This window comes from Phaseolus vulgaris, chromosome 6 (assembly GCF_000499845.2).
Source record: "Phaseolus vulgaris cultivar G19833 chromosome 6, P. vulgaris v2.0, whole genome shotgun sequence".
NCBI classification, from domain to species: Eukaryota; Viridiplantae; Streptophyta; class Magnoliopsida; order Fabales; family Fabaceae; genus Phaseolus; species Phaseolus vulgaris.
This window is the reverse complement of record NC_023754.2, coordinates 9,578,379-9,650,467: the sequence shown is the minus strand read 5'-3', so window position 1 is coordinate 9,650,467 and position 72,089 is coordinate 9,578,379. Positions and strand designations below refer to the sequence as shown.

General features: G+C 38.5%; 3 protein-coding genes across 3 annotated transcripts; 1 reads left to right on the top strand and 2 right to left on the bottom strand.

The window, feature by feature from the left end:
• The first annotated feature begins 11,722 nt into the window (after positions 1-11,722).
• On the top strand, positions 11,723-13,184 carry LOC137831067 (transcription termination factor MTEF18, mitochondrial-like). The gene has a single exon (XM_068638581.1). The coding sequence runs from the start codon at positions 11,883-11,885 to the stop codon at positions 13,092-13,094; it is 1,212 nt and encodes a 403-aa protein (XP_068494682.1). The 5' UTR covers positions 11,723-11,882; the 3' UTR covers positions 13,095-13,184.
• A 28,713-nt stretch (positions 13,185-41,897) lies between these two features.
• LOC137831066 (transcription termination factor MTERF6, chloroplastic/mitochondrial-like) lies at positions 41,898-47,967 on the bottom strand. Its single transcript, XM_068638580.1, has 5 exons — positions 46,776-47,967; positions 45,015-45,183; positions 43,312-44,298; positions 42,848-42,906; positions 41,898-42,196 (listed from the first exon to the last, which is right to left on the bottom strand). Exons 1-2 carry the CDS (start codon positions 47,826-47,828, stop codon positions 45,034-45,036), a joined length of 1,203 nt encoding a protein of 400 aa, XP_068494681.1. The 5' UTR covers positions 47,829-47,967; the 3' UTR covers positions 41,898-42,196; positions 42,848-42,906; positions 43,312-44,298; positions 45,015-45,033.
• A 13,904-nt stretch (positions 47,968-61,871) lies between these two features.
• LOC137833335 (uncharacterized) lies at positions 61,872-62,465 on the bottom strand. The gene has a single exon (XM_068641690.1). The coding sequence runs from the start codon at positions 62,463-62,465 to the stop codon at positions 61,872-61,874; it is 594 nt and encodes a 197-aa protein (XP_068497791.1).
• Positions 62,466-72,089: the final 9,624 nt, after the last annotated feature.

Here is a 72,089-nt window from a genome sequence, read left to right as displayed (position 1 = left end):
TCGTGAACTAGTACTCTAGGTAAGTTCTCAGGAAAGAGAGGTGAGTCACCAATGGACGTGCTTAAATACCAAGTCTTTCCTTGCAATAACTTTCCTAGACATGTACTTTTACACTACTACGCTTTATATCCAGTAACAAGAATAACTTCTCTCATGTGAGAGATCATGATAATGATCATGATAACAATATCACAACATATTTAAATGATAATTAATCATTTATGTTATCTTTGGAATAACATGATAACAAATTTACATATATCTATTATTTTCAAAAATAATATGATAACAGATTTAAACAATAACAATGATATCTTTCATCTTCAGAATAATATCACAACTGATAAAATATCTCTTTATTTTTTTATCTTTCAGAATAATATCATAATAGATAAATTATCTCTTTATCATTTATCTTCAGAATAATATCACAACAGATAAAATATCTCTTTATCTTTTATCTCCAGAATAATATCACAAGAGATAAAATATCTCTTTATCTTTTATCTTCATAATAATATCACAACAGATAAAATATCTTTTATCTTTTATCTCAAGAATAATATCACAACAGATAAAATATCTTTTTATCTTTTATCTTCAAAATAATATCACAACAGATAAAATATCTCTTTATCTTTTATCTCAAGAATACTATCACAACAGATAAAATATCTTTTTATCTTAATTACCTTTAATGGGTTGACCAACATCTGAGTCGAGCTGACAACTCACCTCTTGGGCCCGAACACTGAGATGTCCTCCCCCAAACACTTGGGTCGAGATGACAAACTCTCTTGCACGATACACATGCCCCCTTTTACTTACCTTCCACTAGGTAATCATTTACTCATGGGGCGTCCTTACTCGAGTGGTCATACTAACACCGAGTTAGGTCGATTTACCGTGTGCTAATTCAAGTAGATCAACAAAACTTAACCATCACATTGTTCAAAAGAAAAGCATTAAGCAAGAATATCATAGCTAAAATACAACTTGAGGTTTGCCACATTCCACGCTCGAGGAATGACCTCAACTGGTCAACCTTGGCTTCTTCGTTTGTTGCTTGGAGGTCTCTCATGGTCTCCATGATTTGCTGCAAAGTGGGGTCCTCGCTCCCTTTAGATCCCAATGGACCTTTCCTCGTGTTCCTCACTACGTCAAAAAAATCAAACACAATTTTCGATGGGATCAGGTTTTATCGGCCCCACGGTGGGCGCCAAATGTTCTTGCCGGTTGACCTGCTCGCCGGTTGACTCTGATGACAAGTTCTAGCTTCGCCTGTTTCTTAAGGAATTTGTTTTATCTCTTGTTGCTCTGGAACGTAGCTATGTTGAAACAAAGGGGGTCCTACCTGCTGTTGCACTTCGACAATCAAGTCAGTACAGAGCTTATAAGAATTTTAAGAAGTAGTAAGTTTAGTCTTAGAAACAGCGTACATTTACCTAGGGATTCAAGCCCCTTTTATAGCTTACGTCTTGTAACAACTTTCTATCACAAGAATCTAATATCAACTGAAAATATTCTCAATAGGAGCTACACATTTCGTTCCGGGGCGCCTGCTCTGAAAGTGCCACAACAGAACGAATATTGTCTCTCAGGAGTGCATAAAATAATAACAAAATAACCACCAAGACACCAACTCATGTGCCAACATCAGTGGAACATTTTGTTTGCCTGGGCACCCTACTCATGGTGCAACATTATCTTTTTCTATGCATGCAACTTAATCCCTACGTGCCCTAAAACACATGTACTTAAGTTAAAAGAAAACATTTACTTGACCTAGACATTACATATACTAAAATACACCGTGCACAAATACTCTTTCATTAATAGCCTTATGCCTGCGTATAAAAGATTATTTCAATTATGTCAAAACGGGTTTACTGACCACACTGGGCCCAATCACATGGCCCATTTTACTGACCCAACAGCCGAGCTGACCTGCCTACGCCATACACCGAGATCCGACCCCTGAGAACTGAACCCTGAGAAGTGTCCAATTCATATTATATATTTTAGAGTTGTTAAAAATAGGTTAAAGTGTCTGAATAAATTTGGTTTACTACAAGTTCGAGCAAAAATTAAAATTAAAAAATATTAAAAAAATATAGTATAGGATTGAGATAACCGTTGCTTAGATTTTTATTTTTTACATCTTTTTCTCCACAATTACTTCGTACTCTTTATCAAATTTGAATATATACTTGTTTATACGTGGTGATCCTGCCGACAACTCGAGCGTGGAGGAATTGCCTTGTCGCTTGCTTGACCCGCCTATGGCAACTGTGCTATCTGCAAGAACACTCTTAGAACCTCCTCCTCTGGGAACTCCGAACGCAACCTGCAAACACACAGACGGCGCCTCTAGCGACCGTTTGCACTCCGACGCTCAAGTTAGATCCCAGAATCACTAGAAAATAATATGTGTAAAAACAGTGTGTGTGTGTGTGTATTTCTCTCTGATTCTCTTTTTATCCCCCTCTGTGTCTGTGCATAACAGAATTCTGCTACGCTGTTCTCTGTGCGTGTCAGAATTCTGTTATGCTTTTGTACGAAAACGTACCACAGTCAGGGTTGTGGGTGTCTGGGTTTTCTGTCTGTACCTTTCACGACACGGAGTGCACCTTTATCTGGGCCGCGCCCCTCTCAGACAGTGACACGTGGAGGCATGCAACTCGCATCTAACCGTTCACGTGCCACCACCCGAAGGGCTCTAGCACATCTCTTTGTGCGCCTAAGTTATTCCCTTGCGGAATAACTTAACGCGTTTCTTCCATCTGGGTGAAATCGCACATTCCCAGGAGAACGCCAGGTGTGGCTGGACTAGGCACACTCACCAAGCATTGCTCTCTGCATACACGATTTCCCCTTCACGATGCCATGCACGTAATGGGTTGAGAGAGTACCCCATCACTGACCCGTTTACTGACTCCCTCAGGCCACTCTCGTGCACGACTATACCGACGAGGAGCTCTTCTTTCTCTGAGGTATGATCATGCGAGGTCCATGCGTAACGCTCTCGCTGGGAATCTCAGTCCCAGTTTAACTGCGTGTAACACGAAACCCCGATGACCATGCACCCGATGACTGATCGGTGCTCTATTGCTTCTCGCGTTTTCCCCCGGGTGTTTATCTTGGAACTGATCTGTCGGTGGCCACTCGGTTACTGACCACCGATCTCCATACCGGGGGAATCTCCTCCATGACTACTCTGCCACCTGATCCACGTGTCCCCCGTTTATCTTGGAACTGATCTGTCGGTGGCCACTCGGTTACTGACCACCGATAACCATACCGGGTGATCTCCTCCCTGATTTCTCTGCCACCTGATCCACGTGTCACCCTGCGAGTGGTCCACGCGGTTATCTGCTGCTGACGTCATCGACTACCGATGACCGACCGGATCACAAGCCCCCTAGTCTCGAGCTGTGAACTCGTTCTCAACGAAGAGACTAAGTGGTCGCGCTCTCGGTCCACGTGGCAAATGGGGCCGCATCACATGCCACCTCACGTGTTGCCCTTTAACGTTACAACTTCCTTTCTTAATCTTGCGACACGTGGCCGCATCAACGGCCAGCGTGGAGTGCCGCTAGCGCTTCCCTTATTCAAATAGGCGCGCGTTTTCACTGTTTCATCATCTTCTTCAACACTCTCAGGCTCACATCGAATTCCCTCTCTGCGCGCCCATCTTCCTTCAAGCTTTCTACCTCCAAACCTCTCGCGATCACTCAAAGGTATGGTTTTTCTTCTTCCTTGGTCTATTTAGGCTCTTTTCACCGATTGCATTCGTCCCTTTCATTATCATGCATTCATCTTCTCTATTTTTCCTCTTCTCGACCCGCGCTAGGGTTTTCGCGCCCCTCACTCTGCTTTCTGCTTCTCCCTCTTCCTCTTTTTCGCCTGGACATTTCTTTCTTCTTCCCTTCCTCTGTTTTTCACCGAACCATTCATCATTTCTTCTTCTTCCATTCCTCTGACCCTTCATTTTTCTCCATTGCAGTTATCTCGCAATGGCTCGCTTAAAACAAACCGCTCGAATCGTCACTTCGTCTTCTGGTGCACAACCTTCAGCAAGTGCACCGGCGCCGCCACCACCCGATGCAACCTCCTACCATGTCAACGCCAGGGTGTACGACTGGGCTCCCTTGGCGTTGCTGGCCGAAACCTCCACCCTACTACCGCAGGGTCACCTCAAATCCCTTCTGAGCAACGACCCAGACGAGCCTTCTTGCGCCGTCGACAGGGAAAACGATTTTAATATCCGTATACGGATTCCTCCTCGAGGGATGCCCATCTGTGCGGATGACAGGGCCACCAATGGGGTGCCCTTCACCTTCGTCTACTCCGCCATCTTCAAGAGGTTGAAGTTGCACCTGCCCTTCACTTTCTTTGAGAAGGAGCTGATGATGGAGCTAAATGTCGCCCCCTGCCAACTCCATCTGAATGCCTGGGCTTTCATACGGGCATTCGAGATCCTTTGCAACTACTTCGGGCATAACGCCTCCGTAGATGTATTCCTATATTTTTTCGAGGCGAAGAACCCCGGGGATAGGTCCTGGGTCAGCCTGAACGGGGTTGCTGGACGGGTGCTCTTGGGCCTGTATCAGCAATCCTTCAAAGATTGGAAGGGCAGGTTCTATATGATATCTGCTACCCCGCAAAGTCCAACATTGCTCGAGGGGTTTCCCCTTTACTGGGTTCCTAGAGTAGAATTCAAGAAACCCCGTGGCCTCGAAGTCATGGCCCCCTACGAGTGCGAACTATGTGGGCTGTTCCTAGGGGCAAAGTACAGCTCAGCTCTCCTCATCAAACACGAGTTTGATGTGTTGGCTCTGAAGAAGTACATAGGTAGGCTCTTCTTCTTTCACCTCTTAGGATACTTGCACATACTCATGCATACCTGCATACATTTTGACCCACTTGCATAATTATGCCATCTAACTCTTCTTTTTTTCTTCGATGTAGACATGACTTCAGGGAAGGAAAGGAGGAAGGCATTGCTGGAGCTTGCCCGAATCCAGGGTGCCAAGATGATTGGCTCTTCTTCTTCCACCACCGAACCCATCGCAGCCCCTCCTCTCTCGGTCGCGCCAGCTGAAGGCCCCGAGCCAGTGAGGAAAAGAAGAAGGCTAGTGAAGGTCTTTCCTTCGTTTGCTACAGCTGCTGCTGCTGCTCCTACCCCCTAAACCGAAGAGGAGAGTTCTGGCTCTCCTCTTGTACACCGCAAGAGGAAACTTCCAGAGGTTGGGGGGCTTCATCCCTTCAGCCTGGGGAGATTGAAGTGGTGGAGATAGAGGAAGGTTCAGCCTCGCCCCCTTCTGCTCAACCTGCCCCAGCGCCAACATCCTTCCCCTCTCCCCAACAACTACCATCTCCAGCTCTTCGATCACCATCTCCAGCTCCCCTTCCATCTCCTCCCCCAGCAGGCCAAGCTCTTGGTCAATCCACTCCACCTGCTGGGGGCGATTCTGCTCACTAGGGGGGTCCCCCGGGACTTCTCGCATCGCCACCACCACCACCAACTTCCACTGCTACTGCTGAAGGTGGTGGGGGCAGCTCGCGACCAAGCGGCTCTGGAGCTAGCAATGAGAATTTCAGCCGAGTCATTGCTTTGGTCCGACAGCTCATTCGCAGCCGGGAGCTTATCAAATGGAACGGAGAGGAGGTGGACATGCACCTGGCTAAGCAGATAGTGCTTTCCCTGGAGTTTTCCACCCAGCACCGCAAGAAACTAATCCTGGAGAAAAGGATCAAGGAGCTTGAGCATGACAAGGAGTCACTGCAAAGTGACTTTGAGGCTGCCCAAGGGTCCGTAGATCTGATGAGGGGTATGGTGGAAAAAGCCAGGGGAGAGTACCTAGCGCAGGTCCAAGAGACCATCAAGACTGAGATCTTGATGGGGCAAGCCGTCAACTCTCTGGACTGCAAGGTGGTGCAACTGCGGAGCAAGGTGATCCACCTGGAGGCCGAGACCTCCTCCCTACGCCAACTGAACTCACAACTAGTGGGGGAGCTCGAGTTTACCAGGGAGACGGCCGTTACTGGGGAGAAGAAGCTTGAGGAGGTGGTGAGCAAGCTGTCTGAGGCAAAGGGCCAATTGGAAGAAGCTGCCTCTTCCATTGCTGCCCTTACCACCGAGAAGAATGTTGTGGAGGCCTCAAAGCAAAAATTAGAAGCTGAGAACGCCGACCTTATGAGCGTGGGTGCTGAAGCCCTTGCTGACGGATTCGAGCTGGCGCTCGAGCATGATCCAATGCGTTCTCCCGGATTTGGACCTCTCTCAGTTCAGCATTTATCATGAGGTGGTGGATGGAAAGCTCATTCCTCCTCCTTGAGCTCTTTTTCTTTTTTTGTAAATTTATACTTCTGCAAAACTTTTTGTACTTGGAATTTGTATAAAACTTGGTGTGAATACATACTCGTTTCAGCTATAAGCTTCTTCTCTTGTACTTTCTTGAGCTTCATCTTTCTTTATGCACACGACTAACTGTTAGCTAGTTTAGCGCGATCTTGTATTCTTTGATCTTGGCCTCTACTTGGTCACGACTAGCTACTCCCTTAGCTTTGTATTTAACAGTTCTTATGCATAGCTTTGTACTGGATGACTGACTAGGCATAGTCTGTCTGCCTCAGCTTGTTGTGTAAGAATTTGTTTGGAAAAGTTTCCTCCGACAAGGCAAGACTGATCAGTCATCGTTCTTCAAGCAGCATACCCACCAACAACTCATCAGTCATCGTTCTTCGGGCAGCGTACCCCCGACAACTCATCAGTCATCGTTCTTCGTACTTCACTTTGCTTCTCTTTCACTCTAGTGCTAAGTGCATAGAGGACATTGATCGTCAGAGGTGATACCTTGTTTGGCGAAACTTGCTCAACTGCGTGAACTCAGCAATTCTTGAACTTGACCTTCCATGTACCGCTTTTAACTCGAGCAAATTGTTTATCCTTATAACAAACTTGGCAAACTGTTAACTCAAAGTAAACTTGAGCAACTATCAACTCTTCGATGACGTTCAATAAAACTTGTGAACTTAAGGCAACAAATCTTAACATAAAATCACTTACTAGGCAGCAGGTTCTGACTCAAACTAGTATTAAAATACAGTTTACCTGATCTGCCAAGTGAAATCACCCCTACTTCTGTCATCGCCCGGAACTCTTCTGATCTGGTACTCGCCGCACAACCCCTTCACTGTCTCAACTTTCACGCCATAAGGTTCTGGCGATGTTGCCTTTCTTCTTTTCATGACCTGATCATTGTTCCCTCATCTGGGGGTAGAGGCGCCTTTCGGATCCTTCTCTACCTCCTTGAGTTTCAGAACAATGATCTGGTCTTACTGGGTGAACATTGATGTTTCACTTAAAGGGGGAAAGGCATTTTCCTTCCCTTCCCACCATTTAAGGTCACAAACACCCCTGACCTTTCAGCTCATCTTGCCTGGACTCACTCGGTGAGAAGGGCTTTATCTTGCCTGAACTCACTCTAAGGTGAGAAGGACTTTATCTTGCCTGAACTCACTCTAAGGTGAGAAGGACTTTATCTTGCCTGAACTCACTCGGTGAGAAGGGCTTTATCTTGCCTGAACTCACTCTAAGGTGAAAAGGACTTTATCTTGCCTGAACTCACTCGGTGAGAAGGGCTTTATCTTGCCTGAACTCACTCTAAGGTGAGAAGGACTTTATCTTGCCTAAACTCACTCTAAGGTGAGAAGGACTTTATCTTGCCTGAACTCACTCTAAGGTGAGAAGGACTTTATCTGGTGCCTCAACTTGCCCAGGGTGTACATCTCCACCCTCCCTGGATGCACTGAGGACTTTTAATCTTGCCTCTATCTGCTGGTGCAGAGAGGTCTTTTAATCTGTTCTCGTCTGCACTCGCACAAAGACGAGGAGGATTTTATCTCTTTCTCGCCTCAAGACGCGCGAGGGCGTTGAGGTCTTTAATCATTGTTGGTGCCTCCGATCGCCGAAAGACGACGAGGTCTTTAAAACTTTTAACTGATGCCGCCGATCGCCGAAAACGATGGGGACTTTAAAACTTTTAACTGATGCCGCCGATCGCCGAAAACGATGGGGACTTTAAAACTTTTAACTGATGTCGTCGATCGCCGAAAAACGATGGGGACTTTAAAACTTTAACTGAGTGCATGCAATACGATTTTACTGTTGCCCTAGATCACATACGAGTAATAAGGCCTTTTTTTCTAAAACTCTCGAAGCCATAAGCATGCAAACATAGAAGCTTTAAACTTTGAAAAACTCTTCTTTATTGGGTGGCCTCATTAAAAACCCTCATTAGGGAAAAAAGAGTGCCCCCTTGAAATTGTTTTAACAGAAACTATTCAAATCTCTCCATATTCGTCTTTACTTACAAGGCTTTAACTGTAATACGACTTGAGATGTGTGGCGTTCCAAGTGCGAGGAATCGCCCCTCCTTCTAACGTCTTCAAGCGGTAGGCGCCACTCCCGAGCGCCTCGGTTATTCTGAAGGGTCCCGTCCACTTGGGCGATAACTTGTTCTGCATCTCATACTGATGGGCCTTCCTCATCACCAGATCGCCGCTTCTATCGACCTCGCGTACCTCTTTCGTTGCGACGCTGTGCACCCCCAGCCGGAGAATCCGCCAGCTATGGTGTGGATCTCGCCGTGAATAGGCACCTCGTGCTGTTGCCCTCCGCTGCTCGCCGGTTGAGACCCTGATGCTTGGTCCGCTTGCTTCTCTAGCAAGTAATCCTTCAGGAAACCACATTTGACCAGCTCGGCGAGCTGGTGCCCCAGAGCCAAACACGAATTGATAGAGTGGCCAAAACTCTTGTGGAACTCGCACCATGCGTCTGGTTTTGGCCCCAAGATCTTCTCCGCCGTTTTCTCAGGCACTTTGAGCCTGGCAGCTATGTTTGGGATGGCGATCAAATCAGCCAAACCCATCACAAACTCATACCTCGGGGGGCGATTACTCTCCCTGGGGCGCCCTGGTCCCTTGCTCTTATTTTTCTTAGGGTCGTAAGGATGACGCGTCCTTTGATCCCTTTTTCCCGCCGCCGCCTCCATTACCCTCTGAGGCTGTACCCTTGCTTGGGTGCGCGGTTTAGCTGGGGCCACATTTCCTCTCTTCTCGGTGACCTCGCTCTCGGCGGCGATGTGAGCCACAACACGTTGCCGGATTTCGGCGAACGTGGCGGGGTGGCTCCTGATGAGCGACTCACTAAAAGGCCCAGGCAACACGCCCTTTTTGAAGGCGTGCACGAACATCTCTTCGTCCTTTCCTGGCAGACGGACTATCCGAGCTCCGAATCTGTTCAGGAAATCCTTCAAGGACTCCCCTTGGTACTGCCTTATATCAAACAAGTCGTAAGACACCAAAGGTGGCGCCTTGTTCACTATGTACTGCTCAACAAACATCTTGGAAAACTGTTGGAACGTGGTAATGTGGCCAGTGGGTATACTGACGAACCAGTCCAACGCCGTTCCGCTCAAAGTGCTCATGAACACCTTACAATACACCGCGTCTGAGCCCCCTGAGAGCATCATCTGAGTATGAAACGCCGTGAGATGGGCTTCAGGGTCCTCCACCCCAGTGAAAGACGCTTTTACTGCCACAGTGTTAGCCGGGACTACCGAGTCCATGATCTCTTAGGAAAATGGCATAGGAAAGCTGCGTGGTGGGGATGGGGGTGCAGATCTGTCCCCTGCCGCACGCTCCTCCCGCTCCTGAAGGGCTTTGCGCAGCTCTTCGTTGATCCTGTTGAGCTCCTCGTTCCTTGCTTGCGAGGCCACCAGCGCCTCGTGCATCCTTTCCTGCTCAGAACGTGAGGCAGCCACGTTCTCCTGCAGCGTCCTCATCATGTCCATCACTTGTGTCATGGACACAGCATCTTCGTCTGTTGATGGCGCAACTGAGCTGGAGCGCGTTGTCCTCATTTTCTCAGCAAGACTTTGAGAAACTCTAGAAACTTTGGTGTGGATGGGACCTCGATTCAAACGGGCCCCACGGTAGGCGCCAAATGATCCTGCCAACAACTCGAGCGTGGAGGAATTGCCTTGTCGCTTGCTTGACCCGCCTATGGCAACTGTGCTATCTGCAAGAACACTCTTAGAACCTCCTCCTCTGGGAACTCCGAACGCAACCTGCAAACACACAGACGACGCCTCTAGCGGCCGTTTGCACTCCGACGCTCAAGTTAGATCCCAGAATCACTAGAAAATAATGTGTGTAAAAACAGTGTGTGTGTGTGTGTGTGTATTTCTCCTCTGATTCTCTTTTTATCCCCCTCTGTGTCTGTGCATAACAGAATTCTGCTACGCTATTCTCTGCGCGTGTCAGAATTCTATTATGCTTTTGTACGAAAACGTACCACAATCAGGGTCGTGGGTGTCTAGGTTTTCTGTCTGTACCTTTCACGACACGGAGTGCACCTTTATCTGGACCGCGCCCCTCTCAGACAGTGACACGTGGAGGCATGCAACTCGCATCTAACCGTTCACGTGCCACCACCCGAAGGGCTCTAGCGCATCTCTTTGTGCGCCTAAGTTATTCCCTTGCGGAGTAACTTAGCGCGTTTCTTCCATCTGGGTGAAATCGCACATTCCCAGGAGAACGCCAGGTGTGGCTGGACTAGGCACACTCACCAAGCATTGCTCTCTGCATACACGATTTCCCCTTCACGATGCCATGCACGTAATGGGTTGAGAGAGTACCCCATCACTGACCCGTTTACTGACTCCCTCAGGCCACTCTCGTGCACGACTATACCGACGAGGAGCTCTTCTTTCTCTGAGGTATGATCATGCGAGGTCCATGCGTAACGCTCTCGCTGGGAATCTCAGTCCCAGTTTAACTGCGTGTAACACGAAACCCCGATGACCATGCACCCGATGACTGATCGGTGCTCTATTGCTTCTCACGTTCTCTCCCGGGTGTTTATCTTGGAACTGATCTGTCGGTGGCCACTCGGTTACTGACCACCGATCTCCATACCGGGGGAATCGCCTCCATGACTACTCTGCCACCTGATCCACGTGTCCCCCGTTTATTTTGGAACTGATCTGTCGGTGGCCACTCGGTTACTGACCACCGATAACCATACCGGGTGATCTCCTCCCTGATTTCTTTGCCACCTGATCCACGTGTCACCCTGCGAGTGGTCCACGTGGTTATCTGCTGCTGACGTCATCGACTACCGATGACCGATCGGATCACGTGGAATAATAAAGATAATCTTAAATAAAAGAAGAGGTTGGATTAAAAGTACTTCAGATTTGAATTTTCAAAACATATTTCTAAATCAGAAATCTTTTATTCAAAATGTATTTTCAATTTTGTTTTTCTCATATATTCTTTACATTTTAAATTTTTTTCAGAATATAATTTTGATTTTTAAATTTTATTTCAGAACACAATAATCTATTTTGTGAATTTTCTTTTCCAAAAAGTATTTTTTGAATTTCAAAATTTCAAATCCCAAAAAAAATACAATTTTAAAAATTTCAAAAAATAATTCGTAAGGTGCACGAAGAATTTGCCATTTTCCTCTTGGACTACACAAGGAAGTAAAAAAGTGAATTTTTATTTTAGAAAGATATTATATTTTTATAAATTCAAAGTATTTTTCCGTTGAGAAAGAAAGATATTTAAGATTGAGTTTGAATCTTAATTATTTATTTAAGATATAATAATCATATTTTCTATTTACCATCTGCAACATCCAAATGAGAATCCCTAATCACCAAACAAGGTATAGCCTTTCACCACTCAACCTCATCAGATACATCCGAATAACGACGGATTCTCCGAAACCCAGTTGTTTTTCTTTGTTCTCTCGGTGCTCTTTGCCAAATCTCACTGCATTGAAATTGAAATTTCTGGGTAAGTAAATGGTGCCCAATTTTTTCATTTCAAGATTAATTGCATCTTCATCATTCACAGGCTACAGGAGTACCCATCTTTTATTGGGTTCTCTACTGCCATACAAACACACTGCTTCACTTTTTTTCTTCGATTCTTTCACTTCACGCACTTCCTCTGATTCCGAATCAGATGAAAACCACAAAAAAGGTGACACCTTTACTGTATCTTACCTCATCAACTCATGTGGGGTGTCCCTAACTCTGGCTAGGGAACTCTCCAACAGGATCAATTTGAAAACCCCAGATGGCCCAGATGCTGTCATTGATATCCTCAGCTACTATGGGTTCTCAAAATCCCAGCTTGCAAAGCTTGTGGCGAGACATCCTTCCGTGCTATTTGCAAAAGTAGAGGATACCCTTTTGCCTAAACTCAACTTCTTTCGTTCTATTGGGTTTTCCAACACTGACATACCGAAGATCCTGATTGCGAACCATGGTATCTTGAAGAGGAGCTTGGAAAAATGCATCATCCCTCGCCATGAGATCCTAAAGACAGTAGTTCGTAATGATCGGGAAGTTGTTAGAGCTATTAAAAATGCCCCACTAGGTTTCGTGTATGGTGACTTAATGAATAAGTTGGTTCCAAACATTAACATTTTGAGGCAATGTGGTGTGCCTCAGGCTTCCATCTCTCACCTGGTGACCAATTCTCTGTCTGCAGCATATGTGGAGCATTCCAGGTTTGTGGAAGCTATCAAGACAGTTAAGGAAATTGGATTTAGTCCTTTGAAAATGGACTTTGTTGTTGCTATTCACGTGCTTGTAACTATGAGAAAAGAAGTGTGGGATTCAAGATTTGAGGTTTATGAAAGGTGGGGCTGGAACCGGGAAATGGCTCTTCGAGCATTTAGGAAGTTTCCCAGTTTTATGAAGTTTTCAGGGGAAACATTTTCCAGAAAGATGAGTTTCCTAGTCAAGGATATGGGTTGCCCATCAGAAGCTATTGCTGAATACCCTCTAGTTGTAGCGTACAGCTTGGAGAAGAGGATTGTTCCTAGGTTCTCTGTAATTAAAATCTTGAAATCAAAAGGTCTTCTTGAGAAAAACGTGCCCTTTAGTTCCATTATTTGCACAACTGAGGAAAAGTTCTTGGAGAAATTTGTCGTCAGTTTTCAGAATGTTTTGCCCCTCTTACCAGACCTCTACAGAGGTTTCATCAATCAGTCAAATGTAATGTAGTCTTTGAATGTTTTTCTAGCTATGGCTCTTTCTAGCCTCCAACGTTTTTATTTCAATACTAAATTGGATCTTGAGTTTTTCCTGTTTTCACATTTTGTGCATTTGAGTTATATTGTTCTTGGGTGGAGGGACTATATATATATATATATATATATATATCATGTATGTATTTCCATCCATTATTAACGAAGATGTTGTAGGCATGAACATGTCTATATTTATTGCTACCGTAAACTATGTAGAATGGGTGTGGGTGGAAGCCCCTGTTGTCTGTTAGAGCATGCAGATGGGATCAAATTACAATTAGTTGTGCTTCAATTACCATGTTGTAAAGATGTCTTACAATTTTATAATCTTCTTCTACTTAAATATGTCACTATAGTGCACTGTAATATCATGTGGATGCATTTAACTTTGAACTTTTTAAACCATTGTCACTATAGTGCACTGTAATATCATGTTGTGGATGCATTTAACTTTGGACTTTTCAAACCATTGTCACTATAGTGCACACTTAAACTTGCCACTATAGTGCACAGTGTTATGTCATGGATACATTTTGTTTTGAACTTTTTTGCAACTACTGATTCTCTTATATTTTGCAGAGTAATTAGAAAGCAGGTGAAGGTTACCTTCATTATGTTTGTAATCAAAGTCTACTGAATGTTTCAATGTTTCTCCGGTGAAGCACAATGTGCTGAGAGATTAAGTAGTAGTATTGACTGTTATTGGTGAAAATTGGAATTTTTTTTATTTCTCTCTTGTTGAACCTGGCCATTAAGTTGATGGTAAGGGTGCACTTGATTTCCTTAAAAAATATTTGAAACTGCATTTAACTTAAGAGGATGTTTCCATTATAAGCATTATGGACTTGGATACTGTTCTATTTGAACTGATTCTATTAATATAATTTTTTCTACTTGGACACACAAGGACCCTTTTTTGTGATGGATTGTTTGGCCTTGATCTTTTGAAAGAAAAAAGATTGTGAGGGATTGATTGGTAATCATATCGTACAATTTACTCAGATATGCTGATTATGTCATTCTTATTATGGTGCTTTTTATAAAAAACATTAGGTATCGATGATCATAATTTTGTTACCTTTTATTTGTGGTTTTCTTATTAGTTACAAGTGCAAGTAGCTTTAATCTGAGAGGATATGGGAACCTACCTTTAATCATAGTCAATTCGAAAGATTTGGCTTTTCTCTGTCTTCTGTGGTAAGTTGAGAAGTTATCTTGATTTTGTTCAGTAACATATAGACAAATACTAGGCTTATTGTGGAGTTGTAGTCTTTGTGGTGGTGCAAATTTTGATTTTCTTACCAAAATAGGGTAATTTTATTGGTTAATAATCGGAATAGGTAAAATTTTTAAAAATTATCAAAATGGATAATTCTTACCAATTTGATATGATTTTATTTTGAAGAAGTTGTCTTAAGGTGGTAAGATTTTAGTGTTGCGACAGGTGACACAATTTAGTATAATTAATTTTCAACTGAAGTCGTTTCATCTTCAATACTACTGATTGAATTTTGATTACATCAAAACCGAGTCATGATAATTTTTTAAAATTTTATCATTTTTGCAATTAACTTATAAAATTACTTTAGTTTGGTTAAAAAAAAGGCAAATTTTAGGTGTTTTGATGGACAATGATGAGAATATGTATAAGCTTGAAAATTTTAGGGTGTGTTTGGATTAGAGAGTGTGGAGGAGTGGAAAGTTGAGGCTGACTGAGAGTGGAAGTGTGAAGAAAGTTGAGGTTGTTTGGATTGAGGTATGTTAGACTGGATGTGTGAGGAAAGTTTATTGAAAATTGTGAGTGATGTGATAGTTGTAAGAATATTATAAATTATTTTGAATAGTAAAGTTTGTGAGATTACAATTTTACCCTTGTATATAAAAAAAAGAATAAATAATGATTAATCATATTTTATATTTTAGTTAATTATAATTTAAAATTAAAGTATAATTATATTATTTAACATTTTATTAATTAAGAATTATTTTTTATTTAAGTTAATTTATTTACATAATTTTAATATTATAAATGGTTTTATAAATTATGTTATGTTATATATATACAAATATATATAAAATTAATTTTAATAATAATTTTCATTATTATGAATAGCAAAATGAATATATTTTAAAAAGAAAATAGAAATTTAGAATATAACATGAATATTAAGTAGGTGTCAAAATATATAATATAAAGTCATTACATGAAGAACATAATAATGTTAATTAGAAAAAGAAAAGACATTCCCAGTAATAACATTTGAAAAAATTACAGCCTAGAACTATGCCACTTCTAATCTGTTTTGAAGAAAACAATAAAATTGAACAATGAATAAGTTTAAAATAACATTTTTAAGTTTGTTTCAAACCTAATTGAATAAATTTTACCTTCTAGTTGGGACAACCCATTTTTTGTGTTGTCGCTATTATCAAAACAACAAATTGTCCACAATCACAAATAGGATCAACGAAGGCACTCATGCGTAGCATGGGTAAAAGTACCACGTTTTTGCACACTACAACCAGTACAACTAGATGACGACGTGTTGTGATACGCAGACATTAATGACACTTAACCAATGCTGTCGAAGTAATAAGATGGTAAAAAAGTTGCATTAAAAACAATATGATTATGTAAATGAGTAGTCAAGGTGATAGAGCGGCATCTGGATGCGTTTGCATGGTCCGCTTCGGACATGCCCGGGATCGATCCCGACTTCTTGTGCCATCATTTGGCGATGGACAACCAGGTGAGACCAGTGCGGCAGAGGAGAAGGAAGTTCAACGAGGAGAGGAGGCAGGCGATTAGAGACGAAACACAGAAACTCCTCGCTGCAGGCCATATCAGGGAGGTGCAGTACCCTGATTGGCTGGCCAATGTCGTACTGGTGAAGAAGAGCAATGGGAAATGGCGCATGTGCGTCGATTTCACTGATCTGAACAAGGCTTGCCCAAAGGACTCGTATCCTTTACCAAGCATAGACGCCCTGGTGGACAGTGCTGCAGGGTGTAAGTTGTTGAGTTTCCTGGATGCCTTCTCGGGGTACAACCAGATCAAGATGCATCCCATGGATGAAGAGAAGACCGCCTTCATGACCGAAAGATCGTGCTACTGCTACAAGGTGATGCCTTTTGGGCTGAAGAACGCGGGGGCCACGTACCAGAGGTTGATGGATCGAGTACTCGCACCAATGCTGGGAAGGAATGTGCAAGCGTACGTGGATGACATGGTCGTGACCTCGCCAGAGAAAGGCAAGCACGTTGCGGACTTGGAGGAGTTGTTCACTACGATCGCCAAGTTCAGGTTAAAGCTGAATCCCGAGAAGTGCATCTTTGGTGTGGAGGCTGGGAAGTTCTTGGGTTTCCTCTTAACTGAGAGAGGAATAGAGGCCAACCCTGACAAGTGTGCCGCCATCTTGGCGATGAGGAGCCCGGCCACTGTGAAGGAAGTACAGCAGCTTACAGGTCGGATGGCCGCCCTGTCTCGCTTCGTGTCGGCTAGCGGAGAGAAGGGCCATCCATATTTCCAGTGTTTAAGGCGGAATAACAAATTTGCCTGGACGAAGGAGTGTGAAGAAGCCTTCGTCAAGCTTAAGGAGTATCTGGCGAGCCCGCCGGTTTTGTGCAAACCGCTGGTGGGAACCCCTCTCAGGTTGTATTTTGCTGTAACTGAGAGGGCGGTGAGTGCGGTGCTCGCCCAGGACCAAGATCAGGCTCAAAAGCCTATTTATTTTGTTAGTAAGGTGCTGCAGGGCCCCGAAACGAGATATCAGGCCCTGGAGAAGGCTGCACTGGCAATAGTCTTTTCGGCGAGGAGGTTACGCCACTATTTCCATAGCTTCACGATACTGGTGATGACCGACCTGCCCATCCAGAAGGTCTTGAAGAAGCCCGATGTTGCGGGAAGGATGGTGAAGTGGGCAGTGGAGCTGTCGGAGTTTGATATTAAGTATGAGCCCCGAGGTCCGATCAAGGGGCAGATCTTCGCAGACTTCATGGTCGAGCTCTCGTCTGAAGCGACGCGAGTTGAGGGGGATGAATTCCGTTGGGTGCTTTCAGTGGACGGATCGTCGAACCAGCAGGGTAGCGGTGCTGGGGTCATCTTGGAGGGGCCCAACGGCGTGCTGATCGAACAATCTTTGAGGTTTGCCTTCAAGGCCAGCAATAATCAAGCAGAATATGAGGCGCTGATCGCCGGTATCTTGCTGGCCAAGGAGATGGGAGCTAGGGTGCTGATGGCTAAGAGTGACTCGCTGTTAGTCACGGGACAAGTAACAGGCGAGTTCCAAGCTAAAGATCCACAAATGGCGGCTTACCTGGAGTATGTACAGGAATTGAAGAGTTCCTTTGTCTCCTTTGAAGTAGTGCATGTGCCCAGGGAGCAGAATGCTCGAGCTGACTTGCTAGCCAAGCTCGCCAGTTCGGGCAAGGGGGGTAGGCAGAGGACGGTGATTCAAGAAACTCTGAAGACGCCTAGAGCATTTGTGGCAGATCACCTGGTTCTTCAGATAGGCAAATCGACGGAGAAAGCGGCGAGGAGTCACAGGTCTTTGACTCAAGAAACCTTGAGATCGCCAAGAATAAGAGCGTGTCGGGGAGAGAGGGTGAACATGACGCAGGTCTGCGCTACACATGAGCCAGACACCTGGGTAACGCAGTACAAGCGATGCCTGGCGGATGGCCTTCTCCCGCTGGATCCGACGGAGGCTAGGAAGATAAAGAAGAATTCTAGCAAGTTCACAATGATTGATGGCGAGCTGTATAGGTTTGGGTTCACTCACCCACTCCTGGAATGTGTGCATGGCGAGAAATGTACAAGAATTATGGCAGAGCTCCATGAAGGGATATGCGGAAGCCACGTCGGGGGTCGAGCTCTGGCCGCAAGGACTCTCCGTGCAGGTTACTACTGGCCAACAATGAGAGAAGACTGCAAGAAGTATGCGCAGTGCTGCAAACAATGCCAGCAGCACGCCGATTGGCACAAGGCGCCTCCCGAGGAGTTGAAGTCGATTTACAGCCCTTGGCCGTTTCATACATGGGGAATCGACATCCTGGGACCATTCCCGCTGGCGATCAGGCAGATGAAGTACTTGGTGGTGGCGATTGAATATTTCACCAAGTGGATCGAAGCAGAACCAGTGGCCCAGATCACCGCACACAAGATCGAGGGTTTCGTGTGGAAGAACATTGTGTGCCGGTTTGGTGTGCCCAAGCGCCTGGTGTCGGACAATGGGACTCAGTTTGCAAGTCACCTGTTGAAGAAGCTGTGCGAAGGGGTGGGAATTCAACAAGTATTTGCATCCGTCGAGCACCCTCAGACGAATGGCCAAGTAGAGTCAGCCAATCGGGTGTTGCTAAGAGGTTTGAAGAGAAGGCTAGAGAAAGCCAAAGGAAGTTGGGCTGAGGAGGTACCCCGTATAGTCTGGGCGTACCACACCACCGAGCAGTCAGGAACCCATGAGACCCCGTTCAACCTGGTCTATGGATGCGACGCAATGATTCCAGTAGAAATCCAAGAGAGCTCGCCGAGATTCCAGAACTTTGTGGCGGAAGACTCGAATGAGGAAAGAAGGCTGAATCTGGATTTGCTGGATGAGGTCAGGGAGGAGGGGAGATTGAAAGCTGAGGCGGTGAAGAGAAGGATTGAACGAAGATATAACTCGAAGGTGATGCCAAGACAGTTCAGAGAGGGCGAACTGGTGATGAGGAAGGCCCACCAGTACGAGATGGAGAATAAGCTGTCGCCTAAGTGGACGGGACCGTTCAGAATAATCGAGGCGCTCGGGAACGGCGCCTACCGCTTAGAGACATTGGAAGGAGGGGCGATTCCTCGCACTTGGAACGCCACGCACCTCAAGTTATATTACAGTTAAGAAATTTGTATGTAAAAACAAACACGAAGAGCTTTACAATGTTTCTGTTAAAACAGTTTGGAGGGGGCACTCTTTTTCCCCTGAGGAGGGTTTTTAATGAGGCCGCCCAATAAAGAAGAGTTTTCGAAGTTTAAAGTGTTTTAGATTGCATGCTTGTTGTTTTCCGAAAGTTTTGAAGAAAGACCTTGTCACTTATATGTGATTGAAGGCAAGTTGAAGTTATGTTGCATGCTTTCTAAAAAGTTTCTAAGTCCCCATCGTCTTTCGGCGATCGGAGGCACCAGTTAAAAGACCTCAACGCCCCCGCGCGTCCTGAGGCGAGATAAAGACCTCCTCGCCATCGAGCGAGTGCAGGCGAGGAAGAGTAAAAAGTCCTCAGTGCTTCCAGAGGAGAGAAGATGTAGCCTCTGGAGCAATGTAGAGGCACCAGCAAAAAGTCCTCAGTGTTTCTGGGGGAGAGAAGATGTAACCCCTGGGGCAATGTAGAGGCACCAGCAAAAAGTCCTCAGTGTTTCTGGGGGAGAGAAGATGTAACCCCTGGGGCAATGTAGAGGCACGAGATAAAGACCTTCTCGCCGATGAGCGAGTTCAGGCGAGTTAAAGACCTTCTCGCCGATGAGCGAGTTCAGGCGAGTTAAAGACCTCCTCGCCGATGAGCGAGTTCAGGCAAGATAAAATCCTTCTCGTCTCGAACGAGTTCAGGTATGGTGTAAAGGGTGGAAGAAGTTTGGAGGGTGGCTAAGGTAGGTTCGAAGAGAGCGCCTAGCCACCAGGTCTTTTGTTCTGAAGCTCAGGGAGGTAGAGAAGGATCCGAAAGGCGCCTCTACCCCCAGATAAAGGAACAATGGCCAAGTTGTGAAGGCAAGAGGAAGCTGATATCGCCAAGAGTTTTTGGCGACCAGGAGAAATTCAAGCAATGGCGAGAAAGTCAAGACCCGTTTTGATAAGGCAGATCAGATGAGCTGTGTCTTAAGCCATTAGTTGGGTTGAAGTTCGTTATTTGAAGAGCGATTTCACGCTAAGGTTCATTACCTTGAGGTAACAAGTTGTTAGAGTGTTATTGTTCGAAAGCTGATGGTTTGAGGCGGATAGTATACAATTGCGCTTACGAAGTTACTAAGTTAATTTGTCTAAAGAAATTTGTGCAAGGAAGATAAAGTTAACAAGAAGAGAGTATAAAAAGAAGTGGAAAATGTCATAGCATAAGTAACACCAGTTCAGAATACATGTACAAGAAAAGGGAAAGTTTATTACAAGTAAGTATATCTAAAGGAGAAAGCATAGGAATCGTGGATGGAGGGAAGCAGTCAGTCTTCAGAAGGAACAATCTTCCCGTCCACCACTTCGTTGTTGAGAGACACCATGGAGAGGTCCAGATCAGGGTACAGGCAGGCGAATTGTTCCCGGGCAGCATCGAATCCAGCAGCGAGAATCTGGGCGGAGCTCAGCTCAAGTTCTTCAATCTGTTTCTTTAGCCCCTCGTTCTGCTGCTTCAGTTCTTCAGCGCCCTCCCGAGCTTGAAGAAGGTCTTCAGTAACCTTCTTGGATTCCGCCTGCGCCTGGGCCAGCTTTGTGGTGATCTTCTCATTTTTCTCGTTGGCCTCGGCGAGTTTAGCCATGGTGTCGTCTCTCTCCTTTTCGACTTTTCCCAAGAAGACCTCCCGATCTGCTGACCTTTTCTCGAGGTTTTTTACCTTGGCGGCATCTGCTTTGATCAACGCCTCCAGGTCAGCCACTTTGACGCGATAGGGGACCAGCTTGCTCTCCAGCTCGATCTTCTCTTGAGCTAAGAGCTGCACCTTATGGCGTAGATCGGTGGCCTCCTTGCGTGCCTCTCGAAGCTCGGTGCTCATAGCATCCTCCACTCGGGAGTGATCGATCTTCGCGAGCATGAGATTGCAGGATAACTTCTCCGCCTCAATCCTTATTGTGCGGTTCTCCTCTTGGAGCACGGAGATGTCATCCTGGAGCTTCTTGCTGGAACTCTCCACAGCTTTGGATATGATGGAGGGGAAGTCCTCCGCCATCATCTTGAGTTTCGCTGAGAAGGGTTCCCACACCCTTTTTACCTCAAGGGAGAGGTTTGCTCGTGGGGGCACCAGGGGAGCTTGTTGTTGGTTCTCGCCACCACCTTCTTGAGTTGGTTGTTGAATGGGAGCTTCTTGGCGTGGTGGCGACGGCGGGGATTCGGTGATGATGATAGGCGAGTTGTGAGCACCTTCATCCCCGCCTGGTGCAGCATCTGCAGTTGAGGCGTTTGAAAGAGGACCCCCTCCAGCTGATACATAGGGCGTGGAGGCGCTCGGGGGGTTCTCCATAAAGTTGGGCTCGGCAGCCTCAACCACAGGAAGTGCAGATGCTAGAGGAACTGCTTGGACTGGCGAGGTGGGAGCTGGGGGAGGAAGCAGTGTTGGAGGTGGAGCTGGTGTGGAAGGCGGTGTTGATGTTGGGGGAGGAGGTGGAGCAGGTGGTGAAGAAGGCGCCACCCTCTTCCTCTTAGTGATAAGGCCATCCTCAGTCGCCTCATCGTCTTCTTCTTCATCCTCATGAACCACTTGAGGGGTTTTCCTCTTTGGTTTCCCGAGGACGAGTTTTTTGCGCTGTTGGGCGGGCTGGGCCTCGGAAGGAGCTGGGCCTTTGGGGGGCGATCTGCCCTGGGCAGCGGCGATCTCCACCACTGAATTTGGCACGGTCTGGGAACCCGACGCCAACCCATGGGCTCGGGCGAGCGCCCTCAATTCAGCCAGTTTTCCCTTGCCCAACATACGATCTGCATAATACAAAGGTACATGGGTTAGCTCAGAGAGAAAGATAAACACATAAGTTAGTATGCAACAAAAGCAGATAAGTGGTGCAGAAAATAAAACCAAAGTCTTGTGCACAATAGACAAGACGCCCAGAAACAGTTAGCAGAAGTATCGCCAAGAGTAATGACTTAGACACTGAGGTGAGCTCTAACCTATGCGAACTTCGAGTTGATCTTCGAAGAACTCGAAGGAGATGAGCGCAGTGGTGAGGAAGGTGATATTGGCGTCTGCCACGCTCTTCCAGAAGAGGCACAGATCCTTGTCCAAAGCACCCATGCTGTCAGGACTTCTTGGCCTCCTGAAGTTTCCCTTGGCGTCTTTGTTTCCCTTGTTTATCCAGTACAAGGGAAACCCGTCGAGCATCGAGGCATCCTGGTCGTTTTGGCGTATTTGAATGAACTTCCCCTTCCAATCCTTATAAGATTGCTGGAAGATAGAAAGGATCGACCTCCCAGCAATCCCGTTCAGACTCACCCAAAGGCGATCTCCTGGGTGTTTGGCTTCAAAAAGGAAGAGGAAAACATCCACTGACGCTGGCAGTCCCAGATGTGCACAAATGATCTGGAACGCCCTTACAAACGCCCAGCTGTTGGGGTGAAGCTAAGCGGGGGCGATATCGAGCTCGGTTAGCAGCTCTCGCTCGAAACGAGTAAAGGGAAGTCGGAGCTTCACCTTCTTGAAAAACGTTGTGTAGAGGAAGCAGAACAACTCGCCACCGCTCGCTTTGTCGTCAGCACAGATCGGCTCATCAGGGTGGCAAGGCAGCACGGTCACCTTGCTATCGTGCTCCTTGTGAAAGGAAAGATCCGACTGGTCCCCTTTCCTTAGTTGGAGTACCGCCGTTTCAGAGTTTATCGAAGAAGTTTCTTTCAGCAGTGCCGAGCTGGCCCAGGGGTAAAGTTTTTTATAATCTGGAGTGGGGGCGGAGGCTCCTCCGGCCACCGGTGGAGTAGCCTGAGCCAGGTCAGGGCGAGAGGTTGCAGGCCTCTCAGCCTGGGAAGAAGAAGCACCAGGTGCTCGTGGTGGGTTGTGAGCTTGAGATGAAGGGTTTCGTGACGAGGGAGGAGGATTCGCGGTGGTCTTTGTTCGAGCCATCGCGGAAACTACAAAGGAAAAAGAAAAGGAAAGGTGAGCAGGGTTCGCAGAGGCTGACTCGATCGTGAAAGAAGGGTGAAAAACGAACGAACGAAGGTTCGTTGTAACGAAGACGAAGCCCTAAGTTACGAGAAGGGAGAAATAGAAGAAACAGCCCACAGCGTATGCACCAGACAGTTAATGGATGATGCGAATCGGTTAAAATGCAGGAAAACTCAGCAGAAGAAGTAAAGGGAGTACCTTTTTATGATCGGAAGAACGATGAAGGAAGTTGAGAATCCAGAAGGTTGAAGAGCGTCGTGGGTTTTTGCAGAAGAAACTCAGAGCGTTTTAGAAAGCAAAGAGGTGATGGAACAGTAGAAGTGAAATGGGTTTAAGGGTTTTTCGAATGGGTTTCGGAAGCGCAAACGACAGTTAAAGGTAACCGTTGATGAAGCCACGTGTCGAGTGATTGGAAGGGTGTTTGGTGGAGCGTCAGGAAAGCAGAAAGTACAACCGTTTGGAATTCTGCGCCAACGCCACGTAGATCGGTATTGACGTGACTCCTTTAGTCTTTTCGCTGGACAAGTCTTCGCTTAAGACTGGGGGGCTTGTGTACCGCCCTGGTAGTCGAAAGTGATGACGTGGCATCAAGCTATTGTATAGGCGTGTTGATGGGACGCCTGGCTGGCAGAAGGGAAGGAAGTCGGGGGCTCGTGTAGTCGCCAGTTATTAAGTTGGCGTGCTCCGATCTCCATCATGCCTAAACCAGCAGTCACCGAGTTGAGGATGAAGTCGCCAAATGTGAACCCAGGCGACCAAGTGATTAGAGATCGCCGAAACAAGGACATCGCCGAAGATGAAGGCAGGTGGTGCAGATCATGAAGGCGGCCGACGAGACCACAGGGAAGGTGTGTACGAAGGCACCCGAACTCGCCATCCAGAAGAGATCACGCTCCAAGGCAACTATCCACTGAGTAGTATCATGCATAAGTAACTTAGCCAAAGAAGAGTCAGAAGTAGCGCCCAAGTCAAGGATGCTCCAGATGATGGCACGTGTACAGCTGGATGCGAGCCACGTGTCCAGATGTGTAACTGCCAGGAGAGAGAAAGTGTCCAGGTATATAAGAGTTTCCAACGAACTTCTGAGGTACGCACGTTCAGATTATCTTCTTTACGCTTGCGAATCTTGAATATACTGAGAGAGAACTGGTCACGGTTCCTTAGAGTTCTTGAGTTTTACTCTTAAGTAATTGGTGGTTCAGTCGCTGACTTGGGCGTCGGAGCGCGATCGGCCGCAGCGGCGCCGTTTCGTCTTTTGCAGGTTCTTGAGGTGGATCGCGGTGAAGGACGGAGGCTGACACGGCGCATACGTCGATCCAAGTTTGACGAGGCAAAGCTCCAGCGTTTCGGTCAACAGGCAGGATCAAGTAGCATGAAAAGTAGCATAAAACCTTAACAATAACAATGTGAACGTCAAAAATAACAATAACAATTCATTAATGTTCAACATGAAAATTAGAAATAAAAATAACAATGACAATAACATAATGATAAAACACTCAATGGCCTTGATGACGTCGAATGTCACTCAGAGTATCCTCAATTCTGTCCATCCTTTGATCAACCCTGTCAATTCGGGTATTCATGTTTTGTATGCCGGAAAAAATTTGAGTTAACAATTCCCTTTGAGTGGGGTTTGCCTCCTCAGGTTGACCACCTTCAACATCTTGTGCTGGCAATTCATCCTCTTCATCATCTTCTTCGTGTGCATGGTGAGGTCTACCAAGTTGTCATATGCCATTGACCTGGAATATATTTAATTTTGTCATACTTTTTTTGCCAAAGTAATGATTCCAGCCTAGCATTATTGCTTGTTCATTCGACAAGTCGAAGTCATACACCTGCAAGATCTTCATTATCAAATTTGCATATGGGAGAGGCATCTTGTTATCCCGACATTTAATGATGTGTTGCATGATGTAATGAGGCCAATTAATGCGTACATTATTCTTGATTAACCACATTATGAAAATATCTTCATTCAGTAGTTGTGCATAGTTGCTTCCTCGAGGGCACAAGATATGCACCCATGTGTAATGCAACAGTCGGTCATTCATTTTCAGACTACCGACATTTTTTAGATTTTCACCTTCAACATCTTCACGAATCATGGACGATAATGCTAGACCTCGATCAAAATTCAGTTCCTCAGGGATCGTCCCAGGGGTTAACTTAAGACCGTCATACTGTAGATGAGCAATGGTCATCCAATCTATTTCTTTAATGTGTATCATTTTTCCGCAAATCTCAATGGCAAGGTGACCAACAGGTGTGAATTTTGCATTTGTATAAAATACTCTTACCAAATCCTCATAATACGGAAGATTAATTCCAAGGAAAGGTTGTAAACCTTGCCAATTCAGAAGATTTTGGAATTCAAATCCTGGACCAGCAAAAAATGGAGTATGCATCACTTTTGGTGGTAATACTGCTCTTGCGTGAAAGTTCTTTTCAAAAACCACCATTTGACGCCTGGTACTGAAGTATCTTGAATAATCAAGAACTTCTGGAATCCTCGTTGGTGGAGGAGGAACGTCAACATCTTCTGCTAGAGATTTACCCTTACGGGTTCTGTTACGTTTGTGGGATGATGATGCCATCTATAATGCAATTACTACAATAAATAATTAAACAGAAGTTAACATAATATCATAAAGCAATAGTGCAAGTTCAGAAAGCAAAATATTACATGTCAAATAACTAACAAAGATAGTCAAATATTACATGTCCAGCTACTAACAAAGACAGTCGAATATTAGATTAATAATAATTAAAGGTAACCCCCACGCAGAGATATGAAATCAATGCCTAGTCATAAATCCAAACAATTTTGTCATTCGACGCTTTTGGCATCCCAAATAGTTGCTTAACTCTTCCGGGATGGTCACATAAAAACTCAAAGCATTGATCCATGAGTTGTTCATCTCGAATGTTTAGCTCCACGAACATTGCCCAAATATCAGACTCTGAGTACTGGTATGAGCCATGGCGTCGATGGTGGTGTACATGCTCAGCATATAGGTCGTTTCTTCGTCTAATTTTGGCAGCTATATCTTGAGCTGTCGTTGCCTGTGCACGAGCAATATTCACCAACTGAGAGGCATTTTCATTTCCATCCTTCATTGATGACACGCATTGTTGAAGATTAGTATTCAACATTGCAAATTGTTCATCAATGCCGTCCATAGTAGGGCCTTTTCTCTTTGATCCTCGGGATGAGGATGTGCCCGCAGAGCCAGCAGACGACATAGAAGGAGTGTTTGATGGTGTGTCTGAAGGAGTGTCACTAGATTGGAATTGAGGAGCAGGTGATCGTGGGACGTAGTCATCTGCCTCCTCAAAGTTCGATTGTTCGGGGATATAATCCATGTTATTCTCCCCAAGGTTGACACTGAAATTGGTCATGTCAGGAGGTGAATTCATGTCACGGGCTGTTCTGACCCGACTTCCCGTGGCTCTATCATTAGACCACAACTCCTCCATGAGGTCATAATGGCGAATGGGATTGAAACGCCATTTTGCCGCAGATGGTTTGGCCTACATACATTTCACATATTAGTATATCATGCGAAATGGGAAGTTAAATGTAATTGTTACGTAAAAAAGTACTTATCATTGTACCTTAATCAGCTCACTCCAAACTTCGTCCTCGGCTTCTCAAAAAGTTTAGTGGTCTGGTTCCATGCGAAACCACTCAATCCACCAAACAAATCATGGATTTCCCTCCACCTGTCCTTCAGGCTTTTCTGCTGATTCTTCACATTATTTTTCTTAAGACCCGATAAACTAGCCTCATTTAAAGCCATAACTATGTTAGTGTATCCTTGAGTGGTCCAACTATCATCAATTCTACACCCTTTTCGTACCTCGTCAATCATTGCATTGAGCAAAATTAGGTCCATCTCCGTCGTCCACTTGGTGAACTCTCTATAAGAACCTGATGAATTTGAAGCCACATTTTTTCCGCGATCCATCTAATTAACTTAAATAAAGTTAGGATGACAAACATTGAAAAATGGTAGAAAATATATTATTTCATGAAATTAATTGTTTACATAATCTTGCCACATTTCGTTTGCTATAGTGTCCCTAATATCACACCCTATCCTGTAATCATGTTCACGAGCATGGGTGGTGCTTGGTTGGACATCTTGTTCTAACAATTCATTATCTACTTCTTCAAGCAGAGACTCATCATTCTCGATCCCGCGTAGAAAGTTATGCACAATACAACAAGCTAAAACAATTTTTGTCATAGTATCCACATCATAATGTGGCTTAGTCCCACTCCCTATAATTGGAAAACGTTTTTTAAGCACCCCAAAGATTCTCTCAATTACGTTCCTAAGTGATGAATGTCGATGATTAAACAACTCTTTTGCATTTTGTGGCCCTCTTCGCGAATATTTTTTCAAATGGTATCTCACCCCGCGATAAGGTGTTATTATATTTCGTTTTAACATAAAACCTGCATCACCAAGATAGTATTTTCCTACAAAGATCGTGGAAAACTGGGTTAGTATATACTACTACAACCTTTTAATTGTTTTGCACACCCAATCCCCTATAACTAACCTTCTGGAATAACCAAAGGATCGCATCGTACCAAAGCATCTTTCAATATCCTTGAATCGGAGGCAGTTCCTTCCCAACCGGCTAAGACATATGTGAACTTCATGTCAAAGTCATAGGCTGCAAATATGTTTTGGGTTGGCCAATCTTTTCTCCCTCGAAAACGAGGCGCATCAGCACGTGCAACCTTAGCACGTACATGACTCCCATCTATGGTCCCTAAACAATCTTAATGTAAACAAAAATTCATAACTTTAATTAAACACAAACTAAAGAAGACATTACACATAATTTCAAGTAATGTTATTATCAACAAACCTTAAAGTAGGGGAAAAATCGACTGTTGTTAAGAATGTGTGGTTCTACAACCGTTCCATTTGGTTGAATTAAGAATTCCCCTTCCAACCTTAAAATTGCACTCAAAATATTATGAAAGTGACGGGAAACTGTTTCTCCAGACCGATGGAAAAAGAATGACACACTTCGATTCTTCACATTATGCCCAATAATGTGGAGAAATTTCGCTACTTGTTCTTCCACAGTTGATCGATATGCATCTTTAACAAGTCCAGTTTCCCGTATTCGTTCACATAATTTAATGAAAGCTTCCGGTCCCATGCGAATAATGTGACGAGATTGTTCAGTGTGAACCAAGTACTCCATCAATTCTTGTCTGCGACGCTCTTTTTGTGGTTGGGACTGACTGATACAGTTGCTTGTAGTAGGCATTGTGCGTAACAATTTCAATCCAAAAGCAATCATACAAAGAATCATGACTGATGCACCTTGATTTTTTTTTTATTTGTTCTTCGATTTGTGAAATTAAATTCATGTTCGCCGCAACAAGATCGTCATAAATTGCAACTGTTTCCTCAAAGTGTACCATCTCTGCCTCGTCATAATTTCTTTCCGAATTCATACCGAACGCGGTTACCGTATCGGTGTAAAAGTACACCAATACAGTTACCCTAAAACGTACTTTTAATTAATTTTAATAAAAAATTAATAAAAATTACTATATCATTCAATAACATAATTTAATCAAACAACAAATAAATATAAACAAATAAAATAAAAAAAACCTAAAATTTCTATTTCTACTTCTAAAAATATTCATTTTAAATACATAAATTTTTTTCTTTGGTAATAATTTATTTACAATCTAAAATAATATTAACTACAGATTATCAAATTTTATTTGGATTATGTAAAAATATTATTTACAAATAAAATATTATTTCTTATAAACAATTTAATTTTTAAACACTAATAACTATCTACAATTATTATTACAACCAACATTAATTTACTTACTCCTTAACATAATTAACTAAACTAAAGTCTAAACAAATTATATTACAACCAACATTAATTTACTAACGCCTTAACATAATAAACTAAAATAAATTCTAAACAAATTATATTACAAAACCATAATCATTCAAACATAAATATAAAAGAGAAATTAAAAAAAATAACTTTACATAAAAATTTAAAAACCTGAAGATAAGCACTCAAGAACAGCAATAGGGATGACTTATAGGATGAAGAACACACCTGAAAACAACTTAAAACAAATTAAGAAACATTTCTATTTCACAAATTTTACAACATAATCGATTATTCCATCACTTATGTACACAGGATAATCGATTATCAACGTATGACTTACGAATCTCTCCAACTACACACTCTATGCTTCGCTTTCTTTGCTTATCTGTGAATGGAGGAACCAACTTCATGCACCTTCATCGTTTTATAAAGAAACCAGGTTCCACACCTACCTCACCCACTTCATTGATGACCTTTCAAACTTTCACATGGTCAAACGATTCCTGAGCCAAGTCAGGAATCTGATGCTTTCATGTGGCATGCATGCAGGGCCACTGTTCTTTTTTATTCCAGCACAAAAGGAAGGGCAAGATTGTAAGTTCGTGTGGATGACTTGGCACTCACATTCCACAGTGCAACTTTCTCTTCATCTAAAAGGAGAAGCACAATTCACTCACCTTTCTCTTTCCTTCCACCCTCAACCGCAACAATGCATGGATCCAAACGGGGTGGTGTTGTGACTTCCGTCGTCGACAACAGTACCACCCCTGGATGCAAACGGTGCCTTCATCTGAAAGGAGAAGCACAATTCACTCACCTTTCTCTTTCCTTCCACCCTCACCCACAACAATGCATAGATCCAAACGGGATGGTGTTGTGACTTCCGTCGTCGACAACAGTACCACCCCTGAGTCCAAACGATGCTTTAGTATCTTGATATGCTTTTAGATGTCATTCATAATATTGACCTATTGTCCTTTTCCTAGAATGATGATTAGAATCAAATGACTATGGTAGTTCTACTGCTAACAATGTACAACTAATGCCACAGTAAATAGAAGTAAGACCCAAATATTTCTTCTTGATTCAGTTCTTAAAAGAAGATTTTACATATAGATTAATGTGATATAAAATTAAAATTAAATAAAACCAATGTATAAGAGTTTGGTTTGGATGATTTTTACTGTGTTATATAAAGTTATTTTGTATCATTATTATTATGGAATTATTAAATATTTTATTATGAAAATTTGTCATAAAGAAATTTATTGTGAACTATTTTTTGATTAGTTATATGAACTATCTTATTTTATTCTGTCGCCTTAAGTTCTAAATAAATAATACATTAGATATAAATAATAATTGATTTAAAATATGTAATTAATTTATATGATAATATTTGAGTATCTCAACGGGGAAAAGTTTACAAGTCTTTTAAATTTAAAATCTAACTTGTGTTACATGGTTCAACACGATATTCCATTTTAATTCATTTGTCATTATAATATATTGTGAGTGTTTTGAAAATAATTATAGTTTTTTCTGTCAAACTTTATAATAATTATTACTCATGACATTGATATACTTATTTAAAAGTAATTACTATTTGAGATAATATTAAAATATCTTAATAAAGGACTTTTACAGAGCTCAAAACAACAAGACCCTTGGACTTAACGTGATTTATTTTTGTTAGTTGAAAAACCAAGTTAAAAGGTAAACCCCAAAAATATTTACCCATCCACGAGTTCCTCCACATATAATGGCACACGCAAAACTGGTTACTCATGTGTCTATAAGTGGTTACTTATGTGACGTTTATGACCTACCCACTCTTTATGAAAAAAAATTCAATTTTTTTTAATATGGGTCATATATTACATCGGTTAGATGACTTAACCGATGTAATATGGATCATTTTGAGTAAAAAAAAAAATATATTACACCGGTTGTTTCTAAGAATCAATGTAATATATTCATTTTTACCCTATTTTGAAGCTGGCATTGCTCATTCACATAATCTCACTCTGTCACGTCATTGTCACGTCTGCAGTGTTAAATATGTGCTAGTGTCATAGGGGTGTCAATATACCAAGACTCTTTTGTTTAACACCCCCTCCCCCAGCACACTGTAGCAAATGATTATAGGGTGACACGGTTTAGTGTAAAAATTCAGAATTCAATCCTTTGGGAGCCGAATTCTAAATGTCCTTACCATTTTATTTTTCTTCATAAAACCAAGTGGGATTTGGTTATTGGAAAATTAAATTCTATGTTTTTTTTTCTTTTTATTTTAAAAAACAAGGGAATAAAATTTATAAATTAAAAAAAAATTACTCAGAAAAGTATTTTTTTTAGAAAAAGATAGAAAAATGTTTAATTTTGAAAAATAATTCATTTAGAAAATTAATTATTTTAAGAAATAATTATATGTTTAAAAATATTAATCTATAAAACTAAATATTTAAAAAATATTATTTATAAAAATAAATATCTTAAAAATAATAATTAGAAAAGTAATTATTTTAAGAAATATATATTTTTATTTTTTTAGAGAAATATATTTATAAAAATAATTATAAAAAAAGTATATGTTTTGAAAAAAGTCTTAGAGAAAAAGTATGTGTTTCAAAAACTAAATTTTAGAAAAAGATATATTCTGAAAAATATTTTGTTAGAAAAATATTTTGACAAGTGGTTATTTAGTTGTGTTATTAACATTTATTTTATAAATAACTAAATAAATTTTGTAGCTTACAGAAAATGTAATGCCTAATCTATAAAGTATGAAATATCAATATATTATTTTTTAGTTAAAAATAGAGAATGAGGAAAACTTAGAAGTAAATAAAATAAGTAATTAAAATGTAAATGATAGTTAACAATTTTGTAAATAATAATAAAATTCTACCTCAGATTAATAACAAAAATATTTTTTTTATTGTTTAATTATATTTGTAACCAATAAAAAGTGGATAAACAAAATTTATGTTTAATAAATATGATGGAAGAGATTAGAAGATGTATTTTTGGCAAATTCCTCCTCCACCTCCATCCATTCCCATTCACCTTCATTTTTTTTAATTTCAATAATATCCTATAATGGATAGTGTGATGTCTTTTTTTTTTTTCATTTTCCAGTGGTGATGGTTGCTTGTGAACGTTGGTGGTTGAGGTAAGTTTTATGTCTTCGTTGCTTATTTTTTTTCATTTTTTGGAAGTCAAAAAATCTAAAAGAAAATCCAGCGAGGTGCAAAACTAGAGTACAAAACTAAAAAAAATTATTTTTGTACTAAGAACGTCAAATATAACAAATTTTCTTATTAATCATCTCACACACACTCAAACAATAAAATTGTTCCCTCAAACGTTGTAGCTAGAGAAGAATGAAAGTTTGCAACTGGAAAAGAAGTATGATGGTGCAATGATACAAGTTATTTATAAACATGAGGCTATGCTTCATTTAGGATTATTTAAAGTTTTTAAAAATGTTAAAACCGACTTTTACCAATTAATATGGATGTGTAGAAGCAAGGTACAGAGTTATGTATTTTTGTACTTTGACTTGGAAATCTAAAACATTTAAGTACAAAGTTTTGATAGTTTGATGTTTGATTAAAATTAATAATAATATACATAAGAATTTATATAGAATTAAAGAAGTAAATATATATTACTTCCATATAGAAATTAGTAATATTTACACTAATGATAACTTAGTCATGATGTAGTAATTACATTTAAATAAATCATCTTGCCTATTAGACAAAAATTAAAAACAAATTATAAAATTATATGGGTTACGGGGTCAACAACATATTATCGGGTCAGCTCGTAGACCAACTAATTTTTTAAATATGAATTGTTTAGCATTTTCTTAGTAAACAAAAAGAAAATGAAGCATTGTCGTTCGCATGAGAACATGACTAAAAAAAAATCACCTCAGAAGATTCACTACACAGATTAATTAACAAATATAATTTCAAGATACATATTTAATTACAACCCAACCCTTTTTACTTTCTTGAAAGGAGCACCTAACCTAAGCTCTAAGTTTTAGAACAGCATGTCATTCAGAAATCTTTTGCTCTAAGAGATACAAAATAATCCTATGTATCCTACCACCTTAAAAAGAACTAAGAAAATAATTGAAATACTTGGAAAATTATACCACATGCTCCTGCCAATCTCCCTTGTTCGGAATACTTGAAAACCAAGACACTTTTTCCACGAACTCTTCCTCCAAAGTTTATGCAAGGTTCTCGTAGGACAACTTCATAACTAAAAGATCGGTGCAGATCTCGTACTCTGAATATTTGAGCTTTCGTTGGTTGGAGTAGTTCCAAAATCCAACGAATGTGCGGTTATGATCGTTCGGAAAAGTGCAAAAATCAACATACTAGCTTCTTTATCTTGTAAAACAATAAAACGTAAAACAGTATAAAACAATACTAAAACAAACTAAACTCCACACATGAAACTCATGTGTGATGAAAAAAGGTATGAAACTAAAAAATTCTCAAACTGGAGAACTATATATACTAAAAACTTGGCTCCAAAGCTCCAAATTTCAAATTTGTTCCGTCCGGTTGACTGGGACGTCTTCGTGCGCGACCTCAACCGTCAGCTAGGGACTCCTTCCCACTGGTTACCTATGGATTCCTGCAAAAAGAGGACAAAAGGGCGCCCTAGCGGCCGTTTGCACTCCGACGCTCAAGTCAGCCAGCAAGAAACACCAAAACTGGGCACCTCCGTATCTGAGCACCGCGTATGACACTCTGAAGGTGGTAAAAAGAACTGTGTATTGTGTGTATATTCTCGCTCTGGCAAACAACCTCTTTTCCAGTCCCTTGTGCGTAGCCTCACGACTTCGAGCAAGCAACTGGAGTGTATTCTGGGAAAATTTGCCAAAACTTCCAACCCCGTTCCCAACATTCCCGGCGCTATTTAAACTACCCAAGCATTTAAAGCGCTTTTAATCACAAACGTAACGCGCTCAATTAGGGCGTCTAATTAGAAAACGTAGCGCATTTTGGGACGTTTCTACGTGTGAGTCCTCCTGCCTGGGAGTGCTACTGTGCAAGGGGTGACTTTTTGGGTGCCAACTCATGCCCCCAATCATCTAGTCACTCACTTTGAGAGCGTATCTGCCTTCCTCTCGTACCCTGCACCCGGCTACCCTGGACGTGACCTTCCTCTTGAGTCGTATCTGTCCCAAAGGCGTCTCTGGGGCGGCAGGGGTACTTCACGAGTCAGGCTGCCCTACACTGGTGTTGTTACTATGGCCTTGGAGCCACCTTTCTCTTCTCTCTATCACTCTCCCGGATCATCGGGACCTGAGGCCTTCCCACGGCGTCGCTCCCTCCATGGTCTTTCCTACCCATGGGTCTCGGGGAACCACACTGTGATTGCCTTGCTTTAGTAATGTTTGATCTGGCGACGCCCTGGTTGGGCGACGCCTTCACCTAGGCAACGCCTTGCCTTGGCGACGCCTCTTCTTGACGACGCTGGCACTTGGCGTCTCTTTACCTAGGCAACGCCTTGTGTTGACTTTGACTCTTGGTGTTGACTTTGACCTTGACTTAGTCAACACCCGGATACGGGACGGTACAAAATTTATACAGGCACATGTTTTCTGCACCTCTCTGTTTACTGTGTTCATTGTGTAACTCAAAACGTAAAAAAGTGCTTTTAAGAACACTGTTAGCAAAAAAAGCTTTAAGAAAACTATCCATATTAGGAAAAGATGTAACATAATGTCCTCAACCGAGATCATCACATGACAAATTTAAAAAACTTAATCAATGATAATCATACAGAAAAGAAATCGATTAAACTCCTACAACATATGTCCAGACCCCAAAAAAACTCGAAAACCGAAAGTTTATGAAATTGGAAAGGGGTTAAAAACCCTAAAAAGCTCTGGCCAAAACATTTTCATACGCCAATCAAGAAAAATCTTAGTGCGAAAGATAGAGGAAGAAACAGAAACATTAACCAAAGAACGACATAAAATAAAAAACTTAGAAACTATGTATCACACTTTCGGTAAAAGACGTAGCAGAAAATGCAATGTTTCTTTGCCAAGCGTACAAAAATAAGGAAAAAATCTTCTCTCAGTGTGGTTGAAGATAGTGGAGCCATTTGTAACAAAAACATTAGTATAGATTATAGGGTTTACTGTAGTCGACGAGATGTCCCAGTGCCACCTCCGTTTGGTTCCATAGTTGCATGCGGGTGCGAAAGGAGATGGTGAGAAAGTAGAGGGGGTAGTGGTTCTTGTGAGGAATGAAGAGAAAGGAGAGAGTAGTGAAGGAAAAGCCACGTCACAATTGATTAGTTACCAATCTACCCTTCGTTTTTTTTTTCATTTCTTCTTCACGTGGGTGCCTTTATACAACGACAAAACTGCCACTGCCATGCACTTTTGCACTGTTTACGCATGGCATGAGATTCCTGACTTTAGTTCAGGAATCCTTTGACTAGATAGTGCATTTGAATGACATGAATGTGGCGGGTGAAGTAGCTGGTTGCCTATTAATTGTTGTTTGAGTTGTATATAAAACCAATGCTTTGAAACTTCCGAATTCCGTCAAAGAAACTCAAAGTAAAGTGGGCTTGGAGAGGTTCCTGAGGCATCATAATAGTAAAGGGTGACTTTTGCAGTGGTTGTTTAAGCATTGACTTGATTTTTATTTTCAAATAATCGATTATGAATGAAAAGGAATGGAGTGAATAATCGATTATGGTGTAAAATATAGTGGATAATCAATTATCTGGTATGTGTTTTTGGAGCATAATCGATTATGTTAGAATAGTCGATTATGTTGGTTTTTTAGGTGTATAAATAATTGATTATGTGTCTGAAATGCTTGGATAATCGATTATGTTGTTTTTATAACGCATTGCTTAATCGGTTATGTTAAAGTATTTTCCAAAATTTTAATTTTTGTGTTGCTTAATTTTTTTTTTCAGGCACAGCTTTGTAGTCTTTTCTTGTATTAGTATTCTTCATCCTAGTTGATTTGATCTTCCTTTGCTGGTGTTCAGGTTTTTTTTTTATTTGTGGTTTAGATTTATATTATTTTTTTTATGATTATAGTTTTGTAATTAAATTTGTTTAGGGTTTATAGTAGTGATTTATGTTAATAAGTTAGTAAATTAATTTTGCCTGTTAAGTTGTTTTTCATTTATTATTGTTTTTTTTTTAGATTTTAATTTTATGCAGAATTTTTTTATTTTAAATAATATGTGTAGATAGTAATTATTTTTATAAGATTTAATTATTTATAAGAAAAATATTTATTTATTTAAAATGAATATTTTTATAAAATGGAAATAGAAATTTGTAATGTGTAGGGTTTTTTTTTTATATTTGACATAAATTGTTAATGTTATAATAATTAAAAAAAATGATTTTTTAATAATAAATGTAGAAAGTTATTATTTTTGAAAAATTGAATTATTTATAAAAAATAGAATTTTTATTTAAAAATAAATTCTTGACAGAATGGAAATAAAAATTTATAATGTTTAGGGTTTTAATTTTTTTAGATTTAACATAAAAAAATGTAGTAGTAATTAAAAAAAACAGTAAAAGTTTAGAGAAGAAATATGATTTTTTAATAATAAATGTAGATAGTTATTCTTTTTAGCTTGTTGTATTCTGCATAACTTTCTTTGTGGGGTCGACAATGATGAGTCTTTGTTTAAAGAAGTAGATCATGAATTGTTACAAGAAGATGTACAACTAACCTCTACCCATGCTCGTGATTCTAGGCTAGGGTGTCATATTAGAGACACTATAGCAAACAAAATGTGGCAAGATTATGTAAACAATTAATTTGCTTAAAGAAATATATTTTCTCTTTTGTTCCAATGTTTGTTATCCTAACTTTATTTAAGTAAATCAGATGGAATGTTGCTTCAGATTCATCAGGTGGTTTGAGAGAGTTCACTAGGTGGACGACAGAGATGGACCTAATTATGCTAAATGCAATGATTGAACAGGTCCGTCGAGGTTGTAGAATTGACAGAAGTTGGTCCAATCAAGGATATACTAACATTGTTATGGCTTTACACGAGACTGGATTATCGACGATTAAGAAAAATCATGTAAAAAATCGTCAAGGACAAGTGGAGGGAATTACATGACTTGTTCAGTGGATTGAGTGATTTTGCATGGAACCAAACATTTTGAAGCGGAGGACGAAGTTTGGAATGACTTGATCAAGGTACGATGATAAGTATATTTTACAACAAATACATTTGATTACATATTGGGCATAATGTACTAACATGTCACATGTATTGAGGTCAAACCATCTGCGACAAAATGGCGTGTGAATCTCATTCGCATTATAACCTAATGGATGAGTTGTGGTCTAATGATAGAGCCACAGGAAGTCGGGTCAGGACAACCCATGACATCAATTCACATCCGGACATAAATAATTTCAGTGTCAACCTTGACGACAATAATATGAATTATATACCCGAGCAACCCAACTTTGAAAAGGCAGATGACTACGTCCCACGATCACCTACTCCTCATATTCAATCAAGTGACACTCCTTCTATGCCTTCTGCGGGCACATCCTCATCTTGAGGTTAAAAAAGAAAAGGGCCCACCATGGACTAAATTGATGAATATTTTGCTTTGTTAAATACAAAGCTCCAACAATGTGTTTCATCAATGAACGATGAAAATCAGAATGCCTCTGACTTGGTTGACATTGCTCGTGCACAAGCAATCTTAACACAAGATATAGCTGCGGAAATTAGACGAAGAAACGACTTATATGTTGAGCATGTACACCATCATCGTACCAGTACTCTGAGTCTAATATTTGGGCAATGCTGGTGGAGCTTAACATTTAGGATGAACAGGTCATGGATCAATGCTACGAGTTTTCATGTGAGCATATTGGAAAAGTTAAGCAACTATTTGGGATGTCATCATATGAGCGTCGCATGACAAAGTTGTTTGCATTTATGACTAGGCGTTATATCTCTGCGTCGGTGTTACCTTCATGTCTTTCAATTACATGTTGTCCTTTGACTTATTATGTAATTTGTTTATTATTAGACAATTAGGATAAGAACTTTTAATATTCTACCTTACGACTTTTAGTATTGTATTTTCATTGGTCATGTAATATTTTCTTTGTGAAGTTGTACTATTGTGTTTCATAACTCCTACCATTATGTTTATGGTATTATGTTAACTTTTGCTTACTTATATATTGTAGTAATTGTATCATACATGGCATCATCATCCTAGAAACGTAACAGAACTCATAAGGGTAAAGCCCCAACAGAAGATGTTGCAATTCCTCCTCAGCCAACAACGAGGATTGAACAAGTTCTTGATTATTCAAGATACTTTAGTACAAGACGTCAAATGCTGGTGTTTGAAAAAAGGTTTCACGCAAGACCAGTATTATTACCAAAAGCTATGCATATTCCTCGGTAATCATATTGCATTCAAAACAATATGATTATTTAAATAAGTAGCATAAAACCTTAATATTAAATAACAATTTGTCAATGTTCAACGTCAAAAATAACAATTCATTAATGTTCGACATGAAAATTATAAATAAAAATAACAATAACATAATGATAATACAATCAATGACTTTGATGATGTCGAATGTCATTCAGAGTATCCTCAATTCGGTTCATCCTTTGATCAATCATGCCAATGCGAATATTCATGTTATGTATCCTAGACAAAATTTGGGTTAACAGTTCGATTTGATTGGAGATTACCGGCTCAGGTTGACCATCTTGTTCTGACAATTGATCCTCTTCATCATTTTCTTCGTCTGACTAGTGAGGCCTACCAAGTTGCCATACGCCATTGATCTGGAATATATTTAATTTTATCATACTATTTTTTTCAAAGTAATGATCACATCCTAACATCATTGCTTGTTCATTCGACAAGTCAAAGCCTCTGTTTTGAAGCGGATGACGAAGATTTGTAGTCAACAAAGCAAAATGTTCATCATTTCCGTCCATGGTGGGCCCTTTTCCTTTTCATCCTCGAGATGAGGATGTGCTCGTAGGCCCCGCAGAAGGCATAGAATGAATGTTTGAGTGAGGGAATGTCATTTGATTGAATATGAGGAACAGGTGACCGTGGTACGTAGTCATTTGCCTCTTCAAAGTTGGGTTGCTAGGGTAAAGAATCTATATTATTATCATCAAGGTTGACAATAAAATTACTTATGTCTGGAGATAAATTGATGTTATAGGCTGTTCTGACCCAACTTTCGGTGGTTCTGTCATTAGACCACAACTCTTCCATTAGATTATCATGGCGAAAGGGATTGACACTCCATTTCGTCGGAGATGGTTTGACCTACATTAATGTCACATATTAGTACATTATGGCCGAATGTGCAGTGAAATCTATTACATTTAACATATACTTATGATCGTACATTGATCAAGTCATTCCAAACTTCGTCATCTGCTTCAAAACAGAGGCTTCAACTTGTCAAATGAATAAGCAATGATGTTACGACGGAATCATTAATTTGGGAAAAAGAGTATGACAAAATTAAATATATTCCAGGTCAATGGCGTATGACAACTTGGTAGGCCTCACCAGTCAAACAAAGAAAATGATGAAGAGAATCAATTGCCAGAACAAGATGTTGAAGGTGGTCAACTTGAGCCGACAATCCCCAATCAAACTGAACTGTTAACCCAAATTTTGTCTGGGATACATAACATGAATATCCGCATTGACATGGTTTATCAAAGGATGGACCGAATTGAGGATACTCTAAATGACATTCGACATCATCAAAGTCATTGATTGTGTTACCATTATGTTATTGTCATTGTTATTTTTATTTATAATTTTCATGTTGAACATTAATGAATTGTTATTTTTGACGTTGAACATTGACAAATTGTTATTTAATATTAATGTTTTATGCTACTTATTTAAATAATCATATTGTTGTGAATGCAATATGATTACTGAGAAGTATGCATAGCTTTTGGTGATAATATTGGTTTTGCGTGAAACATTTTTTCAAACACCGGCATTTGACGTTTTGTACTAAAGTATCTTGAATAATCAAGAACTTGTTCAATCCTCGTTGTTGGCTGAGGAGAAATTGCAACATCTTCTGTTGGAACTTTACCTTTATGGATTCTGTTACGTTTCTAGAATGATGATGTCATGTATAATACAATTACTACAATATATAAGTAAACAAAAGTTAACACAATACCATAAACATAATGGTAAATGTTATGAAACACAATAATACAACTTCACAAAGAAAATATTACATGACAATGAAAATACAATACTAAAAGTCCTAAGGTAAAATATTAAAAGTTCTTATCCTAATTGTCCAATAATAAACAAACACAGACAAATTACATAATAAGTCAAATGAAATAAAAGGACAACATGTAATTGAAAGACATGAAGGTAACGCCGACGCAGAGATATAATGTCTAGTCATAATTGCAAACAACTTTGTCATGCGACGCTCATATGACATCCCAAATAGTTGTTGAACTTTTCCAAGATGCTCACATAAAAACTCGTAGCATTGATCCATGACCTGTTCATCCTAAATGTTAAGTTCCACCAGCATTGCCCAAATATCAGACTCAGAGTACTGGTACGATGATGGTGTACATGCTCAGCATATAAGTCATTTCTTTGTCTAATATCCGCAGCTATATCTTGTGTTGAGATTGTTTGTGCACGAGCAATGTCAACCAAGTCAGAGGCATTCTAATTTTCATCCTTCATTGATGAAACACATTGTTGAAGGTTTGTATTTAACAAAACAAAATGTTCATCAATTTCGTCCATGGTGGGCCCTTTTCTTTTTTTATCCTCGAGATGAGGATGTGCCCGCAGAAGGCATAGAAGGAGTGTCACTTGATTGAATATGAGGATCAAGTGACCGTGGGACGTAGTCATGTGCCTCTTCAAAGTTGGGTTGCTCGAGTATATAATTCATATTATTGTCGTCAAGGTTGACACTGAAATTATTTATGTCCGGATGTGAATTGATGTCATGGGTTGTCCTGACCCGACTTCCTGTGGCTCTATCATTAGATCACAACTCATCCATTAGGTTATAATTGCGAATGGGATTGACACGCCATTTCGCCGCAAATGGTTTGGCCTCAATACATGTGACATGTTAGTACATTATGCCCAATGTGCAGTCAAATGTATTTGTTGTAAAATATACTTATCATCGTACCTTGATCAAGTCATTCCAAACTTCGTCATCCGCTTCAAAACGTTTGGTGGTTTGGTTCCATGCGTAATCAATCAATCCATCGAACAAGTCATGTACTTCCCTCCACTTGTCCTGGAGGCTTTTTTGACGATTTTTTACATGATTTTTCTTAATCGCCGATAATGCAGTCTCGTGTAGAGCCATAACAATGTTAGTATATCCTTGACTAGTACAACTTCTGCCAATTCTGCAACCTCGACAGACCTCTTCAATCATTGCATTTAACATAACTAGGTTCATCTTTGTCGTCCACCTAGTGAACTCTCTCAAACCACCTGATGAATCTAGAGCAACATTCTTCCCGCGATCCATTAATTTACTTAAATAAAGTTAGGATGACAAACATTGGAAGAAAACAGAAAATAAATTATTTCATCAAATTAATTGTTTACATAATCTTTCATTTTGTTTGCTACAGTGTCTTTAATATGACACCCTACCCTATAATCATACTCACGAGCATAAGTAGAGGTTGGTTGTACATCTTCTTGTAACAATTCATGATCTACTTCTTCAATCAGAGACTCATCATTGTCGACTCCGCAAAAAAAGTTATGCAGAATACAACAACCTAAAAAAAATTTTGTCATAGTATCGACATCATAATGTGGCTCAGTCCCACTCCCTATAATTGGAAATCGTTTTTTCAACACCTCAAATGTTCTCTCATTTACATTTCTAAGTGATGAATTTCAATAATTAAACAACTCTTTAGCATTTTGTGGCCCTCTTCGCAAATATTCTTTCAAATGGTATCTAATCCCGCGATAAGGTGTTATTATATTTGGTTTTAACACAAAATCTACATCACCAAGATAGTATTTTCTTACAAAGATAGTGGAAAGTTGCGTTATTATATACTATTATAACCTATTTATTGTTGTGCACACCCAATCTCCTAAAAGTAACCTTCTGGAATAACCAAATGATTGTCTCGTACCAAAGCGTCTTTAAATATCCTTGAATCTGAGGCAGTTCCTTCCCAACTGGTCAGGACATATGTGAACTTCATGTCAAAGTCACAAGCTGCAAATATGTTTTGAGTTGGCCATTCTTTTCTCCCTCCAAAACGAGGTGCATCAGCACGTGCAACCTTAACACGTACATGAGTCTTATCTATGGCCCCTAAACAATCATAATGTAAACCAAATTTCATAATTTTAATTAAACACAAAATAAATAAAACATTATTTCTAATTATAAGATTAATAATTTATGTAAAACCTAAGAAAAAAAAGTAAACATTAAAAGTTTATATTTTCATTCTGTAAAAATATTTTCTATAAATAAATAAATCTATTTTTTCTATAAACAATTAAATGTTCAAAAAATAAAAATATCTACACATATTTTATTAAAATTCAAATTTCTTCTCTAACTTTTTCTGCCTTTTTTAATTACTACAATTTTTTTTATAATCTTTTGAATAATAATATTTTTAAAATACATATTCATATCTATAATTTCAATTCATCTCACACAAAACAAATATTGATATTTCATAAAAAAATTTCTTTCCAATATACAATTACATAAACAACTTATCACAATAATTAATTTACTAATATAATTAATAAATTTCTCCTAAATATTGACATCTAAAATTACAAACTAATTAACATGAATAACTACTTTCAAATAATTTAAACAAATTCAATTCCAAACACAATTTAAACATAAATAAAACATACATTTTTTAAAAAAATCACATACCTCAAGAGAGCACAACAAAATCACAAGACAATGCAACTGTCAGCAAGATCAAAGTGTGCCTGAAAAAATATTCAAAAAATAATAATCAAAAAATCAAAAATCTGGAAAATCATGAACATAATCGATTATCACTTTTCTTAAAAGAAGTCACATAATCGATTATCCAAACATTTAATAGGCATAATCGACTATTCTTGAAGTTCAAAGTCTAACATAATCGATTATGGTAACAAATAATCGATTATGGTCAAAATAACAAAGCTCTCATAATCGACTATGATTGCCAAAAATTCTTAGATAACCGATTATGTCACGACCATAATCGATTATCAATTGTTTTTAACTACATAATCGATTATGTAGTGCGCTATTTTGCAATGATAATCGATTATGCTTGAAACTAAAATGAAAAAAAAAAAACCTAACCCCAGGACAAACATTAAGTACCAAACTCACTCTCTTACCTCCATGCTTACTGAAGACCATCTCCAAGCACCCTATAACAATGCAACTCTCTGTGTGAAGGCTAGACAGATGTGGTGTTTGCTTAGCTTCGAAGGCCCTTATATAATCGTGTATCACAATTATGATGCACCTACTCTCTCACCAACACACTCTTGCATTCATATTCATTCAAATTGGTCAAAGAAATTTCTACATCGAAGTCATGAATCTCATGCGTACTAACTGGCCATTGTGGTGTTGTGGTGCGGTGCTTGCAATAGCTGGTTCCATGAAAAGTAAAAGGTTACTGTTGTGTAATGTGAATAAGGGCACCATGGTCTTTCAACCAATCTCATGTGGTTTTCCATGCTTTTCACTCTCCTTTCTCTTTATATTTCAGATGACCCTCAAACCACTCTCATTTCCATTCACTCTCACACTCACCCTCTCCCTCTCACAGAACCAAACTGGGTGGTCACCCTATAATCCGTTCGCGCTATAGGACCACCCCTTGATCCAAACACTACATTAGTGTGAGAGAAAGTGAAAAGTCAATGAGGGTTAGATAAAAAGAAGACGTGCCACATGTCAACCGTAGAGCGAGCCACGTCGTGCATTTTTTTTTATTACTTTTGGTTAAATTGTTTTTTATTTATTTCTTGCAAAATTTCCATGTGCTGACACATGGCAAAAGTTGCCCTAGAAGTATATTCTACGTGTATTATAAATAGATTCCTTTATTGTATAACACCATGTCATTACATCAACTAAATAAACTCTAATTACAAAAAACAATTGTAAAAATGTTACCATTTAACAAAATTCATTAGTTCCATTTCTTTTGAAACATATCCATACAAGGATTATACGTATATAAAGAACTTAACATTTATAAACTACTATATAACTTCAGCCATGCATAAAGATAATAGTCACAAGCCTGAAGGCATTGCAAAGTTGTCAAATAGGATAAAGCAGTACAAACCTATCAAATAAATAGATGTAACCTGAAAAGAGTAACAAAATATAAAGTTGAAATTAGAAGATTAAATAATGAAGCCTCAAAATACCAGAACGAACAAAAGAGACATCCCCAAACATTCTTATACCTAGATTCACCAACCACTGACAACTAGTGCATCCTTACCTAGAGTCATTGTGTAGAATGAGTACTAATACAGATTCTAATGCTCACTTCTCAACTCTCCTATTTAAGCTAGTTGTAACAACCTACCAATGCTAGCTAACAAACTATCCAACTAACTACTCTCTGGTCTTGCCAATAGAGATAACTAGTAGTTGATGATAGTCCAAATTTTTATATATCCATGAATTAAAGAAGCAGAATGCACTAGTGACAATTTTAAGCTAAACAAGCATAATAAAAGATCTCTCAATGCACCATACCAGACTACTGAGCTTAAACAAATTCTCTCATTAAAACAAGAGGAAAACAATCAAGATAAAATTCAACAGAATTACTCTAAGCCAACAAAATATAGAACTTTTCATTAAATGTGGTGTGCTATCAACAAAAATAAATAAACCAATTTACTGAAATGAAAATCACCACTACATGGATTTATATACTTGATCCAAAATCATTATGCTATAAGTCTGGCCAGAAGTCTCACCGTCAAGAACAATAAAACTCAATACTAACACAAAAAAGGCTAACAAAAATCAGCATTGAAATAGAAAACTTGAAAGTTAGAACAATCACCTGCAAAATCCTTCCAAGATTATATTACACTCTGTTGTTTGATCAAACTGCTGTAGACATCTCGCACTATAGGCAAATCTGTCTGAAAATTGACAACAAATTTCTTCAAAAAAGTATTTTCATTTATGCAAATAAAGGAACTAAAGGGAAAATTGTTCTCAAGCAAACCACTACAAGAAAAAATGGTTTTAACGAGGGTTTATTTTTACATTACCAAAGGTTAAAAATTCCATTAAGTGGTTTACCCTGGGTTGCGGTTTCCCTCGCTAAACCATCCCTAGGGAACCCAGGGTTTTTTTAAAACCCCAAGAAAAGGCTTTCATAACCTCCGTAAAATAAAAACCCAAGCACCCACAATTAAAATTATAAACAAAGTGCATCAGCCAGGTTCAAATCCTTCCTTAAGGAAGGGTTAACCACTAGACCAAAGAAGTTCTTTGATCATATTATCATTTTTATTTTACTTATTATTATTAACATAATTTATACATATTAATATTATATTAACATTATTATTAATATTATATTAACATTATTATTAATATTATATTAACATTATTATTAATATTATATTAACATTATTATTAATATTATATTAACATTATTATTAATATTATATTAACATTATTATTAATATTATATTAACATTATTATTAATATTATTATTAATATTATTATTATAATTCATATTATATTCATATTATTAATATTTATTAATATTATTCATATTATTTATTAATATAATTCATATTATTAATATTATTACTATTATTATTATTAATATTATTATTAATATTATTATAAATATTATTATTAATATTATTAATATTATTATTAATATTATTATTAATATTAGTATAAATATTATTATAAATATTATTATTAATATTATTATAAATATTATTATTAATATTATTATAAATATTATTATTAATATTATTATAATGAATAGCTTCCAGTGTCTAATTCTTCAAAATTTGATACTGCAAATGTAACCAAAAAATAAATTATGATGATGTATATATGTGATAAGTTAATGTCACTTCACACACAACTTATTTTTACTTATTGAAATTCATAAAAACAATCTTTAAGAATTGAATAATAATTTCAATTAATGAAGTGCCTTCTAACTTCAATTAATGAATCAACCTCTAAGACCTAAGTTCAAAGCATATTTAAATATGTATACCAGTTTAGGCTAAACTCACTAAAAAATTTAATTATATCTATTTATTAAGAATTGAGAAAATATATTTTATTGATGTTTTACAATAAATTTTTGACACTTAAAAAAAATTAAAAAACTCTATTATTTTGATGAGATTTTAGAATAAATATTTAGAATTTAACGAAGGTTTTAAAATAAACCTTTGGAAATTAACGAAGGTTAAAAAAATCTTTGTTATTTTATGGAGGTTTTAAAACAAACCTTTGTAAATTAACAAAGGTTAAAAAAACTTTCGTTATTTTGTGGAGGTTTTAAAATAAACCTTTGGAAATTAACGAAGGTTAAAAAAACCTTCGTTATTTTGCGGAGGTTTTAAAATAAACCTTTAGAAATTAATAAAGGTTAGAAAAACCTCTGTTATTTTACTGAGGTTTTAGAATAAACCTTTGGAATTTAACTAAGGTTAAAAAACCTCCGTTATTTTATTGAGGTTTTAGAAAAAACTTTCATTAATTAAATTAATTCCTAAAGTTATATTAACTCTACTAAATAACTTTTATTAAAACCTTTTTTTTCTTGTAATGAATCCTTTTTGATTTCAAGATTTTGTTAACCGAAAATCTAGGGATAATCCTCTTCTCCAAGTTGTAACCTACCACCACAGGATATTCAGCAATAGCTTCTGATGGACAACCCATCTCCTTCACAAGGAAACTCATATTTTTGGTAAACGTCTCCTCTGACAGCTTTATAACAGCAGGAAACTTCCGAATTACTCGAAGAGCCATTTCCCCGTCCCATCCCCATCTCTCATAAATCTCAAACCTTGATTCCCACACTGCCTTCCTCTTACTAAGCACTTCAATAGCCACAATAAAATTTACTCTCAAAGGATTAAACCCAATTTCCTTAGCAGTGTTGACAACTTCCACAAATTTGGAATGTTCTCGGTAGGCCAGAGTTCCAGCATGTGTCATCAGGTAAGAGATGGAAGATTGGGGCACATCACATTTCCTCAAAACCTCAATGTTTGGAACCAAGTTTTTTTTCGTGTCACTAAATGAAAAACCAAATGGGGAACTTTTCAAAGACCTAAGAACTTCCTCATCGTCAAGAAGTGCGCTCCTTAGGATCTCATAACGCGGAATGAGGCATTTTTCCAGGCTTCTGCACAAGATATGACGGCCTCTAATTAGGATCTTAGGCAAGTCAGTGTCGGAAACCCCAATAGAACGGAAGAACTTGAGTTTCGGCAAAAGGGTATTCTCGGCATTTGCACAAATCAATTTGGGATTATTCTCCACAAGTTTTGCAATCTGGGATTTGGAGAACCCATAGCTGCTGAGAAGATCAATAACAGCATTAGGGCCATCTGAGTTCTTCAAATTAACCCTGTTGGAGAGTTCCCGGGCCAATTTTGGGGACACCCCACATGAGTTAATGAGATAAGACACGGTAAAGGTGTCATCTTTGTGGTGATTTCCATCTGATTCAGAATCAAAAGTGGTGCTTGAAGTGAAGTATTTGAAGTATAAAAGGAAAGCATTGGGTTTGTGTTGCAGCAGAGAGCCCAATAGAATTTGGGTAGTTTTTTGGTTTGTGAATGATGGACTTAACGTTCGAATCAGACAATTAGGAACCATTGAGTGAACTTGCTCTTGCCTACACAGCACACTATTGAGGATGTAATGAGATGCACGGCGGTACAATGAGCTGAGATTGCAGCGTTATAACAGCACTGAATGAGCTCCATTTTTATTAAACCCTAAGCCTTAGAATATGGTAGTAATATGAGTGCTTAGAATCAACCTCATTTCACACAATTATTTTTTAAATATAAATTACAATTTAAATTTGTTGTTTTTGTGCCCTGTACAAAATATGTTCATTTTATTCAAAGGGTTAGAACTAAATACTTTTAGTATGAAACATGTAGATTTAAATATATTGTTAATCCTTGAAACTTTGCCTTTATTCTTCTAAAATTAAAATTTTTTGGTTTAGTTTTCAAATTTAAGACAACCTTTTTTTTATTCCTTGTTACTAGCTATATTATACCTATTACTCACGTAGTTAACAATTCCAAGTAATGACACATTACAACATAATGGAAAATTTAATTTTAAATTTTTAAATAAAATATTCTTTTAGTCTATAAATTTTAAATCATATTTTATTGTAGCCTTCAAATTTAAAAGTGAGTTTGTAGTCTTTCAAATTTAAAAATTGATAATTTAACTCCCTTAAACCTAAAACTTTTTTTAGTCTTCCAAATTCAAAGAAAATGTCATTTTACTTTCAATTTTTTTTTTTTTTAAGTTTTATACTTTGAAAATAATTCATTTTTTATTTAAAAGTGGATTTGTAGTCTTTCAAATTTAAAATTGATAATTGAACTCCCTTAAACCTTTTTTTTTTTTAAGTCTTCCAAATTCAAAGGAAATGTCATTTTACTTTCAAAATTCAAAAATTATTTTTTAAGTTTTATACTTTGAAAATAATTCATTTTTTTTTTCTCAAGATTGATGTTATTGAAATCAATACATTTTAGAAAGAAAGTCTTTAATGTACATAAAGAGAATTATAGTATATAAACTTCATTCAGACAAAAAAAAGTTAGATGTAACAAATATATGAAAGAAAAAATCAATCTATTTATAGTCTAAGGTGTCGTGTGGATGTAAGAGAGCACAATATAGTAGGCAAGACTCGAACCCAAGTCCATTCAGTTACCAAAGAAACTTTAACCACTACACCAGACAAATTTTTTTGTCACATTATGATTTTTATTATACCTATTATTATTATTAATATCATTTATATTATTAATATCATTTATATTATTAATATCATTTATATTATTAATATCATTTATATTATTAATATCATTTATATTATTAATATCATTTATATTATTAATATCATTTATATTATTAATATCATTTATATTATTAATATCATTTATATTATTAATATCATTTATATTATTAATATCATTTATATTATTAATATCATTTATATTATTAATATCATTTATATTATTAATATCATTTATATTATTAATATCATTTATATTATTAATATCATTTATATTATTAATATCATTTATATTATTAAAATTATTAACATTATTAAAATTATTAACATTAATAATATTATTAACATTAATAATATTCTCAATATTATTAAGTATTGTTAATATTATTAAATATTATAAATATTATAAATATTATAAATATTAATAATAATATTATGAATATTATTAATATTAATAATAATATTATTTATATTAATAATATTAATAATATTTTAATATTATTAATATTATTAATATAAATAATATTATTATTAATATTATTAATATTAATATTATTATTACTAATATTATTATTAAATTATTAATATTAATATTAATAAGAATAGTAATACTAATATTATCACTAATATCAATATTATTATTACAATTATTAAAATATTTAATCCAAATTTGTATGTAAAATTCGTATGTAATGCTCACTTTACATACGAATCCAAATCTGTATATAAAAATTCGTATGTAACGCTGACTTTACATACGAATCCAAATTCGTATGTAATGTTACATACGGATTTGGATCTGTATGTAAAAATCCGTATGTAATGCTTACTTTACATACAGATCAAGATCCGTATGTAACGTCACTTTACATATGGATTCAAATCCGTATGTAATGTTCAATTTACATACGGATTTGAATTCGTATGTAATAATCGGTATGTAAATAGCAAATTTCTTGTACAGATGATTATGAGTATTTTTAAAAGAATTTTTCTTTAAAATTTGTGATTCAACCTTGATGGCTAGTTGAACCAATTTTTTCAAAGAAGTATACTGAGAAATTAGGATTGCACATTTATGGTGACACTTTGTTTATGAGTTTTTGTTTTAGATAGAATATGGTGAGAAACTCAAAGAGGATTCCCACTGGACACGAACTTAACCAAGTGGTTAAGTAAGTGTGAAGGTTCACTTCTAGAGGGTAAAGAGAAAAACACAATATAAGGTGATGATGATGATGAGGTGCGAAAATTAAAATAACATAAGATGGAAGGAAGCAAGACCGAATAAAAAATTAAGAACAAATAAGAAAATGGAAATGGAAATATGGAAGGCGTAATGGAAGAAAGAAAAAAGAGAGATGAGAGGAAGCTTATGGAATGGAAGATGGATCACGCCACTTGGAAGGATGGGAGCTTCCAAGATGAGTGGTGAAAAGCCGCCACTTGAAGTGCACTATACTCACAAGATAAGACCCAAGAACCTTTAAGAGACTCAGCTCACTAAACATTCTGACAGAGTTTCTTTTCTATTCAAAATTCAATGTTTCATTACATGGGGGAAGACACCCTTTATATAGGGAGGAGTGACTTGGAGAGCAAGATGAGGGGAGGGTAGAAAAGGTAATGAAGAGGGGTGACCATAGGGTTTGACCAAGGTCAATGTCGCCCCCTAAACTAGTTTCTAGAAGCTAGGGTTGCCCTTCCTAAACCTAGGTGCTCATGAAGAGAAAATGGGCTTGGCACAAGCCCAAATTGTTAAGTACACTCTTATTTATGCTATATGAAACCTAATCTACTAAAATTAAAAACAAAGAAACTAGTTGGTGCTCAACTCCCAACACATGGGCTCTGCTCCTGGTGATCCTTTGAGGATGATAGGCTTTGTGGTACTGGCTAGTGGATGGTCCTGACCTAGCCTCATATCTTGTGTCATGCTTCGGGTCATCCTTCTGGAAGGTCATGCTTGGTTAGGGAATAAGTAGCCCAAAAAAAAACTCCATTAACGATTTTATCAGCAAATAAAATGAACAATGAAAACAACCATAAGAACAAAGGAAGGAAAAGATTTCACCTTGATGCTTGAAAATATGATGGATATGAACGAAAATTCCATTACAGTTGCACTACAGGTTGCTGGAGAAACTGAAATGTAGATGGAAAAAAGGTGTTCAAAATTTGCCAAAGAAAGTTTAACAACAAAAAAGATATCTCTTTCAGTGGAAGTCCAAACCCTAAGTAGCCTAAAAAAACTCCATTAACGATTAATCAGCAAAAAAATGAACAATGAAAACAACCATGAGGACAGACAAACAGAAGAAGAAAAAGATCTCACCTTGGTGCTTGAAAATACGATGGATATGAATGAAAATCCATTCCACTTCCACTACCGGTTGCTACAGAAACTGAAATGTAGATGGAAATCTCCAGAAAAAATTAAATCAGCAAAAAAGTGAAAAATGAAAAAAACCATGAGGACAGATGAATAGAAGAAGGAAAATATCTCACCTTGGTGCTTGAACATACGATGGATATGAACGAAAATCCATTCCACTTCCACTACCGGATGCTACAGAAACTGAAATGTAGATGGAAAAACTCCAGAAAATATTAAATCAGCAAAAAAGTGAAAAATGAAAAAAACCATGAGGACAGCCGAATAGAAGAAGGAAAAGATCTGACCTTGGTGCTTGAACATACGATGGATATGAACGAAAATTCATTCCACTTCCACTATCGGTTGCTACAGAAACTGAAATATACATGGAAAAACTCCAGAAAAGATTAAATCAGAAAAAAAATGAAAAATGAAAAAAACCATGAGGACAAACGAACAAAAGAAGGAAAAGATCTCACCTTGGTGCTTGAACATACGATGGATATGAACGAAAATCTAATCCACTTCCACTACCGGTTGCTAAAGAAACTGAAATGTAGATGGAAAAACTCTAGAAAAGATTAAATCAGCAAAAAAATGAAAAATGAAAAATGAAAAAAACCATGAGGACACACGAACGGAAGAAGGAAAAGATCTCACCTTGGTGCTTGAACATAAGATGGATATGAACGAAAATCCATTCCACTTCCACTACCGGTTGCTGCAGAAACTGAAATGTAGATGGAAAAACTCCAGAAGAGATTAAATCAGCAAAAAAGTGAAAAATGAAAAAACCCATGAGGACAGACGAACAAAAGAAGGAAAAGATCTCACCTTAATTGATGGAGATCAAGGCCAAGGACAAATAGAAGCCAATCAACAAGGACAAGAAGAGGAAGAGGACCAAGAGGTAAATGTGCAAGACGTCATTCATTCTCCTCAAAGGCTTACAAGAAGCATGTTCAAGGCCTTAGGAAATAATGGACAATTGTTTTCTTTATTTGTAATATCTTTGGTAGATGGTGCTTAAGAGGGAAACATAAGAAACCTCTTTTGTAAAAAGCATCCTTAGTTGTAGTTTAGAAATATTAGAAGCTTAGGGGGGTGTGAACTTAGTAAGGGATGTTAGGGGGGAGTGTAGATATGAGTTAGGAGGTGCCAAACTAGGAAGGAAAGTCACACTTCCTTCATGCACAAGTTGGCGCCGAAAGTTGCATGTCATTAGGGGCACATTTGCATTTGATTAGCTTTGCATTTCAGCACCTTATAGGCTATAAATAGAGGTGCTTGGCTTGTACAAATCAGATTTGGAAATTGTAGTAAGAAAACTCTACTCAATTTGAGAGAGAAATTGGAAGAGCTTTGGTGCCTTCATCAAGTCTTATCTTGGGTGTCTATGGTGAACCTCAAGTGGCGGCAACTCACTAATCTTGGAGTATCCACACTCTAAGTGGCGTGATCACTCACCTCTCCTTCCATCTCCATAAGTTTTCTATTCTCAAGCTTTGTTTCTTCTTCATGAATCATGTTCTAGCTTACTTGTTCTTCAAATTTTGTTCGGTACTTTGCTGTATGTCAATTTCTGTTCGGTAGTTTTCTGTTTTTGGCTGAATTCAATTGTTAATTCTTCAATTCTTGTTGTTTGATTCAATTTGACAATACATGGACTTCCATGTGAGCTTTGGTTCGGTGCAAAGTCTTGGTGAGTTCTTGAATTAGAACATTGATCCAATTCTAATTAAAGTGCCAATTCATGACCAACTCAAGTTGTTCCTAAGAATGTCAAAGAATCATGTATTCTTGCTATTGCATTCACATCATTAATGCTTGAATATGAACGAAAATCCATTCCACTTCCACTACCGGTTGCTGCAGAAACTGAAATGTAGATGGATATCATTTTTATGCTGTCAAAAGTAACAAAAAAACACATAATCAACCATGTGAACAACAAAGAAGAAAAGAAATGGTAGAAACATGAAAAGAACGAAACTTTGATAAGAAAAACCAAAAAAGTTTTCATTTTTATGCTATGGAAAAAAAAATCGTAAATGAGATGAACAAAATCCACATAACAGAAGCAATAATCACCTCGAGAAGGAGAAGCCAGAAATGAAATGAAGAAGCCAAAAATGAAGAACCATACAGGAAGCCCAAAGAAGAAGAAACCAAAAGGCAACGAAAAAGAAAGAGAAATCGGGGAAGTTGAGTAATAGGAGAGAGAAACGCTGAAAGTGTATATAAAGAAAGGGAGTATTTAAAGAAATGGGGTTTTGCACACGTGTATGTCATACAGAGTGCCACTTGTCACTCCCAGAATGAGTTTCAGCTTGCTATTTTTAGTTAAAATTTTAAATTTTTTCTTTTTGAATTTTTTTTAGAACTTACCCTCGAAGTGCCTTCTATTTGTATTATAGATAGATTCTATGTCCACTGTTTTCTCATTTTTCTTAGCATAAATTAACAATCAAACAAATTAATTATCTATTAAGACCAAGACAAAAGACAACAAAAATTTATGTCCTCTATATAATGAATGATTAAGGATTGGTATTGTTTTATTAAAGCAAATGTGCAACAAAAAAACACGAATATTTTAACAGAATGACAAATTTAACATGGTTATATGTTCTTGCAAAAGGGATCGAGATCACTTAAATAAGTTGATAATAGACTTCTCTCATTGATCTTTCGATTGTTGGGCTTTCGGCTTCTCTCCTCACGGATGGGTGTGTGTACCTGCAAGGAGCTCCGATCCCAAAGTCAGAAACAATTTTGCATTTATCAGATAAAATTCACTCTACCTTACCTCTTGGGTTAATCCTCTATTATAGGATTTTCTTGTTGGGCTTATACCTTGTTTGGGCCTTTCTTTCTGCACCTCTTTATTACTTTATGCACACCCATTAATTTGAACCTTTATCAACTTGGGCCTTACTACAATGTTTATTTTATCTCTTTTTTATATATGTAATTCTCAGTATGACCTCTTGGTCACATCTCTCGATCCTGGTAGTACACTAGCCCCCCAGGCATAAGGTTTTACTTTTTCAGAAAAGCGTTATGCCTAATATTACGAAACATGTCAGTAAATCTTTTTTGAAATTATTTTTGATTTTGCATTAAATGTCTCGTTTTGTGTGTTTTCTTGATCAGAACAAATGATTGGATGTGAAAGACTCACTCAACCGTTAGATGCACAATATTTGAATGGTTTGAGATGTTATGACGTTTCAATTCTTAGGGTTTTATCTCCACTATAAATACTTTGCTTGATTTTCCATTTTGAGTGCTATCTTATTTTGTGCTTTTTTCGAGAGATCCAACAAATTGTTTCAAAGGTATAATGTCTATTTCGAGTTCTGTTTCTTTTTATGATGAATTTTTGGGTTTTTCGAGCGCGGGTGGTGAATCTACGGGTCGAGTGGTGCGGACTGAGGAAAATCCAGAATCAAAGTCTTCATCTGCTACTCTTTCATGTATGAAAGATTCGAATGAAGCCACTATTATTGTTGTACCCCATAGAGCCGAAGGAATTGCACCTCAAAGAACTTCTCGTCCTGGTTATAACTGGGTTAACTCTAAAGTCCGAGATTTTTTCTCTCGGTATCGTTCTTCTAATGAGCTTCGTGATTTTCTTTCTAATACCCAAATTTATTCTTCTAATATTGATGAAGATATAATTACCTTTCGGCGCGCTGGAATGTTGACAATGTTTGTCATGGTCATGAAGATGACAAAAGTGAATTTTTATTTTTATTTTTATGCTTGTTTTTTCAGTGATATTCAGATTCGATTTCCATTGAATGATTCTCAAATGGGTGTACTTAATTTTCTCAATATTGCTCCCACCCAACTCTATCCAAATGGTTAGGCTTCTATACAAGCTTTTAGCTTTTTGTGTAAATTATTATCACTTTCTCCTAGTCCAAAATCTTTTTTGTATTATTATAGCTCTCGACCTGGTAAACAACTAAGCTGGTTATCTTTAATTAGTAAACCTAGAATTTGTTTTCTCAAGCCTTTTACTTCTTCATATAAGGATTTTAAAGGAGGTTTTAATAGAGAAAGATGGAAGAAAATATTTCTTTAACGGTAATACTCCTAAGTTTCCTTTCTATTGGACTAACGAACCTTAGAAGTTCAACTCTTGGTCATACCACTCTATGGATGCTGATGATCATCGTGTAATTGAGGTTTTCGGTCACTTCTCCTACCAGATTCCCACCCGTGCTTTGTTACGATTATACACTTCAAAAATACCCTGAAAAGATTTCATTGGTATGTATTTGTTCACACTTTTGCTAGATAGCCAGAGATTATTAACTTTGCTAAATGTTTTATTGATTTTCAGATTTAATGGCGGCTACCAATCCAAGAGCACGGTCTTATTTTTCGAAACTTCTGAATAAGGCGGGTGATGTAACTCCTTATCCTGAACCGATTGCTGATCATGCGGAAGGAGTTGAAATGGTTGAACCTATCTCCCAGGTGGAAGCCATTGAACTTGTAAATGATGATCATATCGTTGGCCCTTCAAAGAAAAACAAGAAAAGAGCTCGAAGTGGCAAGAGATCTCATTCGTCCTCTCAGCGTCATCGTCATGCTGAAGGAGTTTCAACACAATTACTCCTATAATCAATCTTTGCTGCAAGTACTAAATTTTCGAAGTTCATTCAAACTTCTGTGAATGAGTCCTCGTATAACATGTTGAAAGCTTCTGATGTCGCTACCTTAGCTGATTCTATTATTGAACTTTTAAGTCAAACCTTTCTGATTGGAAAAATGATGAAGGAAAAAGTGCAATTAGTATCTCTTATGCTGAATTTGACAAAATGAAGACCGAACTTGCTGAGGCACATGAAAAGATCAAGTCTTTAACTCTTCAAGTGGAAGAAATGAATGTGTTAAATGCTCAACATGAGTCTAAAAAGGAAAATCTTAAAAGTAAGATTACAGAGCTGAATTCCGAAAGGCTGAAGAGTGATGAAGAAAGAAAGCAACTTCAAATTGATAACAATCAACTGAAGGAAAAGATGTTGGAGTTATCTAATGGTAAAGAGATTGACAACAACACTATCAAACTCATGGAGAAAGAAATAGGTCAACTGAAAACAAGCGTGGCTGAAGTCGAGAGTTTTGTTATTGAGCAACATAAATTAGGTTTTGATAAAGCTCTTCAACAAGCCAAATATTTTTACAAGATTCCTATCGACGAAAGAAATTTTGATATGAAGAAAGATTTTTATAAAGGTGAACTGGTTACCATCAATGAGATTCTGGAGGAGGAGGATGATGCAGCAAATATCAACATCATGAATTAGACAAGTTACTTAGATCAATTTTTTGTTATCGATCCTGTTTAGTTATCGGGAATTAAACCATTTTGAGTGCCATTATGGCCATACTAATGTATTATCTGCAACTTTAATATAGAACTTTTCTGTTCCTATTGTCTATTTGTTATTGCTGGTTGTTATTATAAGCGGTCTGATCAAATTGAATGATTTGGTTTTTGTTATTTCTCGGGTAATACAAACTTTATGGACATATTTTGTTGATAATCTTTTAATTGAAATTTTCTTAATTAATGTGATTATGAACATGAGTTTCCAACTTATCATAAATGTTATCGGTCATACTTCCCAGTTAATGTAATTAAGTTAAAAGGTTGTTTCATTACGTATAGGAACCTTTCGGTTTAAAAACTTTTTTCAATTTGTGAACTCAAGTTCCTAACTTACCTTTAGATGCTCTCGGTGACACCTTTCGATTAACATAATTAAGTTGAAAAGGTTGTTTCATTACGTATAGGAACCTTTCGGTTTAAAAACTCTTTTCAATTTATGAACTTAAGTTCCTAACTTATCTTTAGATGTTCTCGGTGACACCTTTCGATTAATATGTGATTTGTTATCATTAGTCGTGAATGCATTCGAAATTGAAAAGCATTGGCGATATGTATTGGGAGGGTTTCACCTGTAATGAAATCATCCAAACCCAATAGAGTTTCTAAATGTTTTATTTTGACAGGGTTTCATTTGTATTGAAATCATCCATGACCAAAATATTATGATATCTCTCTCGGCAAGGTTTCACCTGGAATGAAATCATCCAAGACCGAGAGACTTGTAAGCTGAATTCTATTGAGACTAATATTTTTACTTCAAAAAAATCTTCATTATGTAATAAGTTCATACACAAAGTTCTTTACATTGTCTTTCAACTGAAATAAAACTTTAAATGACTCGCATTCCATGTTCTCGGTAGTACCTTTTCTTCTAATATTTCCAACCTATAAGCATTTTTTAAGTTTTCTAAAATTCTAAAAGGACCTTCCCAATTTGATGCTAACTTTCCTTGCTGTGGATCCTTTCGAGCATCAGTCCGCATTCTCCAAACCAAATCGCCTTCATTAAAACTCATAGGCTTTACTTTTGCATTAAACCTCTTAGATGTTTTTCTCTTTACTGCTTCTTCTTTTATTTTCGCTCTTTCTCTAAGTTCTTCAATGAGATCCAAATACGTTCTTAGACATTCATTATTGATGTTCCAATCTTCTATTTGTCTTTGCAATGTTGACTCATTAATCTCTGTAGGTAGCATGACATCAGTATCATATGTAAGATTGAATGGTGTTTCGCCCGTTGAAGTTTGCGCAATACACCTATATGCCCATAAAATCTCTAGTAGTTTCTCCGCCCATAAACCTTTCGCACTTCGTAATCTTCTTTTGAGGTGCCTGAGAATAACTTTATTTGCTGCTTCCACTTGTCCATTTGTTTGCGGATGCTCAACTGAAGTTGTTGTGGACTTAATCCCCAAATCTGCATAGAATTCCATAAGCTTTCTATCAGTGAATTGTCGGTCATTGTCAGTTATGATAGTGTGTGGGATTCCAAATCTACATATTATGTTTTACCATACTAAAGTTTGAACTTGCTGAGCAGTTATTTTAGTCAAAGCCTCTGCTTATATCCATTTAGTGAAGTAATCTAGAGCAACAATCATGAATTTAGTTTGTCCACGTCCAAGTGGAAATGGACCGAGTATGTCCATTCCTCACTTAGCAAATGGCCATGGGGAAATAATTCCCTACAACTCTTGTGCTGGTATATGATTAAGGCTTCCAAATTCTTGACACTTCTTGCATGCCTTGTCATACTGGTTGCAATCTTCTCGGATCGTTGGCCAGTAATATCTTGCCCTGCAAATCTTCGTTCCCATTGTTCGGGCTCCACAGTGTAGTCCACAAATTCCTTCATGAAGTTCTTTGGTCACATATTCGGCTTGTTCCTGTGAAAGACATTTTAGCAAAGGCGTTGAAAACCCTCTTTTGTATAACTTATCACCTATTAAAACAAAACTGACTGTTTTTTTTTATCATCTTAGGATCTACTTCAATGCCTTGTTCTTGATTTTTTATCACTTCTACATATGCTTTGATCCAGTCATCTTTCGCGATTGTAATATTGAAACATTCTTCTAAACTAACCATAGGTTGATTAAGAGTTTGTTGTATGACTGAATTATGTTGAACCTGTCGTTGTTGGCTTGCCAACTTAGATAACGAGTCTGCCTTTGTATTCATTTCTCTCGGTATATATTTTATCTCGGCCTTAACAAAGCATTGCATAATTTTTAGCACTTTAGTATAATATTTCATTAACAATGGATCCCTTACCTGATATTCTCCTTGTATATGTCCTACTGTAAGTTGAGAATCGCTTTTGCATATGACATTATCAACTCCCATGTCTTTGGTTAAGAGTAATCCTGCAATTAGACCTTCATATTCGGCTTGATTGTTGGATGTTTTGAACTCAAGTCTTAATGCCATCTCTATTTGGAAATTTTCTGGTCCTTCAAGTACTATCCCAACACCGCTTCCTTTTTTATTCGATAAGCCATCCACATGCAACGTCCACTCCTCCAGTTGTGTTGTTGTTGGTAATTGAATAATAAATTCAGCAAGTGATTGCGCCTTGATTGCTCCTCTCGATTCGTATCTGATTCTGAATTCTGAAAGTTCCACTGACCATGCAACCATTCTACCTACAAGCTCTGGTTTTCTTAATATTTTAGATATTGGATAATCAGTTCTCACAATTACCTGATGATTCTGAAAGTATGGTCGAAGTCGTCTTGTTGTGTACACAAGTGTTAAAGCTATTTTTTCAACCAAGGGGTATCTGGTTTCGGCATTTTGGAGGGATCTACTTACAAAATATATTGGTTTTTGTTCTGGATTTTCTTGTATTAAGGTTGCTCATATAACTTCATGTGAAGTTGCTAAGTAGACTATGAGAGGTTGGGTTGGTATGGGTCTAACTAGAATGGGTGGTTTGGCTATCATGCTCTTTAACTGGGTAAATGCTCGCTCACATTGTTCACTCCACTCAAAAGTGTCAACTTTTTTCAACAATTTTGTTATTGGTTTTGTTTTTTCAGCTAGGATTGGTAAAAACCTTGTTAGTGCGTTCAACTTTCCAGCTAGTCTTTGTACCTCCTTCAAATTTGTTGGACTTCTCAACTTCATTATTGCTTCACATTTATCAAGGTTTTCCTCAATGCTTCTGTTGGTTAACATAAAACCTAAAAACTTCCCCCCTCTCACACTGAAAACACACTTTTCAGGATTCAAACGTATGTTGTATTTTCTTATTCATGCAAATACTTCTTCAAGATCTTCCACATGTCGTTGCACTTCACATGATTTAACGATCATATCATCAACATAAACTTCCATATTCTTTCCAATTTGTTCTTTAAACACCTTGTCCATCAACCTTTGATATGTTGCTCCAGTGTTTTTTAAACCGAAAGGCATAACTTTATAACAATAATTAGTCGTATCGATGGTGAAAGCTATCTTAAGAGTATTTGGTCTATACATCTGTATTTGATTATAACCCGAATAAGCATCAAGAAAACTCATCATCTCCTGGCCAGATGCTCCATAAGCCAATTGGTCAATACTTGGTAGTGGATATGAATCTTTTGGACATGCTTTATTCAAATCAGTGTAATCAGTACACATTCTCCATTTCCCATTTGGTTTCTTGACAAGCACCACATTAGATAACCATGTTGTATATTGGGCCTCTTGAATGAAACCAGCTTGCATTAACTTCTCAGTCTCTTCAATTGTTGTTTTTCGTCTTTCTTCACCCAGTTTTCTTTGTTTTTGTGATACCGGTTTTGCCCCTTGACAAACATATAACTTGTGGGAAATTACCTCATGGTCTATTCCTGGAATATCAGCTACTTTCCATGCAATAAAATATTTGTTTCTACGCAATACTGCAATTAGCTTATTCAACAAGTTTTCAAGCATACTTCCACCTATGTATGTACATTGTTTTTCATCTTCTCCCAGCACAATAGATATTGTTTCCTCTTTTGGTTCCAACTTCTCATAATTCATTCTCGGATCTAAATCCACCATGGCCACCATATTTCTGCCAGTTTCTCTATCTGTCTTTAAAGTCATCTTCAGCTCCGCTGCATAACACTCTCGGACATCTCTTTGATTAACATAAATAGTTGCTATTTCACCCTTCTCGGTTGGGAATTTCATGGCTAGATGTGGTGTTGAAACTATTGCTCCCAACTTGTTTAAATAAGACATTCCCAACAATGCATTATATGACGTACAAGCATCTACTACCAAATACCTGATTTTAATTTTCCTTGTTGCACTTCCTCTTCCAAACGTTGTCGCCAAGTCAATATACCCATTTGTACTCACCCTTTCACCCGAAAAACAAATAATTTGCTCTCGGAAAGGGACCATATCTTCTTATTTCAAGTGTAGTCTCTTAAAAGTATCCCAAAATAATATATCAACTGAGCTTCCTTGATCAACCAGAGTCTTCATAACTGCATACTTTGCTATTTCTACTGTTATTACCATTGGATCATCATGATCGGGATCAATCTCTTGAAAATCTTCATCCGTAAAAAGCATTGGTGGCAAAGTTCTTCTTTTAAAAACATGATTGATTGTTCTGACATTTCTCCAATATTGTTTTGCTGACGATGACTCCTTCCCAGAAAATCCTCCTGAAATTGTGTTAATGAAACCTCTCACCGGTCTTCTTACTGATTGTGTATTTTGGTAACCCCTTTCATTTCTTGCTTCTGGTCTACCTCCTCTTCTTTCCACCCTTCTATTATCTTTTCTCTCAAACCTCTCTAACCTTCTTTCTCCTAACTTTCCACCTCTCGGTTCTCTTTCAGAACTTTTCCTCATTCTTACATTTCCACTTCTGACAAAACGCCTCAATTGTTCGGCTTGAATTAACTCTTATATTCTATCCTTCAACCCGATACATTCTTCTGTATGATGACCATGATTTTTATGATACTCACAGTGCTTGCTATGATATGCCCTTTCAGGTGTTCTCGCTTTTCTTGGGGGTGGTATGATTTCTGCTGCCATTGCTTTCTGTAAAATTCTCGTCCTATTGGTATTCAATGGTGTATATTGCTAGAACTTTCGGCTTCGAAATTCCTCTTTTGCTCTCCTAGCCATAGGTTCACTTTCTCTTTCAATTCCCCTTTTTCCACCTCCATTTGTTCTTGCTGGATTACAGAATTCTCTTAATTCTTCCATCTGCATAAACTTCGATGCTCGTTGCCTTAATTCATCAAGGTTAGTTGTCGACTTCTTACAAAGACTGTCGGGAAACGACATGTGATGCATTGTGACTTCTGGGCTAAGATTTTGAATGCCCAAAGCCACCTTTCCAAATCGTTCCATGAACATTCTCAACGATTCTCCCCTCTCTTGCCTTATATTTACCAATGCAATTGATGTTAAATGATGAGGCTGACTAGTTGCAATTTGAGATCCAAACTTCTCCACCAATGTGTCAAAACAATCAATACATAAAGGTGGTAGACATGTAAACCAACTTAGCGCTGCTCCTTTCAATGTTGTTGGAAACACTATTATAGCATCATTCCATGTGTATAAACTAATCTGAGTTGTATAAATTGAAATATGTTCATCAGGATTTGTGCTTCCATCATACTTTTCTATGGTTAAATTTTTCCAATTATCAGGTAATAGAGTATCCATTATAACATCATAGAATGGATGTTTTCTAGAAGATATTCCAATAAAAGTTCCAAAAGTCTAAAGTAAACTTCTCCTTGTTTGGAAACTTTCATTATTATGAACTCTTTCATTTGCTGGTATTCTTGGCTGAACAGTTTCAAAGGATGAATTCAAAATTGTTTCTTCTTGCAACTTTCTTTTCATATGTGCATTTTTTGCTCTCAACATACTTAACTCTTCTTCATTACTTTTTTTTAACATTTCAAACTTTTTTTGTAATTGTATTAACGTTGTCATTGACATCATATTTTGGTTATCTTCCTGCTCTCCACCCTGCTCTTCTCTTCTACTCATCTCTGCTTCAACTTCTTTAACTATCTCTCGACCCCACGGTGGACACCAAAATGTTCTTGCAAAAGGGACCGAGAACACTCAAACAAGTTGACAATAGACTTCTCCCACTAATCCTTTAGTTTTTGGGCTTTCGGCTTCTCTCCTAGTTGGGCTTTCGACTTCTCTCCAGATTGGGCTTTCAGCTTCTCTCCTCACGGATGGGTGTGTGTACTTGCAAGGCGCTCTGATGCCAAAGTTAGAAACAATTTTACATTTTTCAGATAAAATTCACTCTACCTTACCTCTTGGGTTGATCCTCTATTTATAGGATTTTCTTGTTGGGCTTATACCTTGTTTGGGCCTTTCTTTCCGCACCTCTTTATTACTTTATGCACACCCATTAATTTGGACCTTTATCAAGTTGGGCCTTACTACAGTGTTTATTTGATCTCTTTTTTTTATATATGTAATTCTCGGTATGACCTCTCGGTCACATTTCTCGGTCCTGGTAGTACATTATCCAAGGTCCATATTTGTAAAAAGTAAGTAACGATACTTGTAATATTACATGCATAAAGATGAGATAGGACAAATACAACCTTCAAGGAAATTAGATGAAACTTTTTTCTTGTGAAAGCAATGTCATAATGAGAATTAATCATATTATACGAATAAGTAATTGAAAAAGTAAAAATCTAAGTGTTGATGATGAGTTTCAATGCATAATTAATCTGTTGTATGGTTGTGTTTGGATTGTGGAGGAGATTTGAAGGAGTGAATTTGGTGTGATTTGAGAGGAAAGTGAAGTTGTTTTAGATTGAGGTATGTTAGAGTAGATTTGTGAGAAAAGTTTAATGAATTTTGTAACTCATGTGAAGGTTGTGTGAAAATTTTAATTTTTTTAAAAACTGTAAACTGTAAGTTTAAAAACTTACTCTTACCTTTAAAAATATAAGAATAATAAAAAATAATTAATTAATTTATATATATTTTTTATAATTAATAATAATAATAATAGTATATAAATAACTACATTTATTTTTATTATTATTATTATTTATTTTTATTAATAATATTATTAAATATTTTTATACAACTAAAATTAAGTGTAATTTTGAATTTTTAATGATATTACGTAAATTTTAATAATTATAAAAATATATTTAATATAATATATATTTTAACTTGATATATATAATAAATTTTATAAATTATAAAACAATATATTTATATATATATATACAGATATATAATATTTTATTTATTTATATTATTATTATAAATTAATTTTAACTAAATAAAAAAAGATAATTTTATAATTAATTAATAATTTTAATTTTATTATTATTACTATTATTTAGTTTTATTTATTCTTTATAATTATTTTAATTATTTATAAGAATTGTTATTTCCTAAATTTTATTATTTATTATAGTTTTTATTTTATATATTTATTAATATTTTTTTATCATTTTAATAATAATAATAATTTTTTATATTGTAGTAAAGAAGAAATAACCAAATTTAACTTTTAAAAATGTTTAAATGATAAGAATTAATTCTCTGCAAATATATTATTCTAAAGCACATATTTTACTTTATTAAAAAAAATTATTAAATAAAAAATAATTTTAAAGATAAAAAATAATTAATTACTATATTTTATTATTTTAAAAACTAAAAATTTAATAGTTTCTAAAGTAATTAATTTTTAAAATCGTATTTAATTAATTATCAATAGTTTAATTATTAATTAATTTAAAATTAAAATTCTATTGTTAAACTTTGACATCTAATTAAAAATTAGTTTATAATTTTTTATTAATTATAAAAAAATTTAGATATAATAATTTTTTAGTTTTTAAAACAATATCTGTACTGGGATGACCGACCGGCCCATGGATCCGGTCAACCCATGTGATAAGACCCTACTTTAAGGTACGAGGTCGACCACGTGTCATATGTGGCCGACCGACACAAGGTGCTCAAGTCAAAGGTTGACCCAATTAGCAAAGGTTAACCCATGGTTAGGAAACGACCTAATCCAACCCTAATCGCTAAATAACCACCTAATCCGGCCCAACAGCAAGGGCCCATCAAGGTAATATAAATATCACGCATTCCAAGGAAGAAGGTACGTCATTATCTACAGTATTCTAACCAGCCGAATACGATACCCCACTGACTTGAGCGTTGGAGTGCCATCTGCAGGTACCCCACCAGCTTGAGGAGCCGTTCGGCGAAGAAGACTGAAGGAGGAACGAGACACGACCGACCGAGTAACATCCGAAGACAATAGTTCTCCCAGTCCCCAATCTAGTTCGAGAACAATTGGCGCCCACCGTGGGGCAGAGGAGAGCCAGCAGAAACCACAGCAGTAGATGGTATCAACCCGCAGCATGGCAAGCATGACCGAGGCAGACCAAACAACAATGATGATGGCCCTTCAGAAGGAGTTAGCGGAGATGAGGAAGGCGCACGAGGAAGCCGCTAAGAAGAACGAGGAGGAAATCAAAAGCCTCCAAGAAGAAAACAAGCGAATGAAAAAGCTGGTCGAGGGGGTGCCGTCCCTCGCCATGACCAACCAGGCCGGCAGGTCCCACGCCACCAGTGCCGGCCTCCAGGCCGAGAAAGACACGAAAAACGACTTCACTTTGGAAATGGATGGAGAGCCCCATCCCAGCAAAACAGTCAACACTACCGCCCCGGCGGGTCCGGACCGGCGCCATCCCTTCACCGACCGCGTTATGGATACCCCCCTGCCGGACAAATGGAAAGGTTTCAACAGGGATCGGTACGATGGAACGACCGACCCAGATGAGCACGTGGACGCATACACAACCCATATGAGCCTGTATACCACGAACGACACCGTCTTTTGCCGAGTCTTCCCCACCTCTCTAAAGGGAAGCGCTCTAAGCTGGTTCACCAAACTCCCTGCAAACTCTGTAGACTGTTTCGAGACCCTGGTAGCGAAATTCGATGTCCAGTTCGCAACAAGCCGCCCCCACCATCTAACATCCATAGCACTGGTCGGCATTCGCCAGGAGAAGGGGGAGTCCCTCAGAACGTTCATCGACCGGTTCAGCAAAACCGCTATTAGTATTCGCAACCTCAGTCCCGAGGTGGCGATGCACCACATGCTGACCGCCCTCAGACCCGGTCCGTTTGCCGATAGCCTGTGTATGCAGCCTGCTACCAACCTCGATGACCTTAGACGCCGAGCGGCGAAATTCATGCAGCTGGAGGAACTTCGCGAATTCAGGAACAACGCCCGGGCTGAGGCGAGCGGGAAAAGAAGGAGGACAGGGAACGGCAAGGAAGGTCACGAACTGGCCGAGACCAAAAAAGGGATAACCGAGGACCCCGCTTCTCCCGCTACACGCCTCTGAACGCAGATAGGAGCAAAATTTTGCAAGAGGCCCTGAGCGCTGAGCTGATACCACCGCCCCGAAGGGCCTTGAGTCCAGAAAATGCCGACCGCAGCAAAAGGTGCCGGTACCACAAGAATACCGGCCATTCTACCGAGGAATGCCAAGCCCTGAAAGATAAGATAGAAGAGCTAATTCAGGCCGGGCATCTCAGACGCTTTGTGCGTGGGACCCGGGAAACGCGTCGCTCGCCGTGCAAGGAGCAAACGCCTAGGAGAAGAGACCGAACCCCCCTAGGCCCACGAGAGGGCGATAGACGTGGAGACCGACGGGGACGAGGGGACGACCCCCCACAAGCCGACACTCGCAGGGGCCGAGAGGTAATTAACACCATAGCCGGAGGGTTTGGTGGCGGAGGTAGTTCCAACAGCGCACGCAAGAAGCACCTACGCGCCATCCACCAAGTAAACCTCATCTCCGCCCGGCCGAGGATGCCACCAATCACGTTCACAGATGAAGATTTCAAGGGGATAGACCCCACACAGGACGACCCCATGGTGATATCGGTCGATATCGATAACTTTACGATCAAGAAGACCCTTGTGGATCAAAGAAGCTCGGTCGACATATTATACTGGAAGACCTTCAAAGCCATGAGAATCTCGGAGGAGGAAATGATGCCCTACAATGACCACGTGGTCGGCTTCTCGGGGGAACGCGTAGGAACGAGGGGTTACATAGAGCTATACACAACATTCGGCCTTGAAGGGGCTAGCAAAACCCTCAAGATCAGATACCTGGTCATAAACGCCAACACGTCCTACAACATCCTCCTCGGCAGGTCGTCCCTCAACAAGCTCGGAGCGATCGTCTCCACGCCCCACTTAGCGATGAAATTCCCTTCCTCTCTCAGGCGACATCTTGACGATCCACGTAGATCAAAAGGTCGCCCGAGAATGCTACTCCGAAAGCCTACGAGTTGAACCAACACAACAGAGGTCCAGCAGCAGCCGCTCACCCAAGCGAAAGATTGCCGGCCGTGGAAGAAGCCCCAACCGGCACTCACCGCAACCAAAGAAAGCCATCACCATGGTAGATCTGGATCCCAGGGAAATCGAGCCAAGACTCGAAGCCAAGGACGAGCTGCGCCAAGCCGAACTTGATGGGGAGGACCGATATACGAGCATCGGCACAGCAATGGCCGCCGCCGATGCGAATTTCGTCCACCGAACTCTCAAGAGGAACGTAGACCTCTTTGCCTGGACGACTGCCGACGTACCGGGCATCCATCCGAACATCATCACCCATCGCCTTTCGGTGTATAAAGAAGCGCGCCCGGTAGCACAAAAGAAAAGAAACTACGGAGAGGACAAGCGGCTGGCCGCAAGAAGCGAGACCGAGAAGCTCCTAAAAGCCGGCTTCATCGCCGAGGCACGATACTCCACTTGGTTGGCCAACGTGGTGATGGTCAAAAAGTCAAGTGGCAAATGGCAGATGTGTGTAGATTATAAAGACCTCAACAAGGCGTGCCCCAAAGACTCATATCCCCTTCCCAACATCGACCGGCTAGTGGACGGAGCGGCCGGTCACAAAATATTGAGCTTCTTAGACGCCTACTCCGGCTACAACCAGATCAGCATGCACCATAGCGATAGAGGCAAAACGGCTTTTACGACGGACGGCGCCAATTACTTCTACAAAGTAATGCCATTCGGCCTAAAGAACGCCGGGGCCACCTACCAGAGGCTCATGGACAAGATCTTCAAAGGGATGATCGGCAGAAGCGTGGAGGAGTACGTGGACGACATTGTGGTGAAATCCGACTCGTGCAGCCAACACATAAAAGACCTACAAGAAGTTTTCGACGCCCTGAGAAGGGTCAACATGCGCCTCAACCCTGAGAAGTGTGCGTTCGGCGTAGAAGGTGGCAAATTCCTCGGCTTCATGCTGACCCACAGAGGGATCGAAGCGAACCCTGACTCAAGGCCATAACGGAAATGAGAAGCCCGAAAAACTTAAAAGAAATTCAGCAGCTACTCGGCCGGCTAACAGCACTTTCCAGATTCGTCCCCCGCCTCGCCGAACGGATCAGGCCGATAGCCACAATGCTCCGCAAAACTTCGAAATTTAGTTAGAACGAGGAATGTGAACAAATCTTCAACCAGCTCAAAGAATTCCTGTCATCACCGGCCGTCATCAAAAAGCCCCGTCTGGACCTACCCATCATGGTCTACCTGGCCGTATCGGAGGAAGCGGTCAGCGCTGCCCTCGTCCAAGAAGTGGACCACGAAGAACACCCGGTATACTTCGTCAGCCGGACGCTCCACGCAGCCGAGACCAGGTACCAAATGATAGAGAAAGTGGCACTAGCCTTGGTGCTGACCGCGAGGAGAATGCGTCCATACTTCCAGAACCACGAAATCAGGGTAAGGACCAACTATCCTATATACAAAATTTTATCTAAACCCGACCTCGCAGGACGGATGATAGAGTGATCGGTCGAGCTTTTAGAGTTCGACATCAAGTACGAACCGAGAGGTGCCATTAAATCCCAATGCTTGGCAGATTTCGCCGCCGAGCTCCCCAGAAATACAGAAACCTCGGCCAAATGGGTCCTCTACGTGGACGGCTCGTCCAACAAAACGGCTTGCGGCGCCGGGGTCGTCCTCGAGGGGCCTGGGGACTTACTGATTGAGCAAGCCCTCCAGTTCTCCTTCAAAGCAACGAACAACCAAGCAGAGTACGAGGCCATACTGGTCGGCCTCAACTTAGCAAGTGACCTAGGCGCGCGGGAAGTCGCATGCAAGAGTGACTCCCAACTGGTCGTCGGTCAAATCAAAGGAGAATTTGAAGTCAAGGAGCCCCTCCTCCGACGATATTACCACACTGTCCGCAACGTCATAGCCAAATTCGACACGATGGCGGTCGAGCACATACCACGACAGGAAAACGAGCGTGCCGATGCACTCTCACGCCTGGCATCTTCAAAAAAACAAAGCCATCACCGATCGGTCGTCCAGGTGCGACTAGCACAGCCGAGCGTTGGTGACGCCGAATGCATGACAGTCACCGAGACCCACACATGAATGACCCCGATCACCCAGTACTTGGAACACGGAACATGCCAACCGGGGGAAGAAAAGAGCATCAGACGGCAGTGCGCACGATACACCATGATCGGCCAAGACCTGTACCGTAGGGGGTACTCAACCCCACTCCTAAAATGCATCACCAAAGAACAATCCCAATACGTGCTACAAGAAATCCATGAGGGAGCGTGCGGGAGCCACTCCGGAGCCTGAACGATGGCGGCCAAGATAATCCGTGCGGGGTACTACTGGCCGACCGTTCATGGAGATAGTGCCAGTTACGTCAAGAAATGCCAAAAATGCCAAGAGTTTGGCCCCCTCCACCACCGAAAACCAGAAGAACTGTACAACATGACATCACCCTAGCCGTTCGCCATGTGGGGGATGGACATCATCGGCCCGTTTTTACCAGGCAAAGGCCAAACGAAACACCTACTGGTCGCGGTAGATTACTTCACCAAGTGGATAGAGGCCGAACCACTGGCCACAATCACTGCCCGAAACGTCCAAAATTTCGTGTATGTTGCATGATTAAGTAAAAATGAATTTGTAGTTAAGAAGAAATAACCAAATTTAACTTTTTAAAATGTTTAAATGATATGAATTAATTCTCTGCAAATATATTATTTTAAAGCACATATTTTAATTTATTAAAAAAAATTATTAAATAAAAATTAATTTTAAAGATAAAAAAATTAATTACTATATTAACTAGTTTGAATACTACTTTAAAAAGTAAAAAATAATAGTGTCTAAAATAATTTTTACTATTAATAAAAATTAATTATAAATTAATTTTTAAAATTATATTTAATTAGTTATCAATATTTTAATTATTAATTAATTTAAATTTTAAAATTTATTGTTAAAATTTTGACACCTAATTAAAAATTAGTTTATAAAATTTCATTAATAATAAAAACTATTTTAGATATAATAATTTATAGTCTTTAAAATAATATCTAATTTAATTAATATAATAACTAATTATTTTTTATTTTTAAAATTAATTTTTATTTTATATTTTTTTATAATACTTTTATGAATTACATTTAATTTAAAATTAAGTAGTTTTATTTAATAGTAGTTCGGTATTTTTAATGAAATTGAGTACTATAGTTTGGTTTAGTTAATTTTTTAAGAAAATCTTAAAAATGAAGGTATAATCATGGATATTTGATTATTACTTTGACTTTCACACATTAATTTTATAGAGAAATCTTTTTTTACAGATAGATATTATTAGAGGCCAGGACCACATGGATAAAGCAAGGGCTTTGTACTTTGGAGCAAATGAAGATAAGGATGCATTGTTTTATGGGAACCCTAACCTTCAGATTAAAAGTTGGATGAGGATGCCAACGTATGAAGCAGATTTTGGTTGGGGAAAACCCGTGTATTTCCGTTATGCAGTTGTCGCTACACAAGATAGGGCAATCATTACTCAAAGTCCGGATGGGGATGACTCTGTTATTCTGTTTCTATCCTTTCAAATGGAATATATGCAGCTTTTCAAGGATTGTTTTTATGAAGAAATATAAGCTGTATCTTTATATATATATATATATATATAATTTTTGAATGTAAGCTTTACATGTGTGAGACATGTAATTTGTCATGTTTAATTAATTTACTTAATTGTTATGCTTAATTGTTTACTTGCTTTCATTGGTGGAAATCTTACAAATTATTTTAGAAAATATGTATTTTTACAAATTATATATGAAATTTAATGTAGTCAATTTGCATTAATGGAAATCTTCGAAAGTAGATGTATAAAAGATTAGATTGATAGTAATAAACATTTGACAGATGAATTTAGAGAAGAAGTGTATGAGTTTTTCTACAATGTTATTAGTCAAGAACAAGGTCAAATGTTGTACCTGTGGGGATGATGAGGCCTGAGTAATATTGATCCACTTTGATACACAATTCGTTGACGTTCTCGTACTCCTTGAATTCTTCAAAGTTCTTCCTCTCTCGCGCGTTCCGCCGGTCGGTGGGGGTACCTGCGAGTGCACTCTGACGCTCAAATCAGTAGTAATTAGTCTATTCTCTTAGGATATAAAAAACGTACATATTCCCCCTTTCATTATAATTGTATAAAACAGATTATAAAAAAGTGGTGGTTAAATTTTATTTATTCAGAATTAAAATTACGTCAGTTAAAAATGTCACTATTTATGTATATTATGACGTCAGAATCTTCTTCAATGAATGTAAATTGCGACATTTATAACTGACACTACTTACGTATATTATGGTGCCAAAATCTTTTCCAATGAATGTAAATTGTGACAGTTATAACTGACACTACTTACATATAAAAACCGCCACTATTTACACTATGTTTAAAGTGGCGGGTGTTGCGGCGGGTAGCGTAAAACCGCCACATTAAACTTTGTGGCGGCCAGTTCTATGGCGGTTTGGGAAACCGCCACAAGCGTATATTGTGGCGGTTATAAACGCCAGTTTATACGAAAATAACCGCCACAATATACATTTTTTTTTGTAGTGTAAGTAATTGAAAAAGTAAAAATCTAAGTGTTGATGATGAGTTCAATGCATAATTAATCAACTATATGGTTGTGTTTGGATTGGAAAGAAGATTTGAAGGAGTGGATTTGGTGTGATTTGAGAAGAAAGTGAAGTTGTTTGGATTAGGGTATACTAGAGTAGATTTGTGAGAAAACTTTATTGAATTTTGTGACTGATGTGATGATTGTGTGAAAATTTTATTTTTTTTAAAAGGTGTAAAATGTAAGTTTAAAAATTTACTCTTACCTTTAAAAATATATGAATAATAACAAAATAATTAATTATTTTATATATTTATTTATTTTTTAGAATTA

Excerpts from the sequence above, each read along its gene's own strand:
- LOC137831067 (XM_068638581.1), top strand. The coding sequence starts at position 11,883 with ATGGTGCCCAATTTTTTCATTTCAAGATTAATTGCATCTTCATCATTC.
- LOC137831066 (XM_068638580.1), bottom strand. The coding sequence starts at position 47,828 with ATGGTTCCTAATTGTCTGATTCGAACGTTAAGTCCATCATTCACAAAC. Across the intron at positions 45,184-46,775 it reads ACAAAATCTTGAAATCAAAA|GGTTTGCTTGAGAACAATTT; the intron begins AGGATTCATTAC and ends TTTTCTTGTAGT.
- LOC137833335 (XM_068641690.1), bottom strand. The coding sequence starts at position 62,465 with ATGGATACTCTATTACCTGATAATTGGAAAAATTTAACCATAGAAAAG.